General features: G+C 45.7%; 2 pseudogenes; one reads left to right on the top strand and one right to left on the bottom strand.

Moving 5' to 3' along the window:
- Window positions 1-45,019: 45,019 nt before the first annotated feature.
- Window positions 45,020-45,226, bottom strand: LOC142262551 (U2 spliceosomal RNA; annotated as a pseudogene).
- Window positions 45,227-70,556: 25,330 nt separating this feature from the next.
- LOC142262550 (U2 spliceosomal RNA) lies at window positions 70,557-70,763 on the top strand (annotated as a pseudogene).
- Window positions 70,764-72,089: the final 1,326 nt, after the last annotated feature.

The following is a 72,089-nucleotide window of genomic DNA, read 5'->3' as shown; positions in this document are numbered from 1 at the left end:
CTTTTTGTTGCACTACCTCCAACATGACAGTCGTATTGTCAAAATTAGAAGTGATGATGACTACTGGATTGCCACACTATTAGATCCCCGGTACAAGTCCAAATTTTGTGACATAATTCCAGCCATAGAAAGGGACGCACGTATGCAGGAGTATCAGCAGAAGCTGTTACTCGATCTTAGCTCGGCTTTTCCACCAAACAACCGTGCAGGTGCAGGGAGGGAATCTCCCAGTTGTAACTTGACAAACATGGGACGGTCTCGTCATCTTCAACAGTCTACCCGTACCAGTAGGACCGTATCTGGTGCCGGTAACAGCAATTTTATGGAATCTTTTCATAATTTTTTTAGACCCTCTTTTGCAAGGCCACCAGAGACAACAAGTCTGACACATACTCAACGGCTGGAGAGGATGATACAGGAGTATCTCCAAATGAACATCGATGCCATGACTGTGCAACTGGAGCCTTGCTCCTTTTGGGCTTCAAACCTAGAAAAATGGCCAGAGCTCTCCAGTTACGCCTTGGAGATTTTGTCGTGTCCAGCTGCCAGCGTTGTCTCTGAACGTGTATTCAGTGCTGCTGGGTGTGTGCTGACAGATAAGCGCACGCGTCTGTCCAGTGACAATGTCATCAAAATGAACAAGTCATGGATCCATAAGGAATTTACTACCCCTGTGTCATCCTGGGGAGAGTAAATGCTTGTTGATTTGGAATGTGCTTGATGCAAATCAAAACATCCTGTTTGCAACTAGGGCCCAAGTGCTGCCACTGATGGGGTGGGTGTCTGTGTGGCCCAATTTTTGGAAAAAAGGGAGACTCCGCTTGGAGTAACCCTTGCTTGCTGTGTTTTTAAAAGAAGCCAAGATGAACAGAGCTGGGATCAGGAAAGACTTTGCTACCTACCCCGGTGTCATCCTGGGGACGGTTAAGAATAGCGTATTTTTGAATGTGCTTGATGCAAATGTAGCTGTGAAGTGTACAACTGGGGCACAACTGCTGCCACTGAAGGGGTGGGTGTGTGTGGGGCCCAATTTTTGGAAAAAAGGGAGACTCCGCTTGGAGTAACCCTTGCTTGCTGTGTTTTTAAAAGAAGCCAAGATGAACAGAGCTGGGATCAGGAAAGACTTTGCTACCTACCCCGGTGTCATCTTGGGGACGGTTAATTATGGCGTATTTTTGAATGTGCTTGATGCAAATCAAAACATCCTGTTTGCAACTAGGGCCCAAGTGCTGCCACTGATGGGGTGGGTGTCTGTGTGGCCCAATTTTTGGAAAAAAGGGAGACTCCGCTTGGAGTAACCCTTGCTTGCTGTGTTTTTAAAAGAAGCCAAGATGAACAGAGCTGGGATCAGGAAAGACTTTGCTACCTACCCCGGTGTCATCCTGGGGACGGTTAAGAATAGCGTATTTTTGAATGTGCTTGATGTAAATGTAGCTGTGAAGTGTACAACTGGGGCACAACTGCTGCCACTGAAGGGGTGGGTGTGTGTGGGGCCCAATTTTTGGAAAAAAGGGAGACTCCGCTTGGAGTAACCCTTGCTTGCTGTGTTTTTAAAAGAAGCCAAGATGAACAGAGCTGGGATCAGGAAAGACTTTGCTACCTACCCCGGTGTCATCCTGGGGACGGTTAATTATGGCGTATTTTTGAATGTGCTTGATGCAAATCAAAACATCCTGTTTGCAACTAGGGCCCAAGTGCTGCCACTGATGGGGTGGGTGTCTGTGTGGCCCAATTTTTGGAAAAAAGGGAGACTCCGCTTGGAGTAACCCTTGCTTGCTGTGTTTTTAAAAGAAGCCAAGATGAACAGAGCTGGGATCAGGAAAGACTTTGCTACCTACCCCGGTGTCATCCTGGGGACGGTTAAGAATAGCGTATTTTTGAATGTGCTTGATGCAAATGTAGCTGTGAAGTGTACAACTGGGGCACAACTGCTGCCACTGAAGGGGTGGGTGTGTGTGGGGCCCAATTTTTGGAAAAAAGGGAGACTCCGCTTGGAGTAACCCTTGCTTGCTGTGTTTTTAAAAGAAGCCAAGATGAACAGAGCTGGGATCAGGAAAGACTTTGCTACCTACCCCGGTGTCATCCTGGGGACGGTTAATTATGGCGTATTTTTGAATGTGCTTGATGCAAATCAAAACATCCTGTTTGCAACTAGGGCCCAAGTGCTGCCACTGATGGGGTGGGTGTCTGTGTGGCCCAATTTTTGGAAAAAAGGGAGACTCCGCTTGGAGTAACCCTTGCTTGCTGTGTTTTTAAAAGAAGCCAAGATGAACAGAGCTGGGATCAGGAAAGACTTTGCTACCTACCCCGGTGTCATCCTGGGGACGGTTAATTATGGCGTATTTTTGAATGTGCTTGATGCAAATCAAAACATCCTGTTTGCAACTAGGGCCCAAGTGCTGCCACTGATGGGGTGGGTGTCTGTGTGGCCCAATTTTTGGAAAAAAGGGAGACTCCGCTTGGAGTAACCCTTGCTTGCTGTGTTTTTAAAAGAAGCCAAGATGAACAGAGCTGGGATCAGGAAAGACTTTGCTACCTACCCCGGTGTCATCCTGGGGACGGTTAATTATGGCGAATTTTGGAATGTGCTTGATGGAAATCAAAACATCCTGTTTGCAACTAGGGCCCAAGTGCTGCCACTGATGGGGTGGGTGTCTGTGTGGCCCAATTTTTGGAAAAAAGGGAGACTCCGCTTGGAGTAACCCTTGCTTGCTGTGTTTTTAAAAGAAGCCAAGATGAACAGAGCTGGGATCAGGAAAGACTTTGCTACCTACCCCGGTGTCATCCTGGGGACGGTTAATTATGGCGTATTTTTGAATGTGCTTGATGCAAATCAAAACATCCTGTTTGCAACTAGGGCCCAAGTGCTGCCACTGATGGGGTGGGTGTCTGTGTGGCCCAATTTTTGGAAAAAAGGGAGACTCCGCTTGGAGTAACCCTTGCTTGCTGTGTTTTTAAAAGAAGCCAAGATGAACAGAGCTGGGATCAGGAAAGACTTTGCTACCTACCCCGGTGTCATCCTGGGGACGGTTAATTATGGCGTATTTTTGAATGTGCTTGGTGCAAATCAAAACATCCTGTTTGCAACTAGGGCCCAAGTGCTGCCACTGATGGGGTGGGTGTCTGTGTGGCCCAATTTTTGGAAAAAAGGGAGACTCCGCTTGGAGTAACCCTTGCTTGCTGTGTTTTTAAAAGAAGCCAAGATGAACAAGTCATGGGTCAGCAAAGACTTTATCTACCTACCCCGGTGTCATCCTGGGGACGGATAAGAATGGCGTATTTTTGAATGTGCTTGATGCAAATCAAAACATCCTGTTTGCAACTAGGGCCCAAGTCCTGCCACTGATGGGGTGGGTGTCTGTGTGGCCCAATTTTTGGAAAAAAGGGAGACTCCGCTTGGAGTAACCCTTGCTTGCTGTGTTTTTAAAAGAAGCCAAGATGAACAGAGCTGGGATCAGGAAAGACTTTGCTACCTACCCCGGTGTCATCCTGGGGACGGTTAATTATGGCGTATTTTTGAATTTGCTTGATGCAAATCAAAACATCCTGTTTGCAACTAGGGCCCAAGTGCTGCCACTGATGGGGTGGGTGTCTGTGTGGCCCAATTTTTGGAAAAAAGGGAGACTCCGCTTGGAGTAACCCTTGCTTGCTGTGTTTTTAAAAGAAGCCAAGATGAACAGAGCTGGGATCAGGAAAGACTTTGCTACCTACCCCGGTGTCATCCTGGGGACGGTTAAGAATAGCGTATTTTTGAATGTGCTTGATGCAAATGTAGCTGTGAAGTGTACAACTGGGGCACAACTGCTGCCACTGAAGGGGTGGGTGTGTGTGGGACCCAATTTTTGGAAAAAAGGGAGACTCCGCTTGGAGTCACCTTGCGGTGTTTTACATGATTTTAGAATGGCGTGCCATGCCTATATCTGTGTGTCCTCCTCTTTTTCCTTGTCCAGCTGTTTTGTTTTCGCATGAGTATATGTCCTTGTCACTTTCCCATGTGTTTGTGTTGTGTTGTGAGTTGTTTGTCACCTTTTGGACACCTTTGAGGGTGTTTTCTAGGTGTTTTACTGTGTTTGTGATTGCCTGCCATTGTTTCCTATTGGCTCGAGTTCGGTTCGTCGAACGTTCGACGAGCCGAACTCGAACGGGAGCTCCGTTCGGCGAACCGACCTCGAGCCGAACCGGGACCGGTTCGCTCATCTCTACTCCTGGACATAGCATTCGAATTACCAGGTCCCTGAAGGCTGAAATGCGTAGTGGCCGGAAATCATGAACAATTACAATGGGCGTATGTGCTGTAGATCCTGCGTCAGTTGTAGCTTGGAACTTTGTCTTTTCACGGATTTGCCCGTCTCTCATGGTGTTGGGCTATTTTCGGATCAAAATGGTGTGTCCCTCCTTGGCCCGTATCATGGGTTATTTCAGGGGCAAATTTAACTCTCTTAGCACTTTTCTCCTTAATTGTGGCCGTTGAATTGTGGGGTCAAGGTCTATCCAACCAGCATATTTGTTGTTTTTCAGACAATTTAGGGCTCGTGCATAGTAATAATAACACAGGTTTCCAAGGGTAAAAATTTTTGAAAGATGTGATTTTTTTCATACTTTTGATCATTGGACTCAGTAAAAATATTGAAAAAATATCATCACGTACAGTTTTTTCACAAACACTGATTCTATAGGTGTTAGGGCCAGGTGGACGGGCAGACCCAGGAGGTGGATCCACTGGGCCGAACACCTTAATGAAGGCAAGGGGTCCGGTAGCCGGAGCACTACGGGTAGCAGGACAGTCCGTGCAAAAGAGTGGAATGGAGAAGTCCCTGGGACCACGGAGTCACTGATGGTAGTCCGGGTGACGGAGCTCAGGTTCGGAGGCCGAGATGTCAGGCAGAGTCCGGAACCGATGGAGCGAGAGGACGGGTCACCACAGGGATCAGAGATGGTACGGACTGACGGGATGGCAGATAGTCAGCGTTCGGGGTTCGGGAATCGGCAGGACCGGATGGCGAGGCAGGAGCGGCTCTAGAAGAGAGATAGGTAAGTATATCACAGAGACACAAGGAGACCTGACTCCTAGCTTAGGAAACACGAAGAACAGGCCCCGCCCACTTGGACATTAAACCCCTTTATACCCTGTACCTGTGTGTTCAATTTCCTGTCAGTGGACGCTGGCCCTTTAAGAGAGGGTCAATGACCGCGCGCGCGCCCTAATGCGCATGCGCGAGGCCCGGGTGCCAGAAGCCAGGGCAGGGAGCGGTGTATAGGAAGCAGGGGAGCCGGCCTGGAGCAGGGCTGCCGACGGGCGCCGGGAGCGGGGACCGGGCCGCCTGGGGACCGCAGGTGGTGGAGGCTGGAGACCGTGGAGCGGGGGATGTCTGCCAGAGGAGCCGGGGAGCGAAGCAGGGGACCCGGAGAGCGTGACAATAGGTTTCCAAAAGGTTAGAATTCTGAAAAGATTCCCTCCATACTTTTCTGAAGATGGTGCTCTAGTGTATTCAAGCGATGTTCCTGTGCTGATGGAAAATGTAACATTAAGTACAATGTGAGCGAGTGGAGACACGTCATTGTTTCATCCAAAAAGTCTGAAAGCTGTGCTACTGCTCAATGGCAGTAAGTATTCTTCAGTGTGTGTAGGGCATGTGTCGCGGGCAGAGGGGCCACGCACGCTACGCTCGGGTTCGGGGACTTCTGCTGCTGCTGCTGCTCGGTGGCTCGAGCGGAGGGCCAGATCCGGGGACTCGAGCAGCGCTCCTCGCCCACGAGTGAAAAGGGGGTGGTTTGTTTGGGGAGATAGTTAGTGACGTCACCCACAGGTCGTGGTGATAATGGGCACCACCACTGCTGGTGACGGGGATCCCGGGAGCGATGGCAGGGAGCAGCTAGGATGTTGGTTCCCCCTCCGTGGGTAGGGGTTGGTGATCCCGGGGCCCGGTGGCGGTACGGGGAGGCTGGATGGCTGGGGTGTACGTACCGAGGGAGCCCGTTTGCCCGCAGGCGCTGGCCCTTGGATCTCTAGCCTATGGCGGTGGCTTTTTATCCTCACGGTGTGGACGGTTGCCTTCTGTCGGGTCTTGGGTGTTAGGGAACCCCTGGGATTCCGGTCACTCTCGGATTTGACCATTGTCGGCGGCTCCTAGCCTGGTCAGGGTCCAATGGCCCTGCCTTTGTGCTTGGTACAGATCCGCTCACCGGTTCAGTTCCCCTCGGGTCACCGCCCGTCCCCGGTCCTACGGTTCAGCTGACTTGTACCACCTCCTGCAGACGGCCACCACCGTCTGCCGACCTTGCTGACAGTGCCTGGGCTCCTACCCAGACACTAACAGTTTCTGTCCTCTCACTTTCCACTACAAAACTAAACTAACTGCTTTTCCCGCCTCCAGGCCTGTGAACTCCTCGGTGGGTGGGGCCAACCGCCTGGCTCCGCCCCACCTGGTGTGGACATCAGACCCTGGAGGAGGCAACAAGGATTTTGTGTGACTGATGTAGACTATCCAGGGGAGGGGGTGTGTGTGATTTTGTGTTTGTGACTACCTGGCTAGTCCAGGGCGTCACACATGCTATGCACTTGGAAGAAAGCTGTGAGAATTTAGACTTTATTCTCAAGAAACTTAACTACAAGGAGCATGGATGGTCAATATGTGGTGGTCTAAAAATGTTCTCATTGCTTCTTGGGCAGCAAGGAGGATATATTAAATACCCATGCTGTTCTGCCTCATGGCAGCCTGCTAATAGTCATTCATTGAAATTTCTGTTACAACCCCTAGAGGTCATTGTTATTCTTTTGAATTGCTGAGTTTCCCTTTAAGCTAAATGTATTCTGGGTAAGGAATGCCTCCCTGAGCTGAGAAGAAGCCTGCAGCCATTTTCTCTTTGGATTTGTCAGGAAAGGACATGCCGACTTACCTCTCTGTACATTCACCCCTGCCTAGTGTAATCCGGTGAGCAAAGCAAATTACATGTGTTAGTGATAGAATCCTAGATGGAAGAGTGTAGTAAATGCATTGTACATTGTACTTCTACACCTTTAGTGTCATCCCTGTCTTGTTTGTCTAGATAAGATTTCTATGTATTGCAGATGCAGTGACCTTTCACCTACATTCTCGTAAGAACTGCATCTCATGTACTGTTATGCTATGTTAACTCTGTATTAACACTGTACTGACTGTAATCATTTTCTTGTTATAGTTTTTACCCGTATAAAACAGTATCTTGGATATACCGTATTCTGTCTTCAACTGCATCTTGGATATTCCTATATTCACTGTATATTCCATGTATACTGCAATCAAGTTCACGTTACCAGCTAATAAATCAAGGCTATTGAACTCCACAGTCTGTTTATTTGAAATGTGAACTAGGGTTTAGCTGTATGCTAGAGATTCACAGCATTACGTAAAAGAAGGCAGAACACATGCTTTTTGTGTGAATTGGAAAGCCAGGTTAGGACTCTTCACTGGAGCAAAAAAAATTGGCCAACAAGAACATCTTTGTAACCGGGACTCAAGAACATTGTTGCATAAAGCTTAGTTGATCCCACCTAAAGTTCTCTTGCCACCACTCCACTGTAAGCTTGGACTGATGAAGCTGTTTGTGAAAGCGCTACTGAAAGAAGGAGAGATGTTTAAGTACCTGTGTACCAAGTTTCAGGGACTGTCAGAATCAAGTCTGAAGGAAGGTGTGATGCCCTGGCAAAACCAGGTAGTTACAGATAGGCCCCCGCACAACACCTTTCCTCACTTAGGAAACACACAGCCGACCTGAAACCCTAGTCACCTAGGACCCTGAAGCCAGGACCGAAACCAGCGGCCTAGCTAATTAAATGATTGAGGGCAGGATTATAGGTCCTATCCCACCTAAAGTCCCTCAAAGAAGACAACAGCCCACTGATAGGGATAAGGCCACCGCCAGGGCCCTTAGATCCCACGGGCCAGCGCCTGCGGGCACGGCTCCTTAGGCCATATCCAGCCGGGAGCGGACTCCTGAGTTCCAGACCAGGCAGTCCACCATACACAAAAACAAGTGCAGAGTAAAGGACAGCGACCACCAGCCTGGGTGGGGGACCTGAATGCAACCGGCCGGGGCGGCAGGCCACCAGCACCTTTGGTTTACCGAAAGACTCGTGTGATTCATTTACTGTGAGTAACCAAACATCCCCCTGCTTGCTCAGGCGCGCCGGCCCTTGCCATCTCCATACCCTGCACAAAGACACTGGGCCCCGGGGCAATCATCCCTACACACGGAGGGGTTAACATCCAGCTGCCACTACATCTCTCCCGGGTATCCCATAACGGCAGCGGTGGTGTCCCACCTCACCACACACCGTTGGTGGCGTCACAAACTTAATACGGCCTAGCCCATACATCTACATTCCTCCTTTTATTCGACATGTCCGCGAGACCCCCGGGTCGAGCCACTCTCTTAGAAGGTCTGGATCCGACCAACGGCGGCTGCTGGCACAGGGGCAGCACAAAAGCATTTTTGTGGGTTCGGATATTCAGAAACCCATGAATGAAGGATGACGTGTTTTAAACAATAATGAAAACTGTTGAAAAAAGGGCTTGGGACTCTTTGAAAGAAGCAATAAATACGTTTCTAGGTAACAACAAAGAATCAAAATTTAAGTCCATCGTGGAGAACATGCTGAAACGTTTCAAAGCCTTGGGTTGTCTAATGAATTTGAAGTTACATTTTTTACATTCCTATTTGGACTACTTGTCTGAAAACCTTGGTGCTGGTGGGAAGAACAAGAAGGTTTTCATCGGAATATCAAGGAGATGGAACGACGATACCAAAGTAAATGAAACGTGAACATGATTGCCGGATGCTTCACAGAGAAGATCCACAGGCCTTCTATAAGAGAAAAGGGGGATTTAGAGAAAAGGAAAAAGTGCAAGAATAAATTTCTAATAAAGTTGCAGAATGACTGTACAATAAATAAATGTATTTTATATATAAAATTGTGAATATTTTTGGTTACAATAAGTATTTTTCTTGTTCATGTCACTTGTATGTAACTTCACACATGGATTGTACAAAATCAATATTTGATGGTTAAAAAAAAATATTTATTTTTTTTTTAAATCAGGACATTAGAAAACATAATAATCAGTCACTGGATTTGAAGTTTCATAAACCAAAATTTTACATAGCTGTGTAATTTGTCGGGCACCCACCGACAATAGAATAGCGCCAGATTTAGGAAGCTGGCTGAGGTCTGCAAAGTCTGTAGCCAGGTGACAAAATTGTCCAACCTGGGTTTCTTCCTTAAGTAGTCTCTGGTATGATGATATGGCATAATCCTGGCAGCCGGAGTCGAAATCCCTAGATTGCGGTTATGATCTCCAATCGGAATTGGAGCCCCTAGATTGAAGCCATGTAGCCAAGTGATCCTCTAGTTGAAGCCAAAGTCCCTAGACCGAGTCCACAAGGCATCAAGCTGCATGGATAATGTTCATTTAAATGATGTGGATAGAAAGACTGAAGATATCTACATGTAGTCTGAAATCCATCATGAATCAATACTATTTTACACAGTCATAAGCAGCCCATGGGCATTCACCTGCATTCAAACCAATAACAGCTCATAGACCAGACAATCCATCTACCACTGGACCAAAGACAGGAAGTTAAATCCACTGCCTGCGGTAACCAACTTAATCCTATAGGCTACTCACACAACAAACCCAACAGAAAGGAAAAAAACATGGCTTCGATTATCCATCCAATGAAAACGCATAACCATTGTGAGCCATTGGACAATGCAATTGGACACTTGGTGACATGGTGCACGGCCCAATGAATCAAGTCTTTACTTCATATTCACGGTTTAAGCCCTTGGGTTCTAATATGCCCAGAGTACATATCCAGAAAGATTCTCTTTCTTTGAGCTAAACACAAGTCAACAATACATTGTAAGCAGATTCTATTACCAGTCCCACACCATTTTGTGACGCATAATCACACAGTGATCCAATTAAGATTCCAAGTCATCGAACATGTCCAAGCCATACGCAGAGGAGGCAATAGAATTAGGAAGCTCAAAGAAAGGGAATCTTTCTGGATATATACTCTGGGCACATTGGAACCCAAAGGCTTAAACCATGAATATGAAGTACAGACTTGATTCATTGGGCCATGCATGGACATAATGGACATAATTCTAATAGGCAGGACAGGTAATAAGGAGCACAAGTTATATGCTAAAATGTGTTGTGTGACAAGACAGACACAGGAAAGGACATGATAACAGGTGTAGGGACCAACAAGGTGAGACAAGGGGTATCAGGATAGGGTCAAGTAGGTATGAATGTAGTAATGGGGCAGGCATAGAGAATTGTATGTGAATGTGAATTACAATAAATCACTAAGGAAAGGAATATGTGAGTGTGTGCCTAATGTAAACTAATATTGTACTGGCAAAATTATAGATGGAAAGGGAGAAGGGGAGGGGGGAGAGAGGAGGCTGTAATTGACTACAAGGGTATGAGTTATGAGTGATCATAGGGATAGTGTTACATAAGTGGAAATACCTATGGAGGACCGGATGTGTAAGCGCATACCTTATACAAACCTATAGAGTGCTGATGGGTGAGAGTGTGATGTTAGATATAAGACATCCTATAGTGAATAGTGAGCCGTAATCAAGTGCAACAGGGATATTTCACGTGACTATGGGAACCTGGAAGGTAAAGAAAGGGGAGAAAAAACTGTTAGACAAGGTAATCAGACATAATGTAACCAGTTGATCAGACATGATCACCTGGTTTGAGACCCCCTGCCTTACACTATATAGATATCATGTTCATTCCCCATCTATCTTGCTCAGGAGAGCATCTCCCTCCCCCGGCACCAAGAGCAGCTCATACTGAATTGTTACATTGACTAGTAACACTGCACACAGAAATGCACCTTAATATTCCACTGTTAACCCTTTCCTCCCAGCAGTAACACACAACTCCTCACCTTGATATCATGGTGATTTATGGTCAGAATGACTTCAATGCGATCAGTGATTTCTATTCTAGCTCTGCTCACATAGATTTTATATCCACACTCAACTATAGGCCGTTCTTCATATTTTGGGGGCTTTTAGTCAGATATACTAGTTTGTGCCTGTATAGTATTGGTGTAGATGGGAGTGTAGGGCATGGGTTACATGGCACTGTGGTGGAATACTGATGGGAGGTATTGGTGCTGTGTTTGATGCTTCTACTGGGTATTTTCCTACAAATACTGGAACAGCTCACTGCTTAGAATGATCCTTCCCAGCTCTATAATATATTATATATACCCCACAATGCAGGCTCACACACACATTTGTCTCAAGTGTGTTGTAGGGACACAGATACAGTCTTGGTCATGTGACTAAAGGCTACTTTACACACTGCGATATCGGTCCCGATATCGCTAGTGTGGGTACCCGCCCCCATCTGTTGCGCGACACGGGCAAATCGCTGCCCATGCCGCACAACACCGACCAGACCCGTCACACATACTTACCTGCCCGGCGACGTCGCTGTGTCCGGCGAACCGCCTCCTTTCTAAGGGGGCGGTCCGTGCGGCGTCACAGCGACGTCACTGAGCGACCGCCCAATAGCAGCGGAGGGGCGGAGATGAGTGGCCGGAACATCCCGCCCACCTCCTTCCTTCCTCATAGCGGCTGGGAGGCAGGTAAGGAGAGGTTCCTCGTTTCTGCGGTGTCACACGGAGCGATGTGTGCTACCGCAGGAGCGACGAACTACATCGTTACTGCTGCAGTAACGATAATCGAGAATGGAGACCCATGTCACCGATGAGCGATTTTGCACGTTTTTGCAACGATGCAAAATCGCTCATCGGTATCACACGCAGCAACATCGCTAATGCGGCCGGATGTGCGTCACAAATTCCGTGACCCCAACGACTCCGCATTAGCGATGTCGCAGCGTGTAAAGCCCCCTTTAGTGGGAGTGGTGTACAGGGTCTTAGCAGTAAAGAGTATTCCATATTTCTGCCAGATACCCACAGAGATATTGAAATCTGAAAAAAGAGACTTCTGCTCATTGAAGGTAAGAACTACTCACATAGCGTTCAGCTCCACAGCAAACGAGTGCTCTAGCACTGGCATCTCAGCAGGGATATTCCCCTACTACACATGTGTGTCTAGGTCACTGTGACAGTTTACAGGACATAACTCAGGGCACCTAGACAGAAGGCAGAGGGACTACTTTCTATTTCTGGTGTAGAGCTTAGTACAATATATATATATTTATACTATTACATGGGACACATGTACCTTGTATTACCATTATTCGCTGTATATGAACCCCTTTTCTCCGGGCATTATTTGTCTATAGCATTTTTCACGAACCTGAGGCAACTGAGAACCCTTCAGTGAAGGAATTCCACTAACCCTCACAATACCTACCAGGGGCCTCCCTGCAGTAACTCAGGTAGTTGTACCCATTCTCTTTCCGCATTCTATGTGTTCTTCTTCTTTCTTCTTTTTTTTCTTTTTTCTTCTTTTTATTTCTATCATGTAGTTCAGGGGTTTATAGATATATGTCCTGCATCTCATATTTCCTTTAGTGGTGCTTCTTACCCATTCTCATATCATTTACCCTAGTATTTCATGATCCTGAGGCGACTGAGAACCCTTTAATAAAGGAATCCTTTTTCACCTGAATTGTCAAGTGATACTTACCAGTGACTATCACGTAATGTTACAGGTAGTTCCATTTTCTTCCTCTTCTTTCTCTCCTTTCTTCTTTGTCACACGGTCCATTGTGTTATAGCCCACGTGTCATGATAACACTTGTACCATCTTTTCATTTAGATTCCACCTACAATTATTTACCGATTCCAGTTCTGGAATAGGCTTTCATCATCTACTCACTAGAATTCTCAAGTTCATAAGGTACTGAGACATATACATGTTCACACCATTATAAAGAACAAAGTATAAACATTGAGGTTTTTCTCACACCCATGTTCCTGTGTTCTTTGATATGATATGTGTTCATTTCCTTCACTATATAGGATTGCAAGTTTTCCATTTGTACCTTAATGGCAATGACGCTATACAATTGAACACATATCATCCTGTTATCCATATAGGTGTGTATTTACCTGCTTGACTATTTTTGGCTGTTTGATCCAGAATGTTTCTCCAGATAGGTCATGTGGAAATTTTCTTTCCTCAGTACAAATGTTTTCACTATGGCTTTGGAAAATTTTTTTGTATGTGCATCATGGTCATTTGACCCATTGTACTCTCAAGTAGCAATATATTGTACTGTTATGTTGTACTATGTACTAATTACGTGTTTATATGGTTTTGTAACCCTTTATGATCTTAGATAACTTTATCCTTGATAAAGACCTAAAAACAAGCTCGAAACGTTGGATGAATTATCCTTTTGCACAAATAAAGAATTTTCAGCATTCTAAGAGTTCTTTTCTTACGTTATTGATCACTATAGTGTGCCAGAGCTATTTCTATTGAATTGACTCTTATTTTTTCTGACCACCTGCTATATACACAGTGAGCCAGACATATTCAATTTTCATTCAGAAGGCAGAGGGAAGCCTTAGCAGCTGAGCCTATATCTTGGCTTGTGAGCATTAGAACAGGCCGGCGATTACAGGGTAACATGAAAAATGTCCAGCTTGCATTATGACTAGAACATGACAATATCCTTTTAAGTACTAACCTATGATGCGTTCCTAAGCAGTTGATGTTATATGTTCTACATTTCATTTTCTGCATACTTTCCAAGTAGTAGAATTTGCAGAGCAAAAACAAGGAGAATGGTGCTTTTTGCAGCCGCCGCCCACTGCAATGAATCTGAATAACTCCTCCTTTTGGGCACAAGCACCTCCCCTCCCCCTTGCAGTCTTTCCAATTCATGATACAAAAAGACGGACGGACAGGACAGGACAGGACCATCTGCCTGACTTTCCGTCACTGCCACCCTTTGCCATCCTTGCCCGTAGAAAGCCCTTTCATCATCCCCAAACCCTAATCTTTTCCCTTCCCTTCCCAGCTGCGTCTCACTCCCTTTCATTAGGAAGTGAGCGCAGCCTTTTCTCCGTTCTGCACATGCGCGACGTTAAACACAAATGCGCAGGCGTGCGTTCCATTAGCCTCACTGCATTCCACTCCCATACAGGAAGTGGGCACAGCTATTACTACGGTCGCACATAAAAGAACCCACGGCCACCACTGCACATAGCTGACTCCACCACAGGACACCCACTTCTACACCAACGCAGGTAAGACAGGATCGGCACCTCTATGCTCCCGTTACAATCAGGCTCAGTCACCATGTGATAACGCTCTCAACTCTTTAGTTGCAGGCTCCCCTTGCTTCACCTCCACTGGCTGTGCTGCCATTTCCTCTCCCACCTGGAAGGTATACTTTATTCAACTATTTTCCTGTTTCTCTCTTCCCCCTTTTCCCATAACCTACTTTTATCTGCATTTGTGGGGTATCTATATGCTATTTACATCATAGTTTTATTCATTAATATGGAAGGGAAGAGTGCCCATGAGAGTGTTGAACTGCGGAGAGCAAAAGATTAAGCTGCTCCGATTTGCCACCATTGATAAGCTGTTCTCAGTAGATACACATGCTATCCAAACAGCAGCATCCACCATTGCTTCAGCCCACCCATTCAGTGACAGCTCACCAAGTCAGCCAGAGGAGTGGTGTAAGGAATTACACGTAGGCACTGACTCCACACCTTCACATCACAAGAAGGGGGTCTACAGGCTAGTGCAAGAATACGAGCAAGTCTTCAGCAAACATCCGCTAGACTTTTGAAAAATAAAAGGGGTCAAACACTACATCCCCACAAGTGCACACCCACCCATCAAAGAGAGATATAAGCCAAATCTACCTGCACATTACCAGTGTACCAAGGACATGTTGAGCAACATGAAGGAGGCTGGGGTTATCCGTGACAGTTGTAGCCTCTGGGCAGCTCCGTTGGTCCTGTTAAAGAAGAAGGACAGCACCACTCCCCTGTATTGAGGAATAGCTAGCTGCATTGACAACTGCAAATTATTTTTCTACCCTTGATCTCACTAGTCACTATTGGCAAGAGTCCGTTGCTGAGGCAGACCGGGAGAAGACCGCCTTTGCCACCCCGATGGGTCTCTGCGAGTTCAAAAGCATGCCCTTCGAGCTGTGCAATTTGCCAGGAACCTTCCAGAGGCTGATGGAATGCTGCTTGGGACACCGAAACTTTGAAACGGTACTGCTATACCTTTATGATGTTATTGTTTATTCTAACGCAAACAAGATTTTAGGGTGTATAAAAAGGGAGATTAGATCCGATGATCCCAACGTATTGTTACCCCTCTATAAATCACTTGTAAGGCCACATCTGGAATATGGGGTAAAGTCCTGAGCAGGTTGATAACCATTGGTTTGAGCATGGTAGGGTGTAGTACGCATCTTCCTGCATCGGTAAAAGCTGCAGAAGTCCTTGAAGATTTCCGCTTCAAAGGCAGTGCCTTGATCTGTGAGGACTCTCTCTGAGTAGCCATGAGGTCTGCATAAGTGTGCTTGGAAGACCTTCGCTGCAGTATGGGCCATTAGATCTTTGACTTGTACCACAACCATAAATCTCGAGTAGTTGTCTACCATCGTAAGTGCATACGTGAGCTCACCTCGATATTCTGCAACAAAACTCCCTTTTTCGATTTCAGTTTCAGCAAACACTCCTCTTCCTGTAGAAAATATTTATCATTACCTAAGACAGTCATTCTAATGCATGACAATATTAAGGCAATTTAGTTAAAACTTGTTTTAACTCACCTTTAAGGGGATTGATGTATTTCATGGTCAATCCAGGTTTGTCAGTGATGGCACTGACATAATGTATGGCGTCTTTTTCGGGCGTTATCCTTTGCCTTTTCATTGTGAAAATCCAGTTGCCTATATCAAAGCAAATTCTACTACTTGGAAAGTATGCAGAAAATGAAATGTAGAACATATAACATCAACTGCTTAGGAACGCATCATAGGTTAGTACTTAAAAGGATATTGTCATGTTCTAGTCATAATGCAAGCTGGACATTTTTCATGTTACCCTGTAATCGCCGGCCTGTTCTAATGCTCACAAGCCAAGATATAGGCTCAGCTGCTAAGGCTTCCCTCTGCCTTCTGAATGAAAATTGAATATGTCTGGCTCACTGTGTATATAGCAGGTGCTCAGAAAAAATAAGAGTCAATTCAATAGAAATAGCTCTGGCACACTATAGTGATCAATAACGTAAGAAAAGAACTCTTAGAATGCTGAAAATTCTTTATTTGTGCAAAAGGATAATTCATCCAACGTTTCGAGCTTGTTTTTAGGTCTTTATCAAGGATAAAGTTATCTAAGATCATAAAGGGTTACAAAACCATATAAACACGTAATTAGTACATAGTACAACATAACAGTACAATATATTGCTACTTGAGAGTACAATGGGTCAAATGACCATGATGCACATACAAAAAAAATTTTCCAAAGCCATAGTGAAAACATTTGTACTGAGGAAAGAAAATTTCCACATGACCTATCTGGAGAAACATTCTGGATCAAACAACCAAAAATAGTCAAGCAGGTAAATACACACCTATATGGATAACAGGATGATATGTGTTCAATTGTATAGCGTCATTGCCATTAAGGTACAAATGGAAAACTTGCAATCCTATATAGTGAAGGAAATGAACACATATCATATCAAAGAACACAGGAACATGGGTGTGAGAAAAACCTCAATGTTTATACTTTGTTCTTTATAATGGTGTGAACATGTATATGTCTCAGTACCTTATGAACTTGAGAATTCTAGTGAGTAGATGATGAAAGCCTATTCCAGAACTGGAATCGGTAAATAATTGTAGGTGGAATCTAAATGAAAAGATGGTACAAGTGTTATCATGACACGTGGGCTATAACACAATGGACCGTGTGACAAAGAAGAAAGGAGAGAAAGAAGAGGAAGAAAATGGAACTACCTGTAACATTACGTGATAGTCACTGGTAAGTATCACTTGACAATTCAGGTGAAAAAGGATTCCTTTATTAAAGGGTTCTCAGTCGCCTCAGGATCATGAAATACTAGGGTAAATGATATGAGAATGGGTAAGAAGCACCACTAAAGGAAATATGAGATGCAGGACATATATCTATAAACCCCTGAACTACATGATAGAAATAAAAAGAAGAAAAAAGAAAAAAAAGAAGAAAGAAGAAGAACACATAGAATGCGGAAAGAGAATGGGTACAACTACCTGAGTTACTGCAGGGAGGCCCCTGGTAGGTATTGTGAGGGTTAGTGGAATTCCTTCACTGAAGGGTTCTCAGTTGCCTCAGGTTCGTGAAAAATGCTATAGACAAATAATGCCCGGAGAAAAGGGGTTCATATACAGCGAATAATGGTAATACAAGGTACATGTGTCCCATGTAATAGTATAAATATATATATATTGTACTAAGCTCTACACCAGAAATAGAAAGTAGTCCCTCTGCCTTCTGTCTAGGTGCCCTGAGTTATGTCCTGTAAACTGTCACAGTGACCTAGACACACATGTGTAGTAGGGGAATATCCCTGCTGAGATGCCAGTGCTAGAGCACTCGTTTGCTGTGGAGTTGAACGCTATGTGAGCAGTTCTTACCTTCAATGAGCAGAAGTCTCTTTTTTCAGATTTCAATATCTCTGTGGGTATCTGGCAGAAATATGGAATACTCTTTACTGCTAAGACCCTGTACACCACTCCCACTAAAGGGGGCTTTACACGCTGCGACATCGCTAATGCGGAGTCGTTGGGGTCACGGAATTTGTGACGCACATCCGGCCGCATTAGCGATGTTGCTGCGTGTGATACCGATGAGCGATTTTGCATCGTTGCAAAAACGTGCAAAATCGCTCATCGGTGACATGGGTCTCCATTCTCGATTATCGTTACTGCAGCAGTAACGATGTAGTTCGTCGCTCCTGCGGTAGCACACATCGCTCCGTGTGACACCGCAGAAACGAGGAACCTCTCCTTACCTGCCTCCCAGCCGCTATGAGGAAGGAAGGAGGTGGGCGGGATGTTCCGGCCACTCATCTCCGCCCCTCCGCTGCTATTGGGCGGTCGCTCAGTGACGTCGCTGTGACGCCGCACGGACCGCCCCCTTAGAAAGGAGGCGGTTCGCCGGACACAGCGACGTCGCCGGGCAGGTAAGTATGTGTGACGGGTCTGGTCGGTGTTGTGCGGCATGGGCAGCGATTTGCCCGTGTCGCGCAACAGATGGGGGCGGGTACCCACACTAGCGATATCGGGACCGATATCGCAGTGTGTAAAGTAGCCTTTAGTCACATGACCAAGACTGTATCTGTGTCCCTACAACACACTTGAGACAAATGTGTGTGTGAGCCTGCATTGTGGGGTATATATAATATATTATAGAGCTGGGAAGGATCATTCTAAGCAGTGAGCTGTTCCAGTATTTGTAGGAAAATACCCAGTAGAAGCATCAAACACAGCACCAATACCTCCCATCAGTATTCCACCACAGTGCCATGTAACCCATGCCCTACACTCCCATCTACACCAATACTATACAGGCACAAACTAGTATATCTGACTAAAAGCCCCCAAAATATGAAGAACGGCCTATAGTTGAGTGTGGATATAAAATCTATGTGAGCAGAGCTAGAATAGAAATCACTGATCGCATTGAAGTCATTCTGACCATAAATCACCATGATATCAAGGTGAGGAGTTGTGTGTTACTGCTGGGAGGAAAGGGTTAACAGTGGAATATTAAGGTGCATTTCTGTGTGCAGTGTTACTAGTCAATGTAACAATTCAGTATGAGCTGCTCTTGGTGCCGGGGGAGGGAGATGCTCTCCTGAGCAAGATAGATGGGGAATGAACATGATATCTATATAGTGTAAGGCAGGGGGTCTCAAACCAGGTGATCATGTCTGATCAACTGGTTACATTATGTCTGATTACCTTGTCTAACAGTTTTTTCTCCCCTTTCTTTACCTTCCAGGTTCCCATAGTCACGTGAAATATCCCTGTTGCACTTGATTACGGCTCACTATTCACTATAGGATGTCTTATATCTAACATCACACTCTCACCCATCAGCACTCTATAGGTTTGTATAAGGTATGCGCTTACACATCCGGTCCTCCATAGGTATTTCCACTTATGTAACACTATCCCTATGATCACTCATAACTCATACCCTTGTAGTCAATTACAGCCTCCTCTCTCCCCCCCTCCCCTTCTCCCTTTCCATCTATAATTTTGCCAGTACAATATTAGTTTACATTAGGCACACACTCACATATTCCTTTCCTTAGTGATTTATTGTAATTCACATTCACATACAATTCTCTATGCCTGCCCCATTACTACATTCATACCTACTTGACCCTATCCTGATACCCCTTGTCTCACCTTGTTGGTCCCTACACCTGTTATCATGTCCTTTCCTGTGTCTGTCTTGTCACACAACACATTTTAGCATATAACTTGTGCTCCTTATTACCTGTCCTGCCTATTAGAATTATGTCCATTATGTCCATGCATGGCCCAATGAATCAAGTCTGTACTTCATATTCATGGTTTAAGCCTTTGGGTTCCAATGTGCCCAGAGTATATATCCAGAAAGATTCCCTTTCTTTGAGCTTCCTAATTCTATTGCCTCCTCTGCGTATGGCTTGGACATGTTCGATGACTTGGAATGTTAATTGGATCACTGTGTGATTATGCGTCACAAAATGGTGTGGGACTGGTAATAGAATCTGCTTACAATGTATTGTTGACTTGTGTTTAGCTCAAAGAAAGAGAATCTTTCTGGATATGTACTCTGGGCACATTAGAACCCAAGGGCTTAAACCGTGAATATGAAGTAAAGACTTGATTCATTGGGCCGTGCACCATGTCACCAAGTGTCCAATTGCATTGTCCAATGGCTCACAATGGTTATGCGTTTTCATTGGATGGATAATCGAAGCCATGTTTTTTTCCTTTCTGTTGGGTTTGTTGTGTGAGTAGCCTATAGGATTAAGTTGGTTACCGCAGGCAGTGGATTTAACTTCCTGTCTTTGGTCCAGTGGTAGATGGATTGTCTGGTCTATGAGCTGTTATTGGTTTGAATGCAGGTGAATGCCCATGGGCTGCTTATGACTGTGTAAAATAGTATTGATTCATGATGGATTTCAGACTACATGTAGATATCTTCAGTCTTTCTATCCACATCATTTAAATGAACATTATCCATGCAGCTTGAAATCCATCCAATAAGAGAAGCAACCTTGTACAACCAATCTGATAAGGGCACAGTATATCCTAAGGGAAGGTTATGGCGGATGCAGGAAGATGCGCACTACACCCTACCATGCTCAAACCAATGGTTATCAACCTGCTCAGGACTTTACCCCATATTCCAGATGTGGCCTTACAAGTGATTTATAGAGGGTTAACAATACGTTGGGATCACCGGATCTAATCTCCCTTTTTATACACCCTAAAATCTTGTTTGCTTTAGAATAAACAATAACATCATAAAGGTATAAGATGACGCCATTATTAGCGTCACCATACCGCTACTCTGCCTTCTAAAACGGTCTCTGCTCAAAACCAAACATGATGCATTGCAGGCGGAGCGCGATGAGTTGCAGCAAGAAACAGTAGTGGGTGTGGGTGATAACACACAGCCCAGCCTCGTCTCATCACAACGTGCAGTGGAGGACTATGACGAGGAGGAGGATGAAGACATGGAGCAAATCTCCGGCCAAATTGAGGATATGACATGCACACCAGTCATATCCTCGGTTCAGCGTGGCTGGCCAGAGGACAGGGTAGATGAGGAGGAGGAGGAGGAGGAGGAGGAGGAGGACAGCATGTTCAGTCAACGTGTTGGTCAGGCTACTGAAGTCCTGGCTGTTAAGAGTCTGGCGCACATGGCTGACTTTATGGTAAGCTGCCTGTCTCGTGACCCTCGCGTTAAGAACATCTTGGCCGACAATCATTACTGGTTGGTAACACTGTTAGACCCACGCTACAAGGAGAACTTTATGTCTCTTATTCCCGAGGCGGAGAGGTCAACCAAAATGCAGCAGTTCCGGAAGGCCATAGTCACGGAAGTAGGCAAAGCATTCCCCTCACAAAACGCTAGCGGCATAGGTCAGGAATCAGTGGACAACCAAGGCGTACAGCCGAGAGAGGCACAAGTCCAATCCGCCAGAGGTAGGGGAACAGTCTTTAAGATGTGGGACAGTTTTCTCAGCCCCTCACGTACCACAGCCCCTGAGGTGCGGGGTAGTGCCACAAGAAATCCTAAGTTTGCCCAGATGCTCAAGGAGTACCTTGCAGATCGAACAACTGTACTCCGACATTCCTCTGTGCCTTACAATTATTGGGTATCCAAGGTGGACACGTGGCATGAATTGGCTCTCTACGCCTTGGAAGTCCTGGCCTGCCCTGCCGCTAGCGTTTTGTCAGAGCATGTTTTTAGTGCCGCAGGTGGAATCATTACAGATAAACGCACCCGCCTGTCAACTGAAAATGCTGACAGGCTGACTCTGATCAAGATGAACAAGGGTTGGATTGGGCCAGACTTCACCACACCACCAGCAAATGAGAGCGGAATTTAAAGTTTGTAACGGGAATTTGCCATGTACCTCCAGTCACCCATGGGTACACACTTCTGGACTTTGGATAATCGCTGGACTGCTCCTCCTTCTCCTCATGCGCCACCATGATGACCGTTACAAGAGTTAGGCCTTTGTTTCAGGTATACCCCCAGTGGTAAATTTTTTCGCCCATTCTTTGCAGAATGGACATTACAACGACAGGAGACCCGCTCCTTTGCAATGGGAACAATGTTTTGAGGCCCTCATGCACGTCTCTATGCAGGGACAACGTGGAGCCTCCCAATTTTTGGCTGCCCTGCCAAAGGGCTATACTATAATACACCCACTTCCTGACAATGGACACTTAATGTTTTGAGGCCCTCATGCACGTCTCTATCCAGGGACAACGTGGAGCCTCCCAATTTTTGGCTGCCCTGCCAAAGGGCTATACTACAAAAGACCCACTTCCTGACAATGGACACTTAATGTTTTGAGGCCCTCATGCACGTCTCTATCCAGGGACAACGTGGAGCCTCCCAATTTTTGGCTGCCCTGCCTAAGGGCTATACTATAATACACCCACTTCCTGACAATGGACACTTAATGTTTTGAGGCCCTCATGCACGTCTCTATCCAGGGACAACGTGGAGCCTCCCAATTTTTGGCTGCCCTGCCAAAGGGCTATACTACAAAAGACCCACTTCCTGACAATGGACACTTAATGTTTTGAGGCCCTCATGCACGTCTCTATCCAGGGACAACGTGGAGCCTCCCAATTTTTGGCTGCCCTGCCTAAGGGCTATACTATAATACACCCACTTCCTGACAATGGACACTTAATGTTTTGAGGCCCTCATGCACGTCTCTATCCAGGGACAACGTGGAGCCTCCCAATTTTTGGCTGCCCTGCCAAAGGGCTATACTATAATACACCCACTTCCTGACAATGGACACTTAATGTTTTGAGGCCCTCATGCACGTCTCTATCCAGGGACAACGTGGAGCCTCCCAATTTTTGGCTGCCCTGCCAAAGGGCTATACTACAAAAGACCCACTTCCTTCCAATGGGCACTTCAGGTTTACAGGCCCTCATGCACGTCTCTATCCAGGGACAACGTGGAGCCTCCCAATTTTTGGCTGCCCTGCCTAAGGGCTATACTATAATACACCCACTTCCTGACAATGGACACTTAATGTTTTGAGGCCCTCATGCATGTCTCTATCCAGGGACAACGTGGAGCCTCCCAATTTTTGGCTGCCCTGCCAAAGGGCTATACTACAAAAGACCCACTTCCTTCCAATAGGCACTTCAGGTTTACAGGCCCTCATGCACGTCTCTATCCAGGGACAACGTGGAGCCTCCCAATTTTTGGCTGCCCTGCCAAAGGGCTATACTACAAAAGACCCACTTCCTTCCAATGGGCACTTCAGGTTTACAGGCCCTCATGCACGTCTCTATCCAGGGACAACGTGGAGCCTCCCAATTTTTGGCTGCCCTGCCTAAGGGCTATACTATAATACACCCACTTCCTGACACTGGACACTTAATGTTTTGAGGCCCTCATGCACGTCTCTATCCAGGGACAACGTGGAGCCTCCCAATTTTTGGCTGCCCTGCCTAAGGGCTATACTACAATAGACCCACTTCCTTACAATGGGCACTTCAGGTTTACAGGCCATCATGCACGTCTGTATGCAGGGGCATTGGTGAACCTCACAATTTTGGACTGCCCTGGCAAAGGAAAATAATACAAAGACTCAGTTCCTCAAAATGGGCACATTAGACTCAGAGGCCTTTATGCACGTCTCTTCTCAGGGACATCGGAGTGCCACACAATGTTTTACGTAAAATCTTTCATGTATTGATCTCAAAAAGTAACATACATTAGCTCTATCTCACTATTGGGTATGTGCCCTTAACATTTCCGCTATGAAAAATCATTTTGGTGTCATTTTGGAAGGTTTTCTGGTGAGTCCGTAAAAATGGCGTAAAACGTGGACAAAATTATTCACAGCTGTGACTTTTGAGTGATAAATGCTTCAAGGGGTCTTCCCCATGCTGTTGCCATGTCATTTGAGCACTCTTCGGAGACTTTTGTGCCATTTTTAGGGTTTCTACATGCTGCCGGTGGTCATTTCACAAAAATACTCGGGTCTCCCATAGGATAACATTGGGCTCGGTGCTCGGGCCGAGTACACGAGTATCTTGGGAGGCTCGGCCCGAGCTTCGAGCACCCGAGCTTTTTAGTACTCGCTCATCACTACTAATAAACCTAAAAAATAAAAATAAATTGAATAAAAATCATGAATGTTGTGTTATAACAGGAAATTCGGTGTAAGAATGAATATCCGGGATGAGAGTTCAGCGAATGAGTTATAGAAATTGTTACAAAAAGGAGTGTGTACGGTTTATGCGTAAATTTTCAGAATGCGTACATGAAAATTATATGTATGTGAGAATGTCCCCCATGCTTTGTAAAAAGTTATTTATGAAAATGTAAATAAAATATATAAAAATGCCTAATTATTTATAATTTATGAGAAAGATATATATGTATGGAAGAATGTTATAAGGTGTCCAAGAACCATAAAGAAAAAGGGTGCATATATAATGTTAGAGGTCTAGAGTTCCACCAGGCTATATCACCCCTAAAGAAATAGAAAGAAGACCTTACTACCTGTGTACCCCAAAAAAAGCTATATTTCTTAGCCAGGATTATGGTGGAGATATGCACAAGTGAAATAAGAATATAAAGTAATACAATAAGATTATAAAACCAATATGTGTGCATTCATGCACCACCCGGTACGCTACCCTTGCCAAATTGTTCACTCTAGATCCCCACACGATCCATGAAGCCGTTCCCCCGGTCACACCGCCTGCTGCCGGTTCCCACTCATCCCTGGGGGAGTTAGGCGAGTGGTATCGAGAGCTACATGTCGGCACTGATGATACCCCCATACACCACAAGGAAGGGGTATACCGGGTGGTACAGAAGTATGAGCGGGTTTTTAGCAAGCACCCTCTAGATTTTGGGCAGATTAAAGGGGTTCAACACCACATCCCTACCGGTACACACTCCCCTATTAAAGAGAGATACAGGCCTATTCCCCCTGCGCACTACCAATGCGCCAAAGACATGTTGAGGAACATGAAGGAGGCAGAGGTTATTAGGGACAGCTGTAGTCCCTGGGCCGCTCCGTTGGTGCTGGTTAAGAAGAAGGATGGCACCATGCGGATGTGTGTGGATTACCGGAAGATTAACCAGATAACGCATAAGGATGCTTACCCTCTGCCCCGCATCAAAGAGTCCCTGGCCTCGCTGAGAACCGCTAACTACTTCTCCACCCTTGACCTCACCAGCGGGTACTGGCAGGTGGCCGTGGCACCGGAAGACCGAGAGAAGACTGCCTATGGGACCGTTTTGCTGTACTTGGATGATGTGATTGTGTACTCACAGACGTATGAAGCCCACCTGGAGCACCTAGCCGAGGTGTTCGCGTCCCTTGCCAAGTATGGGATGAAGTTGAAGCCCTCAAAGTGTCATCTGCTGAAACCCAGAGTGCAGTACCTAGGACATGTGGTTGGTGCGGAAGGTGTCGCCCCCAACCCCGAGAAGATCACCGCCATCCAAGACTGGCCGAGACCGACCACAGTGAGGGAAGTGAGGCAGTTTCTGGGCCTGGTGGGATATTACCGTCGCTTCATTAAGGGGTACACAAAGATGGCTGCCCCCATGCAAGACCTCCTCGTAGGACAGACCAAGGGTGGTAGATCCCTAGTAGCCCCATTGGTGTGGGAAGAAAAGCATGAGGAATCCTTCCGCCAGCTGAGAACAGCCCTGACCGGAGAGGAAATCCTAGCGTACCCTGACTACAGCCGCCCATTCATCCTCTACACCGACGCCAGCAATGTGGGCTTGGGGGCTGTTCTATCCCAGGTCCAAGACAGAAGGGAAAAGGTAATAGCTTATGCTAGCCGAAAACTCCGACCGACTGAGAGGAACCCTGAGAACTACATCTCCTTCAAGCTTGAGCTCTTGGCACTGGTGTGGGCTATCACCGAGCGTTTCCGCCATTACCTGGCAGCAGCCAAGTTCACCGCGTACACAGACAATAACCTGCTGACCCATCTAGATACGGCCAAGCTGGGCGCGTTGGAGCAGCGGTGGGTGACCAGGTTAGCCAACTACGATTTCACCATCAAGTACCGGGCCGGCCGTACCAACGTCAATGCCAATGCACTCTCCCGGATGCCCCACCTGTCGGAAGAGGGGCCAGAGGATGATGACCTCGAAGAGATCGAGTTGCCTGCATTTCACCGGCCATTCACTGAGAAGGTGCACGTCTACCAACAACGGGTGAACCTGGATCCGCTGCCCCGACAGGACTGGCAGGAAGCTCAGGACCAGGCACCTGCTGTCCGCCTGGTCAAGACTCTAGTGGAACAGGGTTCTGCTGGGATAGACCCTGCTGCCCCTGCCGAAGCCCAACGTCTGTGGCAAGAACGGACCCGGCTATACCTACACCAGGGGAAGTTGTATCGCGAGCTGATTAATCCAAAGACTCACGAGAAGATCCGCCAGCTGGTGATTCCCCAGGCTAAAGTGCCCACCGTCCTGCAAGCATACCATGATGGTGCAGTGCACTTCGGGTGGAAGAAGCTAGAGATGTTGTTAAGAGGGCGGTTCTATTGGAGTGGAATGCGGGAATCTGTGGAGGCCTGGTGCCGAGAATGTGGCCCTTGCGCATTGAGAAGGAAGGACGAGGCCAGCCAGAAGGCACCCCTACACCCGATCATTACACACCAACCGCTGGAGCTGGTTGCCCTTGACCATGTAAAGCTCACCCCCAGCCGAAGTGGGTACACCTACGCTCTGACCATCGTAGACCACTACTCGAGGTTCCTGGTGGTTGTCCCAGTTAAGGACTTAACCGGCCGCACCGCTGCTAAGGCTTTCCAGGCTTATTTCTGTTGACCGCATTGGTACCCGGAGAGGGTGCTTACCGACCAGGGTCCGGCCTTTGAAGCAGAGGTATTCCAGGAATTCTGCCAGTTGTACGGCTGCAAGAAAATCCGGACCACGCCTTACCACGCCCAAACCAATGGCATTTGTGAAAAGATGAACCACTTGGTCCTGGGCCTCCTCAAGACGTTACCACTGGAAGAGCGGAACCTGTGGCTGGAGAAGCTACCTGACCTGGTCGATATGTACAACAACATCCCTTCCAGCTCTACGAAATGCACTCCAGCATACCTGATGAGAGCTCGTCCCGGCCGGCTACCAGTGGATCTGGAAATGGGCTTGGAAGCTTCAGAAGCACTCCTGTCGACAGCTGAATGGGACACTCGGCGGAGGACACAGTACCGACAGGTCCAGGAGTATGTTGAAAAGAACTTGTGCCGGAGTCGGGGACAACAGGAGCAGTGCTTCAACAAGAAGGCGCCTGCCGGTTCCTTCCAACCTGGGGATGTAGTGCTGAAGCGGAAAAGAAGGGCCCACAAGCTGGATGATCAATGGGAAAAAACCCCGTATGTAGTCCAGCCCACAGGATGGGAGAATGGGAAGGCCTACCAGATCAGCCGTGACCAGGGGGGGACTTTGGCCACGGTTTCCCGAGACCACCTGAAGAAGTTGGCAAATCTAAGGTTGACAAATCTCCGGGCCCGGATGGCATACACCCCAGAGTACTACAGGAATTGAGTTCTGTGATAGATAGACCATTATTTTTAATCTTCTCAGATTCCTTAATAACAGGGTCGGTACCGCAGGACTGGCGCATAGCAAATGTGGTGCCAATATTCAAAAAGGGGACAAAATCTGAGCCGGGAAATTATAGGCCGGTAAGTTTAACCTCTACGGTTGGTAAAATCCTTGAGGGTTTCTTGAGAGATGCTATACTGGAGTATCTCAAGAAAAATAACCTTATGACAGAGTATCAACATGGGTTTATGAGGGATCGATCCTGTCAAACTAATTTGATCAGCTTCTATGAAGAGGTAAGTTCAAGTCTGGACCAGGGAAATGCAGTGGATGTTGTGTATATGGACTTTTCAAAAGCTTTTGATACGGTGCCACACAAAAGGTTGGTACATAAAATGAGAATAATGGGGATAGGGGAAAATATGTGTAACTGGGTTAAAAACTGGCTCAGTGATAGGAAACAAAGGGTGGTTATTAATGGTACGTACTCGGACTGGGTCTCAGTTCATAGTGGGGTACCACAGGGGTCAGTATTGGGCCCGCTTCTTTTCAACATATTTATAAATGACCTTGTTGGGGGCATGCGGAGTAGAATTTCAATATTTGCAGATGATACTAAACTCTGCAGGGTAATCAATACAGAGGAGGATAATTTTATATTACAGGGAGATTTATTTAAATTGGAGGATTGGGCTGAGAAGTGGCAATTGAAGTTTAATGTAGATAAATGTAAGGTCATGCACTTGGGTAGAGGAAATAACATTTATGATTATGTACTTAATTGTAGAACACTGGGTAAAACAGACACAGAAAAAGACTTGGGTGTATGGGTGGATGGTAAACTTCACTTTAGTGGCCAGTGTCAGGCAGCTGCTGCCAGGGCTAATAAAATAATGGGATGTATTAAAAGAGGTATAAGTGTTCATGAAAAAAATATAGTTCTACCTCTGTACAAGTCACTAGTGCGACCGCACTTAGAATACTGTGTACAATTCTGGTCACCGATATATAAGAAGGACATAGCTGAACTGGAGAGGGTGCAGAGAAGAGCGACCAAGATTATTAGAGGAATGGGTGGGCTGCAATACGAAGACAGGTTATTAAACTTGGGGTTATTTAGTTTGGAAAAACGAAGGCTTAGGGGGGATCTAATCACAATGTATAAATATATGAGGGGACAGTACAGAGACCTTTCCAAAGATCTTTTTACACCTAGGCCTGCGACTGGAACACGGGGGCATCCGATACGTCTGGAGGAAAGAAGGTTTAATCATAATCACAGACGAGGATTCTTTACTGTACGAGCAGTGAGACTATGGAACTCTCTGCCGCATGATGTTGTAATGAGTGATTCACTACTAACATTTAAGCAGAGCCTGGATGCCTTTCTTGAAAAATTTAATATTACCAGTTATGTATATTAGATTTTATGACAGGGTGTTGATCCAGGGAACTAGTCTGATTGCCGGATGTGGAGTCAGGAAGGAAATTTTTTCCCCATTGGAACTTGTTTGCCACATTGGGGTTTTTTTTGCCTTCCTCTGGATCAACATGTTAGGCTACGGGTTGAACTAGATGGACTTAGAGTCTCCCTTCAACCTTAAAAACTATGATACTATGATACTATGATAAGTGCCCACCAGCATTGAGAGTAGCGGATGAGGCTCCAGTTCCCAGTCCAGTGGAGAAGGAAAAAGAGGTAATCCACACCATGATGGGTGATTTTCCAGCAGACTGGCCTACACAGAACGGTGCGGTGATCCTTCCAGTGATACTGTTCCCACAACCCGTGGATGAAGAAATGATGGAAACGGTTAACCGCGAGCCAGTGCCCAGGGATGTACCTGTACCCAGCTCCCCTACGCCTCCGCCTAACCCACATGATAGCAGGGAGGAGGAACTGACTGTTCCCTCTGCCCCACTGCCTGTCACCACTGACACCGGACCCCGAAGGTCCACTCGCTCCAACCTAGGTAGACCCCCACTTAGGTACAGGGAAACTACTCTTTAAAAGGGGGGGGCTTTATGTGTTGAGTGTACCAGTTTGAAAGTTTTAAATGATAAGTAAAGATGATCAACCTCTATAAATCACTTGTAAGGCTACATCTGGAATATGGGAACCAGTTTTGGGCTCCACATTTTAAAAAGGACATTCAGAAGTTAGAGTCAGTTCAAAGGTGGGCAACTAGACTACTACAAGGAATGGAAGGCCTCCCATATGATGACAAGTTGAAAAAGTTATTAAGTGATTATTGGCTGCAATGGGGCTTTCTGGCTGGTGCCAGCCTCTCTTCTTAGCACACAGGAACCACAATCCCTACACCATGCTTCAATGGATTCTCTCATCCCAGCCCAGTAAAACTACATATTTTACACAGTCATAAGCAGCCCATGGGCATTCACCTGCATTCAAACCAATAACAGCTCATAGACCAGACAATCCATCTACCACTGGACCAAAGACAGGAAGTTAAATCCACTGCCTGCGGTAACCAACTTAATCCTATAGGCTACTCACACAACAAACCCAACAGAAAGGAAAAAAACATGGCTTCGATTATCCATCCAATGAAAACGCATAACCATTGTGAGCCATTGGACAATGCAATTGGACACATGGTGACATGGTGCACGGCCCAATGAATCAAGTCTTTACTTCATATTCACGGTTTAAGCCCTTGGGTTCTAATGTGCCCAGAGTACATATCCAGAAAGATTCTCTTTCTTTGAGCTAAACACAAGTCAACAATACATTGTAAGCAGATTCTATTACCAGTCCCACACCATTTTGTGACGCATAATCACACAGTGATCCAATTAAGATTCCAAGTCATCGAACATGTCCAAGCCATACGTAGAGGAGGCAATAGAATTAGGAAGCTCAAAGAAAGGGAATCTTTCTGGATATATACTCTGGGCACATTGGAACCCAAAGGCTTAAACCATGAATATGAAGTACAGACTTGATTCATTGGGCCATGCATGGACATAATGGACATAATTCTAATAGGCAGGACAGGTAATAAGGAGCACAAGGGATATGCTAAAATGTGTTGTGTGACAAGACAGACACAGGAAAGGAGATGATAACAGGTGTAGGGACCAACAAGGTGAGACAAGGGGTATCAGGATAGGGTCAAGTAGGTATGAATGTAGTAATGGGGCAGGCATAGAGAATTGTATGCGAATGTGAATTACAATAAGTCACTAAGGAAAGGAATATGTGAGTGTGTGCCTAATGTAAACTAATATTGTACTGGCAAAATTATAGATGGAAAGGGAGAAGGGGAGAGGGGAGAGAGGAGGCTGTAATTGACTACAAGGGTATGAGTTATGAGTGATCATAGGGATAGTGCTACATAAGTGGAAATACCTATGGAGGACCGGATGTGTAAGCGCATACCTTATACAAACCTATAGAGTGCTGATGGGTGAGAGTGTGATGTTAGATATAAGACATCCTATAGTGAATAGTGAGCCGTAATCAAGTGCAACAGGGATATTTCACGTGACTATGGGAACCTGGAAGGTAAAGAAAGGGGAGAAAAAACTGTTAGACAAGGTAATCAGACAAACATGACAAATAAAAAACAAGGAAGAATGGAACTCCATACATACTGGAGCCATATATAGTGTGAACACGAAAAAGAACCGGGCGTTAGAAAAAATGTGCACGGCCCAATGAATCAAGTCGGTTCTTCATATTCATGGTTTAAGCCCTTGGGTTCCAACGTGCCCAGAGTATATATCCAGAAAGATTCCCTTTCTTTGAGCTTCCTAATTCTATCGCCTCCTCTGCGTATGGCTGGGACATGTTCGATGACTTGGAATCTTAATTGGGCCACTGTGCGATTATGCGTCACAAAATGGTGTGGGACTGGTAATAGAATCTGCTTACAACGTATTGTTGACTTGTGCTTAGCACAAAGAAAGGGAATCTTTCTGGATATGTACTCTGGACACATTAGAACCCAAGGGCTTAAACCGTGAATATGAAGTACAGACTTGATTCATTGGGCCGTGCACCATGTCACCATGTGTGCAATTGCATTGTCCAATGGCTCACAATGGTTATGCGTTTTCATTGGATGGATAATCGAAGCCATGTTTTTTTCCTTTCTCTTGGGTTTGTTGTGTGAGTAGACTATAGGATTAAGTTAGTTACCGCAGGCAGTGGATTTAGCTTCCTGTCTTTGGTCCAGTGGTAGATTGATTGTTTGGTCTATGAGCTGTTATGGGTTTTAATCCAGGTGAATGCCCATGGGCTGCTTATAACTGTGTGAAATATGTAGTTTTACTGGGCTGGGATGAGAGAATCCATCGAAGCATGGTGTAGGGATTGTGGTTCCTGTGTGCTAAGAAGAAAGGCTGGCACCAGCCAGAAAGCCCCATTACAGCCAATAATCAACCGCTAGCCGCTCGAACTCGTTGCTCTAGATCATGTCAAACTCACACCAAGCAGGAATAGATACATTAGCCCACCATCCCACCCAAAGAGCAACTTCTGCTGCGCAGCTGGCTTTCTAGGCAGCAGCGCTATCGTGATGTCAGCGGGGGACATTGTGACAAGCCAGTGTTCCGTCACTTCATGTTGTGCACTGTTCAAACGGAAAATACATCAACAGGCAGACTACAGAAAAGCTTACTAACAAAGGTTAGAGAGGGGCTTTCTCAGAGGGCTTTTTACAGTTTGTCTATTCCCAATTAGCCGTTTAAGTATGCTTAATGAAAGTACTAATTCTTTCATAGGCCGCCCATTCTTAGTATTTGACGTTCCTTATATTGCGGTATCAGGCTTCGCAGCAGGTTGCAAAACATTCATCACCCATGACTGTCCCCAATTGGGCTCAGAAGCTAAATGTCTATCATGACCTCTCTTTTTGAAAGTCCAAGAGCAAGCAAACTCTTCCTCCAGGAGAGGGAGCCAACAGATCACTAAAGACATCATCATTGCTCAAAGAAAACACCGAAAAACAATGGAAGCTTTAATTGGAGTGGAATCTGATAGACAGCACCTGATGCCAAGTCTGCATCTTCTAACACCTGCAGTCACTGCAGCAGCTGAATCCAATGTGTCCAAAAGGGATCTATTCTATTCAATTGCAAATGATCTAGATAAGACTGAGAATAAAGCTGGTGTCACACATAACGACGACGACAACGACGTCGCTGCAACGTCACCATATTCTGTGACGTTGCAGCGACCATAGATGATCGTTAGTAAGCTGTCAAACATGCTAAATAAAGCAGCGACGAAGCAGAGATCATAGCGACGTCGACGGTCGTTGTGTGGTTTCAGACATGTCTTTGCACGACGAGTCAGAGGTGTGGTTTTAACCCCTAGATAAGGTTTGCGTTATCTCTTTTCACGCCCCTCTGTTCCTATTGGTGATCGCTACAGCGCTTTGCGTTGTCTTTCTTCACGCCCCTCTGTTCCGATTGGTCATCACTACAGCGTCGCCTGATTGGGTGACCGTATCAAACAAAAGACGACGCAGTAGCGCTTCCATTCACTCTACCTGAGCTTTTTCAGAACGCAGTTTGTTGCAGTGATTTTTTCAATTTGTTGATTTCGTCTTGGATTTTCAATATTCTCCTGATTTAAAGGTAAGTAATTTTTTTAGGCAGTATTATACCAATATTCTAGTACATCGTGACATTAATATAGCAACTGTATTCTTGTATATTGTGGCAGTATTATAGTTATATTTAGTTATATTTATCTATGTACATAGGGGGAAGTATTATAGCTTTTCTATTCCTGACGTTATATATTCAATACCGCTGTACATATAGTTATGTTCTTGTACATAGGGGCAGTATTATAGTAGTTATATTCTTGTATATAGAGGCAGTATTATAGTAGTTATATTCTTGTACATAGGGGCAGTATTATAGTAGTTATATTCTTGTATATAGGGGCAGTATTATAGTAGTTATATTCTTGTATATAGGGACAGTAATATAGTAGTTATATTCTTGTATATAGGGAGCAGTATTATAGTAGTTATATTCTTGTACATAGGGGCAGTAATATAGTAGTTATATTCTTGTATATAGGGGCAGTATTATAGTAGTTATATTCTTGTATATAGGGGCAGTATTATAGTAGTTATATTCTTGTATATAGGGACAGTAATATAGTAGTTATATTCTTGTATATAGGGAGCAGTATTATAGTAGTTATATTCTTGTACATAGGGGCAGTAATATAGTAGTTATATTCTTGTATATAGGGGCAGTATTATAGTAGTTATATTCTTGTATATAGGGACAGTAATATAGTAGTTATATTCTTGTATATAGGGAGCAGTATTATAGTAGTTATATTCTTGTACATAGGGGCAGTATTATAGTAGTTATATTCTTATACATAGGAGCAGTATTATAGTAGTTATATTCTTGTACATAGGGGCAGTATTATAGTAGTTATATTCTTGTACATAGGGGCAGTATTATAGTAGTTATATTCTTGTACATAGGGGCAGTATTATAGTAGTTAAATTCTTGTACATAGGGGCAGTATTATAGTAGTTAAATTCTTGTATATAGGGGGCAGTATGATAGTAGTTATATTCTTGTACATAGGGGGCCGTATTATAGTAGTTATATTATTGGACATAGGAGCAGTATTAAAGTAGTTGTACATAGGTGGCAGTATTATAGCAGCTATATTCTTGTGCTTAGTTTATAACAATGTAGTAATACATTAATTTCCTTTTTTTTCAGATGTCTTCCAACAAACAAGAATTCATAAGGGAGGTGATTGAGATGTATCAATCCCTGCCTTGTTTGTGGAAGATAAAGTCTGTCGATTACAGCAATCGATACAAGAAAAAGCTGGCCTATGAGCAGCTTATTGAACTGTTCCAGAGGCATAACCCTACGGAGACCATTACGACAGAGATTGTGCGAAAGAAAATCCAGGGTCTTCGCACCGTTTATAAAAAGGAACTAAATAAGGTGGAAAAGGCCAGCAAATCTGGTGCCGGAACGGAGGAACTTTACGTTCCAAAGCTTTGGTACTACGATTTGCTGGCCTTCATAAGAGACCAAGAGGTACCACGGACAATAACATCGCTGTCCTTGGGTCCGGGAACACAGCCTGAGGTCCGGTCTGACACCACAGTTGGAGATGTAAGTACCTTTGTGAAACTTTTGATGTACATGGCATTATTTAATTGAAAATAGTTACTACGGTTTTCTATGATTACTGTTGCAGATTTCAAAATGTATCCCTTCCAGTTCAGATAAGTATACTCCTTTGCTAGTTTCTCCACACTCTATTTTCATACCATGTAATGACATTTCATATCTTGTAGTACTAGTCTGCCCCTCCCATTAGTTTCCAGTGCATGTGTATCCCTGTGCCTGCTGCTCATGATATCTGATTTTAACATCATTTTTATTGTTCCGCAGGATAGTTGTGAAGCTGGGCCAATAGTGACAGGTGGTGATGATGAAATTGCCGGGACTTCCGAGGAGACCGCAGAAGCTCCATTACCGCGGCGGATCTCCTCGACCCGTAAGAGGCAGCCGAACAACTCATCTTCAACAGACCTTATGGATATGGCGAAGAAAATCCTGGATCAGCACAGCAGACCATCCATTTGCGGATTTGCCCAGCTTACGGATGAAAGACTCCGTAAGCTGGATGACAAACAAAGAGTTCATGTCGAAAGGGTCATGCTGGAGGCCCTCAACAAGGCGGCAGAGGGGAAACTCACAGACTCCTCAAAAGTGTGTGACGTAGAACATCGACAACAGTCTTCATGGGATCAAGTGCCATGGATGAGGATGGAGCCTCCACCACACCTCCAGCATGACCCCCCCGCACAGTATCCCATGTTCCCCCCAACGAACCAATTTTTCAGCCCACAGAGGCAACATTTAAATGACTCGAATAAGCAATACCAAAATTTATAGTTTTTGTTTTTTGTTATAATATTTATGCTGTTTTTGTTGTTGTTTAAGCAATGTTAGGGAATTGTAATAAAAAATGTCTTTGATTTCAAACTTTTGTACAGCTTTCATGAATTCTGCATAACATTATTCACGGGGTAAAGGGTTGGGTGGAGGTCAAGGTCGCCATCATGGCACAACGCTACAGATGCACATATATAATGTGTGTGTGTGGGTGTTTTTTTATTTTTCTTAAATAAGAATGTTTTTGTGGGTTCTTTGTTTTAAAGCTGTGGTGGGGAACATAGTGCTCTCCCTGCTGCCTTCTAGTGCTGTCACTGTCAGTGCTGTTTGTGTTATGCCACCTACAGCTCTTTGTGCTGCCACCTATTGCTGTGTTGCCCAGGGATTGGGGGGGAAATGAGATCCTGGCCAAGGGGTTACTTCTGCAGGTATCCCGGTGTCGTGACCCGGTCTGTAATGTCAAGCTCCCAAAAAAGAGGGGGATTAGGTAGGGGGAATTGTCTGTCACGCCACCCGTGGGTTGCGTTGATAAGGTGGTGGCACCGCCACTGCCTCTGGGGACCGTGCCCGGGACTGATGGTGTGGGGCAGCTAGGTGGGATACCCTCCACGGGTAGGGGGATTTATAGTCCCACGGACCAATTGGGAGAGGTAGTTTGTAGAGTGACGGGTACAGTCCTCGCCTTGTACCGGGTGGTGCAGGAGTACTCACAGTATAAACCAATAACTAACCCCAGTCCAGTAATTAACCAAGTTGCTGGTAACAGGTGCCAACGGCCCGCTGCTGTGAAGACGGGTCCCACACCCGTGTGTGTAATTCAGGTGATCTTTTCCTGCCCGAGGTATGTGTCTTCTTTTCACACTGGTCCGTACTGGGTCCCGTCAGCTGGCACCCCTCTCCTGGTCCACTTCGGGTCCCACAAGAGGCTGGCCCATTCCTGAGGCCGTGAGTACCACTCACCCCAGCCCCACACAGGGGCTGCTTATGTGACGCCCTGGACTAGCCAGGTGGTCTCAGAGGTAACATCACACACACACACACACCCTCCCCTGGACAGTCAAGATCATTGAAAAAAAAAAAAATTGTTGCCACTCTACAGTCTTGATGTCCTCCTGTTTTCGTGGGGAGGGGGCGAGTGGGGTCTGATTGGCTGGTGTGTGTTTGTGTGTGGGAACCTCCCCAAGGGAGGGTTAAATCAGCATCAATAACATGTATGCAGACCTCTGTAACACCCAGGTTTTGCCAGGGCGGCACAGTGCTCTTTGTGCTGCCAACTACTGCTCAGGGTGATGTATATGCCCCATACTCTTAAGGGATGTATATGACGCAGCCTCTCCTGGGATGTATATGCCTCAGTGTTTCCTGTGATGTATATGCCCTAGCTTCTCCTGTGTTGTGTATGCCCCCAGCCTCTCCAGACCAAGACATACATGGAAATGTAGTGGTGAGAATCAAAATGATCAATCTCACCGAACATCACAGTCTCTCCAGCCACCACTCTGGGGCTGATTTTATTAATTATTTTAACAAATATAGCCTGGTCGTGTTCAAGTTGATAATTTGGTGTGGCCCCCGTTGGTTGGTAGAAAATTCCAAATGGTCCCCGGCAGTAAATAGGTTCCCAAACCCTGTTTTAAAGTTTTGTCCAAAAATGTAAGCAACAGCGAAAATAAACTAGAAAGATTTATGTGACATACAAAACAAAAAAAACATTTAAATCACAAACATTCAGTGGCCCTGCTGTTGGGCTGCCAAAAACTGTTCCAGCAGCTCGCCATGACGCCGGACGGCTTCTGACAAATGGCGTTGAGAATCCAACACGTCCTGTAGTGTGGGGATTTCTGTGGAGGGAATGGGAAAAGTTAACCATCCTTGTTCCAACATCGAACTGTCAGGTATATGTTTTTGGTTGACCACTTACGGTTCTGGGGTTCATCACCTTCTTCTTCTTCTGAGGCGCTGATGGCCCAACCAGATCCTGTGGCTAGGGAACACAAATCAAATATTAGTACACGACAGCCCACCATCATTTAAACATCCATGTATCCTTTACAACTTGTAGGGACACCATGATATGTGCATAAATTACAGGAAGGGTAGCCTGCACAAAACTCACCAACTGATGCGGGGGAGAAGGCATCGTTAGAAGAAGTATGGGGAGACTGGGTAGAAGGTGGTGATGGGGTTGAAGGAAGAGATGGGGTTGCAGCAGGTGATGGGGTTGCAGCAGGTGATGGGGTTGGAGAAGGAGAGGGTGTCCCAGCAGGCGGAGGTGGTGGATCGGAAGCAGGAGATGTTGGAGCCGGCGGGGATGATGGCTCCGCAGCAGGAGATGCTGGAGCTGGCGGAGATTGTGGATCCACAGCCGGAGAGGGTGGAGATGGTGGAGCTGCCTGTGCAGCTGGAGGTGGTCCTAGGTATAGGAGAAATCTTTTATTGAGCGCATAACTCCAGGCCACCATGGCTTACGCCTACTTTACACCATACAATTCTGCATACGATATCGTATGTGATGTGACACGCCCCCATCTTATGTGCGACAACTGAAATTTGTTGACCGTGTCGCACCTATGCTTTGTTCCTGTCACAAGTACTTACCCTTCTATACGACCATCCATACGTAAGAAGCGGGACGCAGGTAAGTTGCAGTTCATCATTCCCGGGGTGTCACACACTGCGATGTGTGCTGTCTCGGGAACATTGAGCAACCAGACGTTCAATTTTTAGTAATTGAACGACGTGTATGCGATGACCGGTTATTCGTTTAATCGTAATCGCATGTAGGTTTTACAGACTACAATATCTCTAACGATGCCGGATGTGCATCACTTACAACGTGACCCCGCCGACACATCGGTAGATATATTGTAGCATGTAAAGCCCGTGTATAGCCTGCTTTTTTACGTATGTTTGACAAACCTTTTTCTAGGGGCACCAGACACATGGGGACCACTTGCCTCAAAGCAGCAAACATGCTGCATTCATTGGAAAAACAAGGCACAAAAATCAATCACTTAAATTCTTCTATTTTATTCTGTTCTATAAATAGTATAACATATGGCTTGTACTCAAGGCTTCTAATGTCACTCTGATATGCACCGAGATAACAATGATAATCAGAGATTCAAATGCAAAGATAAAATAAACCCATTATACCCCAGGAGCATTGAAGTTTTGAGGTATCTGAAATTTACCTATGATCAAGTTAGATAATTAGCTCTTTTTCGCCACCTTGACCCTCTGATATGCACACTAGATATCTAGGTATAATGTAATTATTTTCTTTAGATATGCACTGAGATAACACTGATAATCAGGTCAATGGACAATACTCCAAACGCGATTACACAGCATGGTTTATTGCGAAATGGTTTTTGTAAAGACTGGCACAGTGTTGATCAAATCCTAATATATGCAAAGAGTAAATAATCCCATTACCCCAGGAGCATTGAAGTTTTTAGTTATCTGAAAGTTACCTATGAACAAGTTTGCATACCATACCTTTTACAAAGGATAATTAGCTCATTTTCGCCACCTTGTCCCTCTGATATGCACACTAGATATCTCGGTATAATGTGATTATTTTCTTTGCAATATATTGCATTTGAACTACACTGTGCTTTCCAAACAACCTTGTTCTAATCGCGTTTGGAGCATTGGCCAGTCATCTGACTATCCTTCTTATCTCGTTGCATATCTGAGTGAGCAAGTTTAGAAGCCATATGTGTGTGTATATTTGTAGTGCATATGTTTCAGAAATAAATCCCCTCCTTTGGGTCCTCGCCAAACTACCTCATATTTTACACAATTGTATTATTATTCTTTGTAAATTTTATATAAATTAAGATTATTTTTTTTTATTTTAATGATTGGTCATTGGCATTTTGTGCCATGTTTTTCCAATTGTAATCGCTGGGTCACCAGTGTCGGGGAAGAATATCACAGTTAATGTCCATGTTATGAAAGTATGTATGCTGCATTCATTGCTGCACTTATGCATGCGTGGGGAGTGGGTGACAGGTCCTCGATAACTCGTTCAGCACCCATGTGTTCGATTATTTTTGTTTTACTGATTTTTTTCAATACCTTTCATTTTTCCACCAGACAGAACTTTTCAGATTTTTCAGTCAATGTTCCCATATGTTTTCTGCGGGAACCTCACAGCACTTTTTCTTGCTGTAAGCTGCGTCCAACACCATTAAAGGGGGATTGACACACCACGACATCGCAAATATAAGTCGATGGCTTCACGGAAATCTTGACGCACAAACGGCCGCATTAGCGATGCCGTTGCGTGTGACTCCGATGAGCGATTTTGCATCGTTGAAAAAACGGGCAAAAACGCTAATCGGCGACATGGGTGTCCATTCTCAAAAATCGTGAATGCAGCAGTAACGAAGTTGTTCCTCGTTCCTGCGGCAGCACACATCGCTGCGTGTGACGCCACAGGAACGAGGAAGCTCTCCTTACCTGCCTCCCGGGCACATTGTGTAAGGAAGGAGGTTTTACCCAATACTGTATATAACATATATACTATCCTTCATACACAAACAGTAAGTTACGGACTGTGTGACCCCTCGTGGCCCTGCACGCACACCTATCCTTTTTTTCACTGGCAGCACAGGTGTCACACGGATCGCACACTGATGTGATCTGTGTGACATCAGTGTGACAAATACCAGAGAAAACACGGGTCTTTTTAATAAAAAGATTTTCTATATTTACCTCTCTCCAGCGCTGCTGTCTAAATATAAGCAGGTAAATATCCATGATCCATGAACCATAAAGCCATGGGTTGTTCATGGGTAAACAAAGACGAACAGGACCAAAGCCGCTAAACCGCACTCACCATGACGCCTCTCGATGTCTGCTCGGATGCTGGCGAGGAGTTCACTGGACTTATACCGCAGGTCTGCCAGTTTCTTCCTAATTTGGGTTGTGGATCGCTCCACCCCAAATCGACGGGCCAGGCCTCTACTAATCAGCCTCAGCACAGCCTGCTTATGAAGCATGGGATGGTCATGCTGTGCCTCGCAGAAATAGTCTTTTTTGACCATTATTTTTACTAAATAACGGACCTCCACAGGCCCCCATGGAGAACTGCGACTCCTAGCCGCCATGTTCCCGCCTCTGAACATTAACAGAACATGTACGCCGCCCAACAGACTTCAAAGGCGACGTGAGCAACGTCATCACGGCACGTTCTGAACAACGTCGCAATAGCGATCCCGCTAGCGGTCTCGTTATCAACGAGGCGCTCGAACCGCGTCACAGTAGCGTTCCCGTTTGTGAAACTAGCGGTCTGAATAAAGCTAGCACAGAGTCATAGTAGCGTTCCCGTCTGCGATCCCGGCTGTAACCGAGTCAGATAGCAAAAGGCATAGATAGCATTTAAATCTTTGATTTATGTTTGTGTATTGGATTTTTGTGTTATGGAATTATGGAATGTAAAGTTATGGAATATTCTTGTACATAGGGGCAGTGTTATAGTAGTTATATTCTTGTACATAGGAGCAGTATTATAGTAGTTCTATTCTTGTGCATAGGGGCAGTATTATAGTAGTTATATTCTTGTATATAGGGGCAGTATTATAGTACTTATATTCTTGTACATAGGGGGCAGTATTAAAGTATTTATATTCTTGTACATGGGGCAGTATTATAGTAGCTATATTCTTGTACATGGTGGCAGTATTATAGTAGCTATTCTTGTACATGGGGCAGTATTATAGTAGCTATATTCTTGTACATGGGGCAGTATTATGGTAGCTATATTCTTGTACATAGGGGGCAGTATTATAGTAGTTATATTCTTGTGCATAGGGGCAATATTATAGTAGTTATATTCTTGTACATGGGGCAGTATTATAGTAGCTATATTCTTGTACATGGGGCAGTATTATAGTAGCTATATTCTTGTACATGGGGCAGTATTATGGTAGCTATATTCTTGTACATGGGGCAGTATTATAGTAGCTATATTCTTGTACATGGGGCAGTATTATAGTAGCTATATTCTTGTACATGGGGCAGTATTATGGTAGCTATATTCTTGTACATAGGGGGCAGTATTATAGTAGTTATATTCTTGTGCATAGGGGCAATATTATAGTAGTTATATTCTTGTACATGGGGCAGTATTATAGTAGCTATATTCTTGTACATGGGGCAGTATTATAGTAGCTATATTCTTGTACATGGGGCAGTATTATGGTAGCTATATTCTTGTACATGGGGCAGTATTATAGTAGCTATATTCTTGTACATGGGGCAGTATTATAGTAGTTATATTCTTGTGCATAGGGGCAATATTATAGTAGTTATATTCTTGTGCATAGGGGCAATATTATAGTAGTTATATTCTTGTACATAGGGGGCAGTATTAAAGTATTTATATTCTTGTACATAGGGGGCAGTATTATAGTAGTTATATTCTTGTACATAGGGGCAGTATTAAAGTATTTATATTCTTGTGCATAGGGGCAGTATTATAGTAGTTATAATCTTGTACATCTGGGCAGGTGGGACACCACCGCTGTTGTTGTTGGGCACCCAGGGGAGAGGTAGTGGCAGCTGGATGTTAACCCCTCCGCGGGTAGGGAGGGTGGTCCCGGGGCCCAATGACTTTTTGCTGGGTATAGCAATGGCATAAAGTGTTAGTGGTATCATTTTGATTTACAAATCTATTATGGGAAGGAGAATAGAGCGGACATGCAATTATACTCGATGGGGTATCGGTACAGAGGACCTAAATGGTTGTTGGTCCAAATGGCAGTCAATGTAATAAAAGTCATCAACCATAATAGTTTATATAACATTTTATTGAACAAATGCAAACATTATAAAATTCAGAAAGATTAAAATAAAATGGACAACAAAAATATATTATTAAAAAAACAGTATAGACAGCAAAATGCTCAGTAGGCCTCTATAACATCTGTTGCTGCCAACTTACAGCACCAGGACCGTTAAAATATTGGCAGTAGTTTTCTCGGCAGGCCTTCGCATCATCCTTGTTTCTGCCATGTATGACCGGTTGAAGGCCTGCGATTGTTGGAGCGTTAGCACGCCACTCACCAAGAACCACTTCCCCATTTGTTGGTTCCACAGAGTCCACGAAACCAGGCGGACTGTACGCATTTACATCTTGACGACGAAGGAAGTTGTGCAGCGTGCAACAGGCCAAAACAACAGAGTCTATTGATTGAAGCTTTAGGTTAATCGGAGTATGGAAAACTCGGAAGCGGTTGGCCATGATCCCGAAGGCATTTTCTACTACCCGACGTGCCCTTGACAAGCGGTAATTGAAAATGCGTCTTTCCTGCGTAAGAGCGTTTTGTGGAAACGGTTTTAGAAGATTGGCATGAAGTGGGAAGGCTTCATCGCCGACAAAAACAAAATTAAGGTTTCCTGTGGTCTCAGAGTTGGGTGGCAAGTGCAGGGCACCGTTCTGCAAATGCTCACCAAATGCTGTGTGCTCCAAAACACCACCATCAGAAACCCTGCCGTTCATGCCAACATCGACATTTATGAATTCATAGTTTGCATTAACAAGGGCCATCATTATGAGGCTGAAATAGCCCTTGTAATTGTAAAAATAGGATCCGCTGTTCCGTGGTTGCGTGATGCGCACATGTTTTCCATCCAAAGCCCCACCACAGTTTGGGAACTGCCAGAGCTGCTCAAAATCCTTGGCAATTTTATTCCATGCCTCCACTGTTTTAGGAAATTGATTATCACTGCGTAGACTGCGAACAATTGCATTACATGTCTCAGGAATTATTACGCTGAGCAGGGACCTTGAAACAGCAGCAGAAAAATGCAAGTCTTGGAGGGAGCGTCCTGTGGCCAGGAATCGCAGTGTGACTGCCAATCTTTCATCTGGGGGGACGGCAGCACGCATCTTTGTATCCTTTCGTTGAATGAGTGGCGTAACTCTTTCCAGTAACATTTTGAAGGATTCCTCTGACATCCGCAGATAGTTGCGGAAATCATGAGGATCCTTCTCCTGCAGCTCTCTGATAAGTTGCATGTGTGAGAATTCGGACCTCCTCTGCAGCCACTCTCTGGTCCACATGCGACGCTTTCGCTTTGAACGCCTCTCTAGCATCCGTGCCTCATCTTGTCGCCGAGCTTCCTCCACCAGCATTGCAGCAACTACAACAGCACACTGCATATCATCCATGATGTGAAACTGCAAAAATAAAACGAAATAAGAGAATTTTCAACAATATGTATGTATATTCCTATATACCGGAATATAAAAAAATATAATACTTCCAGCTATGTAAATAAATTAATATAACAACTATAATACTGCCCCCTATATACAAGAATATAAGTACTATAATACTGCCCTCTATATACAAGAATATAACTACTATAATACTGCCCCCTATATAGAAGAATATAACTACTATAATACTGCCCCCTATGTACAAGAATATAACTACTATAATACTGCCCCTATGTACAAGAATATAACTACTATAATACTGCCCCTAAGTACAATAATATAACTACTATAATACTGCTACTATGTACAAGAATATAACTACTATAATACTGCTCCTATGTACAAGAATATAACTACTATAATACTGCTCCTATGTACAAAATTATAACTACTATAATACTGCCCCCTATATGCAACAATATAACAACTATAAAACTGCCCACTATATACAAGAATGTAAGTACTATAATACTCCCCCCTATATACAAGAATAAAAGTACTATAATACTGCCCCCTATATGCAACAATATAACAACTATAAAACTGCCCACTATATACAAGAATCTAAGTACTATAATACTGCCCCCTATATCCAAGAATATAACTACTATAATACTGACCCAGAATACAACTATAATATTGCCCACTATATCCAAGAATATAACTACTGCTCCCTGTGTATAAGAATATAAATATTATAATATTGGTTCCCTAAGTACAAGAATTCAAGTAGTACAATACTGTTCCCGTATACACAAGTACTATCCTATATAAAACAATTTCAAAGCATACCTACCTTTTCAAATACAAGGTCTGATAAGAGGTCTGATGAAAGATCCAGAAAACACGACACACTAGCGACGCCAAACAGAGAATGTAGCTCGTAGAACAAAAAATAGAACTTAAAGAATGAAATCACAGTGACGCCTTCGGCAAAGTACCCAATCGGAACGCTGTTGTAACCACCAATCGGAGACGTAGGGGCGTTGCAAAATAGAGCGCAAAAACACGCCCTTATCCTGCCTTCAGCCCTACGTCACTGTTTTCAGCGTCGTAGCGATGGTCGCTGCTGTGGTGTCAAATACAAGAATGCAGCGCTTATCAGCATGCGCAGCGGGATAACAGCGATCAAAAAATGACCAGGAACATTCAGGAGCGAGCAGCGATTTCGCAGCAGGGGTCTGATCGTTGTTATGTGTCACACACAGCGACGTCGCTGTTGAGGTCGCTGCAACGTCACAGAATATGGTGACGTTGCAGCGACGTCGTTGTCGTCGTCGTTATGTGTGACACCAGCTTAAGATACTGCACGGGACATAGCAGAGTTGGTCAAGTTGAGTGGAGATGAGTTTGCTATTTGGCACAGCTTTTGCATCAATAAAGCAAGTAAAAGGTGTGAAAGATAAAAAAAAGGGTGAAAGTGTGAAAAGTGAATTGGCCAAATTGAGGTGCATATAAAGTTTTTGCTTTCTTTCAATTCACTAATGGGGCTCATTTGAATCAGGTGAATTGAGTTCTGCTTTTGGAAACTGGGTTAAGAAGGGGTGCACCGGTCCTGGAGGTACTGCAATACCAGGTCAATGCGTGGAGTGGACAGAGCAAGATTTTTTCCATCTCCTTGTTCTAAAAATCCATTTAATATATGGTCCCCAGAGAGGGGACGTATCAGATATTAAACTGATAAGAACAGATTTAATTTTTTTTTTTTCCTGTTTATCAGTAGGACTTCAAAATAACAAAGGTGATCGCCTCCCGTTGCCTGGGAACCGTCCAGGCACAAGAGGGCTATGTGTCACCAGAAGGCGCACACACTTCCTCAAGGCCGGCAGACGTGCAATCCCAGGCACCTTCCAGTACCGACCAAGGTAGCGTCCTCCGAAACTACACTTGATCTTAGCCAAAAGGCCGAGAAGCTATAACCCGAATTGGTTACGGCCTTGAGTGGCACCCTGGCCTATACCGGACACATCTTAGGGAGAGGGAGACAAACCCACGCCTACAGAAGACATTTTGTCACCCAAGCCAACCCTTGAAAAGGCTGTTTTGCAGAGCAAAAACAAGAAGAATGATGCTTTTTGCAGCCGCCGCCCACTGCAATTAATCTGAATAACTCCTCCTCCTCCAAGCACCTCCCCTCCCCCTTGCAGTCTTTCCAATTCATGATACAAAAAGACGGACGGACAGGACAGGACAGGACAGGCCGCCTGACTTTCCGTCACTGCCACCCTTTGCCATCCTTGCCCGTAGAAAGCCCTTTCATCATCCCCAAACCCTAATCTTTTCCCTTCCCTTCCCAGCTGCGTCTCACTCCCTTTCATTAGGAAGTGAGCGCAGCCTTTTCTCCGTTCTGCACATGCGCGACGTTAAACACAAATGCGCAGGCGTGCGTTCCATTAGCCTCACTGCATTCCACTCCCATACAGGAAGTGGGCGCAGCTATTACTACGGTCGCACATAAAAGAACCCACGGCCACCACTGCACACAGCTGACTCCACCACAGGACACCCACTTCTACACCAACGCAGGTAAGACAGGATCGGCACCTCTATGCTCCCGTTACAATCAGGCTCAGTCACCATGTGATAACGCTCTCAACTCTTTAGTTGCAGGCTCCCCTTGCTTCACCTCCACTGGCTGTGCTGCCATTTCCTCTCCCACCTGGAAGGTATACTTTATTCCACTATTTTCCTGTTTCTCTCTTCCCCCTTTTCCCATAACCTACTTTTATCTGCATTTGTGGGGTATCTATATGCTATTTACATCATAGTTTTATTCATTAATATGGAAGGGAAGAGTGCCCATGAGAGTGTTGAACTGCGGAGAGCAAGAGATTAAGCTGCTCCGATTTGCCACCATTGATAAGCTGTTCTCAGTAGATACACATGCTATCCAAACAGCAGCATCCACCATTGCTTCAGCCCACCCATTCAGTGACAGCTCACCAAGTCAGCCAGAGGAGTGGTGTAAGGAATTACACGTAGGCACTGACTCCACACCTTCACATCACAAGAAGGGGGTCTACAGGCTAGTGCAAGAATACGAGCAAGTCTTCAGCAAACATCCGCTAGACTTTTGAAGAATAAAAGGGGTCAAACACTACATCCCCACAAGTGCACACCCACCCATCAAAGAGAGATATAAGCCAAAACTACCTGCACATTACCAGTGTACCAAGGACATGTTGAGCAACATGAAGGAGGCTGGGGTTATCCGTGACAGTTGTAGCCTCTGGGCAGCTCCGTTGGTCCTGTTAAAGAAGAAGGACAGCACCACTCCCCTGTATTGAGGAATAGCTAGCTGCATTGAGAACTGCAAATTATTTTTCTACCCTTGATCTCACTAGTCGCTATTGGCAAGTGTCCGTTGCTGAGGCAGACCGGGAGAAGACCGCCTTTGCCACCCCGATGGGTCTCTGCGAGTTCAAAAGCATGCCCTTCGAGCTGTGCAATTTGCCAGGAACCTTCCAGAGGCTGATGGAATGCTGCTTGGGACACCGAAACTTTGAAACGGTACTGCTATACCTTTATGATGTTATTGTTTATTCTAAAGCAAACAAGATTTTAGGGTGTATAAAAAGGGAGATTAGATCCGGTGATCCCAACGTATTGTTAACCCTCTATAAATCACTTGTAAGGCCACATCTGGAATATGGGGTAAAGTCCTGAGCAGGTTGATAACCATTGGTTTGAGCATGGTAGGGTGTAGTGCGCATCTTCCTGCATCGGTAAAAGCTGCAGAAGTCCTTGAAGATTTCCGCTTCAAAGGCAGTGCCTTGATCTGTGAGGACTCTCTCTGAGTAGCCATGAGGTCTGCATAAGTGTGCTTGGAAGACCTTCGCTGCAGTATGGGCCATTAGATCTTTGACTTGTACCACAACCATAAATCTCGAGTAGTTGTCTACCATCGTAAGTGCATACGTGAGCTCGCCTCGATATTCTGCAACAAAACTCCCTTTTTCGATTTCAGTTTCAGCAAACACTCCTCTTCCTGTAGAAAATATTTATCATTACCTAAGACAGTCATTCTAATGCATGACAATATTAAGGCAATTTAGTTAAAACTTGTTTTAACTCACCTTTAAGGGGATTGATGTATTTCATGGTCAATCCAGGTTTGTCAGTGATGGCACTGACATAATGTATGGCGTCTTTTTCGGGCGTTATCCTTTGCCTTTTCATTGTGAAAATCCAGTTGCCTATATCAAAGCAAATTCTACTACTTGTAAAGTATGCAGAAAATGAAATGTAGAACATATAACATCAACTGCTTAGGAACGCATCATAGGTTAGTACTTAAAAGGATATTGTCATGTTCTAGTCATAATGCAAGCTGGACATTTTTCATGTTACCCTGTAATCGCCGGCCTGTTCTAATGCTCACAAGCCAAGATATAGGCTCAGCTGCTAAGGCTTCCCTCTGCCTTCTGAATGAAACTTGAATATGTCTGGCTCACTGTGTATATAGCAGGTGCTCAGAAAAAATAAGAGTCAATTCAATAGAAATAGCTCTGGCACACTATAGTGATCAATAACGTAAGAAAAGAACTCTTGGAATGCTGAAAATTCTTTATTTGTGCAAAAGGATAATTCATCCAACGTTTCGACCTTGTTTTTAGGTCTTTATCAAGGATAAAGTTATCTAAGATCATAAAGGGTTACAAAACCATATAAACACGTAATTAGTACATAGTACAACATAACAGTACAATATATTGCTACTTGAGAGTACAATGGGTCAAATAACCATGATGCACATACAAAAAATTTTTCCAAAGCCATAGTGAAAACATTTGCACTGAGGAAAGAAAATTTCCACATGACCTATCTGGAGAAACATTCTGGATCAAACAACCAAAAATAGTCAAGCAGGTAAATACACACCTATATGGATAACAGGATGATATGTGTTCAATTGTATAGCGTCATTGCCATTAAGGTACAAATGGAAAACTTGCAATCCTATATAGTGAAGGAAATGAACACATATCATATCAAAGAACACAGGAACATGGGTGTGAGAAAAACCTCAATGTTTATACTTTGTTCTTTATAATGGTGTGAACATGTATATGTCTCAGTACCTTATGCACTTGAGAATTCTAGTGAGTAGATGATGAAAGCCTATTTCAGAACTGGAATCGGTAAATAATTGTAGGTGGAATCTAAATGAAAAGATGGTACAAGTGTTATCATGACACGTGGGCTATAACACAATGGACCGTGTGACAAAGAAGAAAGGAGAGAAAGAAGAGGAAGAAAATGCAACTACCTGTAACATTACGTGATAGTCACTGGTAAGTATCACTTGACAATTCAAGTGAAAAAGGATTCCTTTATTAAAGGGTTCTCAGTCGCCTCAGGATCATGAAATACTAGGGTAAATGATATGAGAATGGGTAAGAAGCACCACTAAAGGAAATATGAGATGCAGGACATATATCTATAAACCCCTGAACTACATGATAGAAATAAAAAGAAGAAAAAAGAAAAAAAAGAAGAAAGAAGAAGAACACATAGAATGCGGAAAGAGAATGGGTACAACTACCTGAGTTACTGCAGGGAGGCCCCTGGTTGGTATTGTGAGGGTTAGTGGAATTCCTTCACTGAAGGGTTCTCAGTTGCCTCAGGTTCGTGAAAAATGCTATAGACAAATAATGCCCGGAGAAAAGGGGTTCATATACAGCGAATAATGGTAATACAAGGTACATGTGTCATATGTAATAGTATATATATATATATTGTACTAAGATCTACACCAGAAATAGAAAGTAGTCCCTCTGCCTTCTGTCTAGGTGCCCTGAGTTATGTCCTGTAAACTGTCACAGCGACCCAGACACACATGTGTAGTAGGGGAATATCCCTGCTGAGATGCCAGTGCTAGAGCACACGTTTGCTGTGGAGTTGAACGCTATGTGAGCAGTTCTTACCTTCAATGAGCAGAAGTCTCTTTTTTCAGATTTCAATATCTCTGTGGGTATCTGGCAGAAATATGGAATACTCTTTACTGCTAAGACCCTGTACACCACTCCCACTAAAGGGGGCTTTACACGCTGCGACATCGCTAATGCGGAGTCGTTGGGGTCACGGAATTTGTGACGCACATCCGGCCGCATTAGCGATGTTGCTGCGTGTGACACCGATGAGCGATTTTGCATCGTTGCAAAAACGTGCAAAATCGCTCATCGGTGACATGGGTCTCCATTCTCGATTATCGTTACTGCAGCAGTAACGATGTAGTTCGTCGCTCCTGCGGCAGCACACATTGCTCCGTGTGACACCGCAGAAACGAGGAACCTCTCCTTACCTGCCTCAAAGCCGCTATGAGGAAGGAAGGAGGTGGGCGGGATGTTCCGGCCACTCATCTCCGCCCCTCCACTGCTATTGGGCGGTCGCTCAGTGACGTTGCTGTGACGCCGCACGAACCGCCCCCTTAGAAAGGAGGCGGTTCGCCGGTCACAGCGACGTCGCCGGGCAGGTAAGTATGTGTGACTGGTTCTGTTCGGTGTTGTGCAGCATGGGCAGCAATTTGCCCGTGTCGCGCAACAGATGGGGGCGGGTACCCACACTAGCGATATCAGGACCGATATCGCAGTGTGTAAAGTAGCCTTTAGTCACATGACCAAGACTGTATCTGTGTCCCTACAACACACTTGAGACAAATGTGTGTGTGAGCCTGCATTGTGGGGTATATATAATATATTATAGAGCTGGGAAGGATCATTCTAAGCAGTGAGCTGTTCCAGTATTTGTAGGAAAATACCCAGTAGAAGCCTCAAACACAGCACCAATACCTCCCATCAGTATCCCACCACAGTGCCATGTAACCCATGCCCTACACTCCCATCTACACCAATACTATACAGGCACAAACTAGTATATCTGACTAAAAACCCCCAAAATATGAAGAACGGCCTATAGTTGAGTGTGGATATAAAATCTATGTGAGCAGAGCTAGAATAGAAATCACTGATCGCATTGAAGTCATTCTGACCATAAATCACCATGATATCAAGGTGAGGAGTTGTGTGTTACTGCTGGGAGGAAAGGGTTAACAGTGGAATATTAAGGTGCATTTCTGTGTGCAGTGTTACTAGTCAATGTACAAATTGTCTCTCCAGTAAAGGAGACAAACTCTAGCACAGCGCCACCTATTGGAAGTAGCGATCCTAAAAGTCACAAGTGGATTTTCAACAATCCATTGCAATATGACTCAGGATATATAAGCCAGATCAGAATCCCAATTTGCAGACACGGTGTTTCGGGGTGCTTGCCCCTCGTCAGTGCAAAGTATGGGGGTGTCAATGTAGTCATTGTAACAATTCAGTATGAGCTGCTCTTGGTGCCGGGGGAGGGAGATGCTCTCCTGAGCAAGATAGATGGGGAATGAACATGATATCTATATAGTGTAAGGCAGGGGGTCTCAAACTCGGCTGGGTGTATGGGCCGCACAGAGGAAAAAAATAATGTGGGGGGCTGCATTCTTTGCAGGACAAAGTGACATTTTTATTGGTACCATATATATATTTTTTTTTCACACACCTTTGGATGACTGATTTTCAACATTTTTCACTTGTTTATTATAACAAATGTGCACATTCTTTGGTTAAATCTAAAAAAAAAAAATTGATGTTAAAAAAAAGTTATGCCTTATTTTGTTTTTTTTACAGTTTATCCCTTTCTTTTAACTAATAGTGTTACAATTATGACGCTAGCGTTTTGTGAAGGGAATGCTTTGCCTACTTCCGTGACTATGGCCTTCCAGAACTGCTGCATTTTGGCTGACCTCTCCGCCTCGGGAATAAGAGACATAAAGTTCTCCTTGTAGCGTGGGTCTAACAGTGTTACCAACCAGTAATGATTGTCGGCCAAGATGTTCTTAACGCGAGGGTCACGAGACAGGCAGCTTACCATAAAGTCATCCATGTGCGCCAGACTCTTAACAGCCATCACTTCAATATCCAGACCAACACGATGACTGAACATGCTGTCCTCCTCCTTCTCCTCCTCCTCCTCCTCATCTACCCTGTCCTCTGGCCAGCCACGCTGAACTGAGCATATGACTGGTATGCATGTCATATCCTCAATTTGGTCGGAGAGTTGCTCCATGTCTTCATCTTCCTCCTCGTCATAGTCCTCCACTGCACGTTGTGATGAGACGAGGCTGGGCTGTGTGTTATCACCCACACCCACTACTGTTTCTTGCTCCAACTCATCGTGTTCCGCCTGCAATGCATCATGTTTGGTTTTGAGCAGAGACCGTTTTAGAAGGCAGAGAAGCGGTATGGTGACGCTAATAATGGCGTCATCGCCGCTCACCATCTTGGTGGAGTCCTCAAAGTTTTGGAGGATGGTACATAGGTCGGACATCCATCTCCACTCCTCAGGTGTTATGTGTGGAGTTTGACCCATTTCCCGATGGCTTAGGTGATGCAGGTACTCAACAACTGCCCTCTTCTGCTCACATATCCTGATCAACATGTGCAGAGTTGAATTCCAATGCGTGGGGACATCACACACCAGTCTGTGAGCCGGAAGATGCAAATGACGCTGAAAGCCGGCAAGGCCGGCTGAAGCAGTAGGTGACTTTCGAAAATGTGCAGACAGGCGGCGAACTTTTACCAGCAGATCAGACAGCTCTGGGTATGAGTTTAGAAACCGCTGAACCACGAGGTTGAGCACATGGGCCACGCATGGAACATGTGTCAGCTGGCCTCGCCTCAAAGCCGCCACCAGGTTCCGGCCATTGTCACACACAACCTTTCCTGGCTTTAGGTTCAGAGGTGTGAGCCAGTGATCTGCATGCTGTTTTAGAGCTGTCCACACCTCTTCTGCATTGTGGGGTTTGTCACCTATGCAGATTAGCTGCAGCACAGCCTGTTGCCGCTTCGCCGAGGCAGTGCTGCAGTGCTTCCAGCTTGGGACTGGTGTGGAGGGTAAAGTGGATGAGGATGCGCAGGAGGAGGAGGAGGCTGAAGAGCATGACATTCCGGAGCTGTAGAGTGTGGGTGAAACCCTGACTGAGGTAGGGCCTGCAAACCTTGGTGTGGGAAGGACTTGTTCCGTTCCTCGCTCAAACTGGGTCCCAGCTGGGCTGGGCTGGGTCCCTACCCGGCTGGGTAGGGCGTTGTGGGGGGTTTGTCTATCTCCGTTTGAGGTGAGTTTGTTTAAGTTAGCCTTTTCTTTGGCGTTTTTTGGAGCCCTGCGGGTTGGGGAGTTGGTATCGCCCAGTAAGGCGTTCCCCGGGGGCTTGGATTGGGGTGACATTATGTCAGTGGAAAACGGAGTTGAATTTTGGATTAGGAAATCGAAAACTGATCAGAGAGGTGTGGGTAGACTAGTCCGTTTGGGGATGGTTGTGGCATCTGATATGTGCCCGTTCAAGTGTCTCGGGAATTTTCAACAGATCCGTCCGAAGGTGGATGGCCCCTTATTACATATATCTTTTTATCGAGATACCAATTTGTGAGTGTTTTTAGGGCATGTTTGAAGTCGTTGGGGTTAGATCCGAAGTCTTTCGGATTGGGGCAGCGACGGAGGCCTCTATATGCGGCCTACCGGAGGAGACAGTTAAGCAGATTGGTAGGTGGAAGTCGCAGCGCTTTAAGTCGTATGTACGTCCCCAGGTGGTTGTTGGCAATTGAGGGGAAAAGGGGGGGGGTATTAGGGTATTAGGGTAGCAATGGGGGGGGTGAGAGTGTGTGTTTTTTGTCAATTTGGTTTGGTGAGGCAATAAAATGGTGTCGTCTGTACATTTTGTATTGCAGAAGCACCCCCCCTTCCTTCCCTGGTCTGGATCCTTGGCCACTCTTATGTGTATTGGGGAGCCCGACGAGCGGACGCGAGATGGAACTGGAGACAGCTAGGTTTTGAGAAGGACCTGGCTCTCGTGCGATGGCTCGGTGTTCGGGGGTTAGGGTGCAGGAGGTGCATAGATACGCCCGGTTGGACAGACCTCCTGACATCTTAGTGTTGCATGCCGGGGGGAATGATTTGGGTGGGCGTCCTTTTCGAATCTTGATAAAGGACATCAAACATGATTTGTTACGGTTATGGGCGTCGTTTCCAGGTCTAACGATAGTCTGGTCAGAGATAGTAGCGAGAAAGAGTTGGCAGAAAGCGCGGTCAGTTGACAGGTTGAACAAGGCGCGGGCGAAGGTTAATAGGGCGATCTCGAAGTTTGTTAGTCGGAACGGGGGTATAGCAATACGGCATGTTGAGTTGGAAAGGACGGAAGAGGAATTTTGGTTGGCTGACGGGGTACACCTTAATGCGGTGGGAACTGACTTATGGGCTCTTGGCTTGCAGGGAGGTATTGAGAGGGCCCTTTGCTTGCGGGGGGTCTCAGGCACTTGAAGGGTTTCAAGGTGCCTTCGTTGTGGTGTTGTTTATTGGTGGGTCCTTGAAGTTGGTTTAAAATTGGTTCGGGGATTCATCCGGGTATGGATCCCCTCATTGGCAGAATTGATGGTCCCCTGGTGATTTTGGGGGGGAACCCCGACGGGGTATGTCGGGGCCCCTGGGGGTGTGGTTGGGGTTGACGGAGGATTAACCCTTATAATTTGGTGCTCCTGAGCCAGTGTGGGTAACGGCTGGGAGCAAGTTGAGGTTTTTTATTGCTCGGTTATGGGAATCACCAGGGTTTTGGTAGCTTCAAGGACCTTACCACATTGCAAATTTAATTGGTTATGTATTCTTGTTAATAAAATGGCTGCTATGGCCAAAATTATCCAAAGATAAATTTGTGTCTGTGTAATTACTTTTAAATAAGAAATGGGAATGGAGGTGTGGGGTATGAAAGGAAGACCGGAGTCAACAATTCCAGGGTCAAGCATGTTTATTTGCGTAAGCTTCGTTCCAGGGTAGAAAGGGTAAGAGTGCCTTTCAGAATTCGAAGTGGTCAGACTGTACGGACCACCAAGAACTGCAGGAGAGCTTGAACATCTTCCCATGGATTTGCGACATCCTCCCTCATCAGTTACGTAGGTAAGCAGGTTCTCAGCATTGCAGCCCATTTGTTGTCTTAAGTTAGTTAAGCGGGGTTAACTAACCTGTCAGTTCAGCCTCAGGTCTAAAGCAGAGGCCTGGACTCCACTCCTTACTCCTCACTCCACAACTCTCCTTAAAAACAACTGACTCCTTTTTCCTGCCCCGGGGTCTCCAGACCCCTAGGTGGGCGTTTCCTTCCGTCTGGTCCTGCCCACTGGTGTGCCTGTCTTTCCCTAGGGGAGGTGACTAGGGTTTTCTGGTTGGCTTTGTGTGACTTAGGTGAGGGAAGTTGTTATGCGGGGGCCTATGTGTGACTATCTGCAGTGTCAGGGCGTCACATATGTATGTGTGTATGTCTGCTAAAGGAATCCGCACCGTCATATTTACAAACACAAAATTTTGCAGACACCTCATGTGACTCAGGGAACGTTGTAGACTATGTTTTAACAGGAATATTTAACCTTTACAGTTACTCTCCAAAAAACCTGCCTCCATTAAACTGAATGGAGGTGGGAGCTGCAAGTTATTAATAGCAGCTGTGATTGGTTGCTATAGGAACAAAGGACATTCATAGTATAAGAAGCTTATGTGTGAGATAATATGATGTCAGTGGGGAGACAGATAGAGAGAGACAGACACAGACTGAGAGACAAACAGACAGAGACAGATAGGCATAGACAGACAGGGAAAGAGACAGAGACAAACAGACAGAGGCAGACAGGGAAAGAGACAGACAGAGATAGACAGGGAAAAAAGGCAGACAGACAGAGACAGAGAAAGAGACAGAGGCAGATAGGGAAACAGACAAAGACAAACATACAGAGACAGGCAGGAGAAAAGGCAGACCGACAGGGAAACAGACAGACAGGGGAAGAGACAGACAGAGAGAGACAGACAGATAGAGACAGACAAAGAAATACAGAGATAGACAGGGAAAGAGACAAACGGGGAATGAGTCAGACAGAGAGAGACAAAGAGAGACAGGCAGAGAGAGACAGGGAAAGAGACAGACAGGGGAAGAGACAGACAGAGACAGACAAAGAAATACAGAGACAGACAGGGGAAGAGACAGACAGGGGAAGAGACAGACAGGGGAAGAGACAGACAGACAGGGAAAGAGACAGACCTGGAAAAGAGACAGACCTGGAAAAGAGACAGACAGACATAGAAACAGACAGCCACAAAGAGAGAAAGACAGACAGACACAGAGAGACAGACAGAGATAGAGAGACAGAGAGACATGGATAGAGATAGAGACACACAGAGACAGACAGATGACAGAGACTGGGAGAGAGACAGACAGAAGCATAAATCCCTAACTAAAACTTAACATTTAATGATAGTTTTAAAAGGTAAAAAAACACAAATCATGTAAATAGCATGACTCTCTTCTGTGCATAGAGTCAAAATTTTGTGTTTGTAAATATGACGGTGCGGATTCCTTTAGCAGACATACACACATACATATGTGACGCCCTGACACTGCAGGTAGTCACACATAGGCCCCCGCATAACAACTTCCCTCACCTAAGTCACACAAAGCCAACCAGAAAACCCTAGTCACCTCCCCCAGGGAAAGACAGGCACACCAGTGGGCAGGACCAGACGGAAGGAAACGCCCACCTAAGGGTCTGGAGACCCCGGGGCAGGAAAAAGGAGTCAGTTGTTTTTAAGGAGAGTTGTGGAGTGAGGAGTAAGGAGTGGAGTCCAGGCCTCTGCTTTAGACCTGAGGCTGAACTGACAGGTTAGTTAACCCCGCTTAACTAACTTAAGACAACAAATGGGCTGCAATGCTGAGAACCTGCTTACCTACGTAACTGATGAGGGAGGATGTCGCACATCCATGGGAAGATGTTCAAGCTCTCCTGCAGTTCTTGGTGGTCCGTACAGTCCGACCACTTCGAATTCTGAAAGGCACTCTTACCCTTTCTACCCTGGAACGAAGCTTACGCAAATAAACATGCTTGACCCTGGAATTGTTGACTCCGGTCTTCCTTTCATACCCCACACCTCCATTCCCATTTCTTATTTAAAAGTAATTACACAGACACAAATTTATCTTTGGATAATTTTGGCCATAGCAGCCATTTTATTAACAAGAATACATAACCAATAAAATTTGCAATGTGGTAAGGTCCTTGAAGCTACCAAAACCCTGGTGATTCCCATAACCGAGCAATAAAAAACCTCAACTTGCTCCCAGCCGTTACCCACACTGACTCAGTAGCACCAAATGGTTAGGGTTAATCCTCCGTCAACCCCAACCACACCCCCAGGGGCCCCGACATACCCCGTCGGGGTTCCCCCCCAAAATCACTAGGGGACCATCAATTCTGCCAATGAGGGGATCCATACCCGGATGAATCCCCGAACCAATTTTAAACCAACTTCAAGGACCCACCAATAAACAACACCACAACGAAGGCACCTTGAAACCCTTCAAGTGCCTGAGACCCCCCGCAAGCAAAGGGCCCTCTCAATACCTCCCTGCAAGCCAAGAGCCCATAAGTCAGTTCCCACCGCATTAAGGTGTACCCCGTCAGCCAACCAAAATTCCTCTTCCGTCCTTTCCAACTCAACATGCCGTATTGCTATACCCCCGTTCCGACTAACAAACTTCGAGATCGCCCTATTAACCTTCGCCCGCGCCTTGTTCAACCTGTCAACTGACCGCGCTTTCTGCCAACTCTTTCTCGCTACTATCTCCGACCAGACTATCGTTAGACCTGGAAACGACACCCATAACCGTAACAAATCATGTTTGATGTCCGTTATCAAGATTCGAAAAGGACGCCCACCCAAATCATTCCCCCCGGCATGCAACACTAAGATGTCAGGAGGTCTGTCCAACCGGGCGTATCTATGCACCTCCTGCAACACCCTGTTCCACCCTAACCCCCGAACACCGAGCCATCGCACGAGAGCCAAGTCCTTCTCAAAACCTAGCTGTCTCCCGTTCCATCTCGCGTCCGCTCGTCGGGCTCCCCAATACACATAAGAGTGGCCAAGGATCCAGACCAGGGAAGGAAGGGGGGGTGCTTCTGCAATACAAAATGTACAGACGACACCATTTTATTGCCTCACCAAACCAAATTGACAAAAAACACACACTCTCACCCCCCCCATTGCTACCCTAATACCCCCCCCTTTTCCCCTCAATTGCCAACAACCACCTGGGGACGTACATACGACTTAAAGCGCTGCGACTTCCACCTACCAATCTGCTTAACTGTCTCCTCCGGTAGGCCGCATATAGAGGCCTCCTTCGCTGCCCCAATCCGAAAGACTTCGGATCTAACCCCAACGACTTCAAACATGCCCTAAAAACACTCACAAATTGGTATCTCGATAAAAAGGACCCATCCTCGTGACATAATAAGGGGCCATCCACCTTCGGACGGATCTGTTGAAAATTCCCGAGACACTTGAACGGGCACATATCAGCAATGCGTGGGGACATCACACACCAGTCTGTGAGCCGGAAGATGCAAATGACGCTGAAAGCCGGCAAGGCCGGCTGAAGCAGTAGGTGACTTTCGAAAATGTGCAGACAGGCGGCGAACTTTTACCAGCAGATCAGACAGCTCTGGGTATGAGTTTAGAAACCGCTGAACCACGAGGTTGAGCACATGGGCCACGCATGGAACATGTGTCAGCTGGCCTCGCCTCAAAGCCGCCACCAGGTTCCGGCCATTGTCACACACAACCTTTCCTGGCTTTAGGTTCAGAGGTGTGAGCCAGTGATCTGCATGCTGTTTTAGAGCTGTCCACACCTCTTCTGCATTGTGGGGTTTGTCACCTATGCAGATTAGCTGCAGCACAGCCTGTTGCCGCTTCGCCGAGGCAGTGCTGCAGTGCTTCCAGCTTGGGACTGGTGTGGAGGGTAAAGTACTGATGGGGTGGGTGTCTGTGTGGCCCAATTTTTGGAAAAAAGGGAGACTCCGCTTGGAGTAACCCTTGCTTGCTGTGTTTTTAAAAGAAGCCAAGATGAACAGAGCTGGGATCAGGAAAGACTTTGCTACCTACCCCGGTGTCATCCTGGGGACGGTTAATTATGGCGTATTTTTGAATTTGCTTGATGCAAATCAAAACATCCTGTTTGCAACTAGGGCCCAAGTGCTGCCACTGATGGGGTGGGTGTCTGTGTGGCCCAATTTTTGGAAAAAAGGGAGACTCCGCTTGGAGTAACCCTTGCTTGCTGTGTTTTTAAAATAAGCCAAGATGAACAGAGCTGGGATCAGGAAAGACTTTGCTACCTACCCCGGTGTCATCCTGGGGACGGTTAAGAATAGCGTATTTTTGAATGTGCTTGATGCAAATGTAGCTGTGAAGTGTACAACTGGGGCACAACTGCTGCCACTGAAGGGGTGGGTGTGTGTGGGGCCCAATTTTTGGAAAAAAGGGAGACTCCTCTTGGAGTCACCTTGCGGTGTTTTACATGATTTTAGAATGGCGTGCCATGCCTATATCTGTGTGTCCTCCTCTTTTTCCTTGTCCAGCTGTTTTGTTTTCGCATGAGTATATGTCCTTGTCACTTTCCCATGTGTTTGTGTTGTGTTGTGAGTTGTTTGTCACCTTTTGGACACCTTTGAGGGTGTTTTCTAGGTGTTTTACTGTGTTTGTGATTGCCTGCCATTGTTTCCTATTGGCTCGAGTTCGGTTCGTCGAACGTTCGACGAGCCGAACTCGAACGGGAGCTCCGTTCGGCGAACCGACCTCGAGCCGAACCTGGACCGGTTCGCTCATCTCTACTCCTGGACATACCTACCCCGGTGTCATCCTGGGGTTGGTTAAGAATAGCGTATTTTTGAATGTGCTTGATGCAAATGTAGCTTTGAAGTGTACAACTGGGGCACAACTGCTGCCACTGAAGGGGTGGGTGTGTGTGGGGCCCAATTTTTGGAAAAAAGGGAGACTCCGCTTGGAGTAACCCTTGCTTGCTGTGTTTTTAAAAGAAGCCAAGATGAACAGAGCTGGGATCAGGAAAGACTTTGCTACCTACCCCGGTGTCATCCTGGGGACGGTTAATTATGGCGTATTTTTGAATGTGCTTGATGCAAATCAAAACATCCTGTTTGCAACTAGGGCCCAAGTGCTGCCACTGATGGGGTGGGTGTCTGTGTGGCCCAATTTTTGGAAAAAAGGGAGACTCCGCTTGGAGTAACCCTTGCTTGCTGTGTTTTTAAAAGAAGCCAAGATGAACAGAGCTGGGATCAGGAAAGACTTTGCTACCTACCCCGGTGTCATCCTGGGGACGGTTAAGAATAGCGTATTTTTGAATGTGCTTGATGCAAATGTAGCTGTGAAGTGTACAACTGGGGCACAACTGCTGCCACTGAAGGGGTGGGTGTGTGTGGGGCCCAATTTTTGGAAAAAAGGGAGACTCCGCTTGGAGTAACCCTTGCTTGCTGTGTTTTTAAAAGAAGCCAAGATGAACAGAGCTGGGATCAGGAAAGACTTTGCTACCTACCCCGGTGTCATCCTGGGGACGGTTAATTATGGCGTATTTTTGAATGTGCTTGATGCAAATCAAAACATCCTGTTTGCAACTAGGGCCCAAGTGCTGCCACTGATGGGGTGGGTGTCTGTGTGGCCCAATTTTTGGAAAAAAGGGAGACTCCGCTTGGAGTAACCCTTGCTTGCTGTGTTTTTAAAAGAAGCCAAGATGAACAGAGCTGGGATCAGGAAAGACTTTGCTACCTACCCCGGTGTCATCCTGGGGACGGTTAATTATGGCGTATTTTTGAATGTGCTTGATGCAAATCAAAACATCCTGTTTGCAACTAGGGCCCAAGTGCTGCCACTGATGGGGTGGGTGTCTGTGTGGCCCAATTTTTGGAAAAAAGGGAGACTCCGCTTGGAGTAACCCTTGCTTGCTGTGTTTTTAAAAGAAGCCAAGATGAACAGAGCTGGGATCAGGAAAGACTTTGCTACCTACCCCGGTGTCATCCTGGGGACGGTTAAGAATAGCGTATTTTTGAATGTGCTTGATGCAAATGTAGCTGTGAAGTGTACAACTGGGGCACAACTGCTGCCACTGAAGGGGTGGGTGTGTGTGGGGCCCAATTTTTGGAAAAAAGGGAGACTCCGCTTGGAGTAACCCTTGCTTGCTGTGTTTTTAAAAGAAGCCAAGATGAACAGAGCTGGGATCAGGAAAGACTTTGCTACCTACCCCGGTGTCATCCTGGGGACGGTTAATTATGGCGTATTTTTGAATGTGCTTGATGCAAATCAAAACATCCTGTTTGCAACTAGGGCCCAAGTGCTGCCACTGATGGGGTGGGTGTCTGTGTGGCCCAATTTTTGGAAAAAAGGGAGACTCCGCTTGGAGTAACCCTTGCTTGCTGTGTTTTTAAAAGAAGCCAAGATGAACAGAGCTGGGATCAGGAAAGACTTTGCTACCTACCCCGGTGTCATCCTGGGGACGGTTAATTATGGCGTATTTTTGAACGTGCTTGATGCAAATCAAAACATCCTGTTTGCAACTAGGGCCCAAGTGCTGCCACTGATGGGGTGGGTGTCTGTGTGGCCCAATTTTTGGAAAAAAGGGAGACTCCGCTTGGAGTAACCCTTGCTTGCTGTGTTTTTAAAAGAAGCCAAGATGAACAAGTCATGGGTCAGCAAAGACTTTATCTACCTACCCCGGTGTCATCCTGGGGACGGATAAGAATGGCGTATTTTTGAATGTGCTTGATGCAAATCAAAACATCCTGTTTGCAACTAGGGCCCAAGTGCTGCCACTGATGGGGTGGGTGTCTGTGTGGCCCAATTTTTGGAAAAAAGGGAGACTCCGCTTGGAGTAACCCTTGCTTGCTGTGTTTTTAAAAGAAGCCAAGATGAACAGAGCTGGGATCAGGAAAGACTTTGCTACCTACCCCGGTGTCATCCTGGGGACGGTTAATTATGGCGTATTTTTGAATGTGCTTGATGCAAATCAAAACATCCTGTTTGCAACTAGGGCCCAAGTGCTGCCACTGATGGGGTGGGTGTCTGTGTGGCCCAATTTTTGGAAAAAAGGGAGACTCCGCTTGGAGTAACCCTTGCTTGCTGTGTTTTTAAAAGAAGCCAAGATGAACAGAGCTGGGATCAGGAAAGACTTTGCTACCTACCCCGGTGTCATCCTGGGGACGGTTAATTATGGCGTATTTTTGAATGTGCTTGATGCAAATCAAAACATCCTGTTTGCAACTAGGGCCCAAGTGCTGCCACTGATGGGGTGGGTGTCTGTGTGGCCCAATTTTTGGAAAAAAGGGAGACTCCGCTTGGAGTAACCCTTGCTTGCTGTGTTTTTAAAAGAAGCCAAGATGAACAAGTCATGGTCAGCAAAAACTTTATCTACCTACCCCGGTGTCATCCTGGGGACGGATAAGAATGGCGTATTTTTGAATGTGCTTGAAGCCAAGATGAACAGAGCTGGGATCAGGAAAGACTTTGCTACCTACCCCGGTGTAATCCTGGGGACGGTTAAGAATAGCGTATTTTTGAATGTGCTTGATGCAAATGTAGCTGTGAAGTGTACAACTGGGGCACAACTGCTGCCACTGAATGGGTGGGTGTGTGTGGGGCCCAATTTTTGGAAAAAAGGGAGACTCCGCTTGGAGTCACCTTGCGGTGTTTTACATGATTTTAGAATGGCGTGCCATGCCTATATCTGTGTGTCCTCCTCTTTTTCCTTGTCCAGCTGTTTTGTTTTCGCATGAGTATATGTCCTTGTCACTTTCCCATGTGTTTGTGTTGTGTTGTGAGTTGTTTGTCACCTTTTGGACACCTTTGAGGGTGTTTTCTAGGTGTTTTACTGTGTTTGTGATTGCCTGCCATTGTTTCCTATTGGCTCGAGTTCGGTTCGTCGAACGTTCGACGAGCCGAACTCGAACGGGAGCTCCGTTCGGCGAACCGACCTCGAGCCGAACCGGGACCGGTTCGCTCATCTCTACTCCTGGACATAGCATTCGAATTACCAGGTCCCTGAAGGCTGAAATGCGTAGTGGCCGGAAATCATGAACAATTACAATGGGCGTATGTGCTGTAGATCCTGCGTCAGTTGTAGCTTGGAACTTTGTCTTTTCACGGATTTGCCCGTCTCTCATGGTGTTGGGCTATTTTCGGATCAAAATGGTGTGTCCCTCCTTGGCCCGTATCATGGGTTATTTCAGGGGCAAATTTAACTCTCTTAGCACTTTTCTCCTTAATTGTGGCCGTTGAATTGTTGGGTCAAGGTCTATCCAACCAGCATATTTGTTGTTTTTCAGACAATTTAGGGCTCGTGCATAGTAATAATAACACAGGTTTCCAAGGGTAAAAATTTTTGAAAGATGTGATTTTTTTCATACTTTTGATCATTGGACTCAGTAAAAATATTGAAAAAATATCATCACGTACAGTTTTTTCACAAACACTGATTCTATAGGTGTTAGGGCCAGGTGGACGGGCAGACCCAGGAGGTGGATCCACTGGGCCGAACACCTTAATGAAGGCAAGGGGTCCGGTAGCCGGAGCACTACGGGTAGCAGGACAGTCCGTGCAAAAGAGTGGAATGGAGAAGTCCCTGGGACCACGGAGTCACTGATGGTAGTCCGGGTGACGGAGCTCAGGTTCGGAGGCCGAGATGTCAGGCAGAGTCCGGAACCGATGGAGCGAGAGGACGGGTCACCACAGGGATCAGAGATGGTACGGACTGACGGGATGGCAGATAGTCAGCGTTCGGGGTTCGGGAATCGGCAGGACCGGATGGCGAGGCAGGAGCGGCTCTAGAAGAGAGATAGGTAAGTATATCACAGAGACACAAGGAGACCTGACTCCTAGCTTAGGAAACACGAAGAACAGGCCCCGCCCACTTGGACATTAAACCCCTTTATACCCTGTACCTGTGTGTTCAATTTCCTGTCAGTGGACGCTGGCCCTTTAAGAGAGGGTCAATGACCGCGCGCGCGCCCTAATGCGCATGCGCGAGGCCCGGGTGCCAGAAGCCAGGGCAGGGAGCGGTGTATAGGAAGCAGGGGAGCCGGCCTGGAGCAGGGCTGCCGACGGGCGCCGGGAGTGGGGACCGGGCCGCCTGGGGACCGCAGGTGGTGGAGGCTGGAGACCGTGGAGCGGGGGATGTCTGCCAGAGGAGCCGGGGAGCGAAGCAGGGAAGCCGGGGAGCGTGGCAGGTGAGCCGGGGGGCAGAGCAGGGGACCCGGAGAGCGTGACAATAGGTTTCCAAAAGGTTAGAATTCTGAAAAGATTCCCTCCATACTTTTCTGAAGATGGTGCTCTAGTGTATTCAAGCGATGTTCCTGTGCTGATGGAAAATGTAACATTAAGTACAATGTGAGCGAGTGGAGACACGTCATTGTTTCATCCAAAAAGTCTGAAAGCTGTGCTACTGCTCAATGGCAGTAAGTATTCTTCAGTGTGTGTAGGGCATGTGTCGCGGGCAGAGGGGCCACGCACGCTACGCTCGGGTTCGGGGACTTCTGCTGCTGCTGCTGCTCGGTGGCTCGAGCGGAGGGCCAGATCCGGGGACTCGAGCAGCGCTCCTCGCCCACGAGTGAAAAGGGGGTGGTTTGTTTGGGGAGATAGTTAGTGACGTCACCCACAGGTCGTGGTGATAATGGGCACCACCACTGCTGGTGACGGGGATCCCGGGAGCGATGGCAGGGAGCAGCTAGGATGTTGGTTCCCCCTCCGTGGGTAGGGGTTGGTGATCCCGGGGCCCGGTGGCGGTACGGGGAGGCTGGATGGCTGGGGTGTACGTACCGAGGGAGCCCGTTTGCCCGCAGGCGCTGGCCCTTGGATCTCTAGCCTATGGCGGTGGCTTTTTATCCTCACGGTGTGGACGGTTGCCTTCTGTCGGGTCTTGGGTGTTAGGGAACCCCTGGGATTCCGGTCACTCTCGGATTTGACCATTGTCGGCGGCTCCTAGCCTGGTCAGGGTCCAATGGCCCTGCCTTTGTGCTTGGTACAGATCCGCTCACCGGTTCAGTTCCCTTCGGGTCACCGCCCGTCCCCGGTCCTACGGTTCAGCTGACTTGTACCACCTCCTGCAGACGGCCACCACCGTCTGCCGACCTTGCTGACAGTGCCTGGGCTCCTACCCAGACACTAACAGTTTCTGTCCTCTCACTTTCCACTACAAAACTAAACTAACTGCTTTTTCCCGCCTCCAGGCCTGTGAACTCCTCGGTGGGTGGGGCCAACCGCCTGGCTCCGCCCCACCTGGTGTGGACATCAGACCCTGGAGGAGGCAACAAGGATTTTGTGTGACTGATGTAGACTATCCAGGGGAGGGGGTGTGTGTGATTTTGTGTTTGTGACTACCTGGCTAGTCCAGGGCGTCACACATGCTATGCACTTGGAAGAAAGCTGTGAGAATTTAGACTTTATTCTCAAGAAACTTAACTACAAGGAGCATGGATGGTCAATATGTGGTGGTCTAAAAATGTTCTCATTGCTTCTTGGGCAGCAAGGAGGATATATTAAATACCCATGCTGTTCTGCCTCATGGCAGCCTGCTAATAGTCATTCATTAAAATTTCTGTTACAACCCCTAGAGGTCATTGTTATTCTTTTGAATTGCTGAGTTTCCCTTTAAGCTAAATGTATTCTGGGTAAGGAATGCCTCCCTGAGCTGAGAAGAAGCCTGCAGCCATTTTCTCTTTGGATTTGTCAGGAAAGGACATGCCGACTTACCTCTCTGTACATTCACCCCTGCCTAGTGTAATCCGGTGAGCAAAGCAAATTACATGTGTTAGTGATAGAATCCTAGATGGAAGAGTGTAGTAAATGCATTGTACATTGTACTTCTACACCTTTAGTGTCATCCCTGTCTTGTTTGTCTAGATAAGATTTCTATGTATTGCAGATGCAGTGACCTTTCACCTACATTCTCGTAAGAACTGCATCTCATGTACTGTTATGCTATGTTAACTCTGTATTAACACTGTACTGACTGTAATCATTTTCTTGTTATAGTTTTTACCCGTATAAAACAGTATCTTGGATATACCGTATTCTGTCTTCAACTGCATCTTGGATATTCCTATATTCACTGTATATTCCATGTATACTGCAATCAAGTTCACGTTACCAGCTAATAAATCAAGGCTATTGAACTCCACAGTCTGTTTATTTGAAATGTGAACTAGGGTTTAGCTGTATGCTAGAGATTCACAGCATTACGTAAAAGAAGGCAGAACACATGCTTTTTGTGTGAATTGGAAAGCCAGGTTAGGACTCTTCACTGGAGCAAAAAAAATTGGCCAACAAGAACATCTTTGTAACCGGGACTCAAGAACATTGTTGCATAAAGCTTAGTTGATCCCACCTAAAGTTCTCTTGCCACCACTCCACTGTAAGCTTGGACTGATGAAGCTGTTTGTGAAAGCGCTACTGAAAGAAGGAGAGATGTTTAAGTACCTGTGTACCAAGTTTCAGGGACTGTCAGAATCAAGTCTGAAGGAAGGTGTGATGCCCTGGCAAAACCAGGTAGTTACAGATAGGCCCCCGCACAACACCTTTCCTCACTTAGGAAACACACAGCCGACCTGAAACCCTAGTCACCTAGGACCCTGAAGCCAGGACCGAAAACAGCGGCCTAGCTAATTAAATGATTGAGGGCAGGATTATAGGTCCTATCCCACCTAAAGTCCCTCAAAGAAGACAACAGCCCACTGATAGGGATAAGGCCACCGCCAGGGCCCTTAGATCCCACGGGCCAGCGCCTGCGGGCACGGCTCCTTAGGCCATATCCAGCCGGGAGCGGACTCCTGAGTTCCAGACCAGGCAGTCCACCATACACAAAAACAAGTGCAGAGTAAAGGACAGCGACCACCAGCCTGGGTGGGGGACCTGAATGCAACCGGCCGGGGCGGCAGGCCACCAGCACCTTTGGTTTACCGAAAGACTCGTGTGATTCATTTACTGTGAGTAACCAAACATCCCCCTGCTTGCTCAGGCGCGCCGGCCCTTGCCATCACCATACCCTGCACAAAGACACTGGGCCCCGGGGCAATCATCCCTACACACGGAGGGGTTAACATCCAGCTGCCACTACATCTCTCCCGGGTATCCCATAACGGCAGCGGTGGTGTCCCACCTCACCACACACCGTTGGTGGCGTCACAAACTTAATACGGCCTAGCCCATACATCTACATTCCTCCTTTTATTCGACATGTCCGCGAGACCCCCGGGTCGAGCCACTCTCTTAGAAGGTCTGGATCCGACCAACGGCGGCTGCTGGCACAGGGGCAGCACAAAAGCATTTTTGTGGGTTCGGATATTCAGAAACCCATGAATGAAGGATGACGTGTTTTAAACAATAATGAAAACTGTTGAAAAAAGGGCTTGGGACTCTTTGAAAGAAGCAATAAATACGTTTCTAGGTAACAACAAAGAATCAAAATTTAAGTCCATCGTGGAGAACATGCTGAAACGTTTCAAAGCCTTGGGTTGTCTAATGAATTTGAAGTTACATTTTTTACATTCCTATTTGGACTACTTGTCTGAAAACCTTGGTGCTGGTGGGAAGAACAAGAAGGTTTTCATCGGAATATCAAGGAGATGGAACGACGATACCAAAGTAAATGAAACGTGAACATGATTGCCGGATGCTTCACAGAGAAGATCCACAGGCCTTCTATAAGAGAAAAGGGGGATCTAGAGAAAAGGAAAAAGTGCAAGAATAAATTTCTAATAAAGTTGCAGAATGACTGTACAATAAATAAATGTATTTTATATATAAAATTGTGAATATTTTTGGTTACAATAAGTATTTTTCTTGTTCATGTCACTTGTATGTAACTTCACACATGGATTGTACAAAATCAATATTTGATGGTTAAAAAAAAATATTTATTTTTTTTTTTAAATCAGGACATTAGAAAACATAATAATCAGTCACTGGATTTGAAGTTTCATAAACCAAAATTTTACATAGCTGTGTAATTTGTCGGGCACCCACCGACAATAGAATAGCGCCAGATTTAGGAAGCTGGCTGAGGTCTGCAAAGTCTGTAGCCAGGTGACAAAATTGTCCAACCTGGGTTTCTTCCTTAAGTAGTCTCTGGTATGATGATATGGTATAATCCTGGCAGCCGGAGTCGAAATCCCTAGATTGCGGTTATGATCTCCAATCGGAATTGGAGCCCCTAGATTGAAGCCATGTAGCCAAGTGATCCTCTAGTTGAAGCCAAAGTCCCTAGACCGAGTCCACAAGGCATCCTGGTTCTGATCCCCTAGCCAGCTCCTAAGAGCTTAGACTAGATCATGCAACATCCATCAACAACCTGGTGACTCCAAGAAGTCCCCTTTTATAGCCATAACCTTCCCTTAGGATATACTGTGCCCTTATCAGATTGGTTGTACAAGGTTGCTTCTCTTATTGGATGGATTTCAAGCTGCATGGATAATGTTCATTTAAATGATGTGGATAGAAAGACTGAAGATATCTACATGTAGTCTGAAATCCATCATGAATCAATACTATTTTACACAGTCATAAGCAGCCCATGGGCATTCACCTGCATTCAAACCAATAACAGCTCATAGACCAGACAATCCATCTACCACTGGACCAAAGACAGGAAGTTAAATCCACTGCCTGCGGTAACCAACTTAATCCTATAGGCTACTCACACAACAAACCCAACAGAAAGGAAAAAAACATGGCTTCGATTATCCATCCAATGAAAACGCATAACCATTGTGAGCCATTGGACAATGCAATTGGACACTTGGTGACATGGTGCACGGCCCAATGAATCAAGTCTTTACTTCATATTCACGGTTTAAGCCCTTGGGTTCTAATATGCCCAGAGTACATATCCAGAAAGATTCTCTTTCTTTGAGCTAAACACAAGTCAACAATACATTGTAAGCAGATTCTATTACCAGTCCCACACCATTTTGTGACGCATAATCACACAGTGATCCAATTAAGATTCCAAGTCATCGAACATGTCCAAGCCATACGCAGAGGAGGCAATAGAATTAGGAAGCTCAAAGAAAGGGAATCTTTCTGGATATATACTCTGGGCACATTGGAACCCAAAGGCTTAAACCATGAATATGAAGTACAGACTTGATTCATTGGGCCATGCATGGACATAATGGACATAATTCTAATAGGCAGGACAGGTAATAAGGAGCACAAGTTATATGCTAAAATGTGTTGTGTGACAAGACAGACACAGGAAAGGACATGATAACAGGTGTAGGGACCAACAAGGTGAGACAAGGGGTATCAGGATAGGGTCAAGTAGGTATGAATGTAGTAATGGGGCAGGCATAGAGAATTGTATGTGAATGTGAATTACAATAAATCACTAAGGAAAGGAATATGTGAGTGTGTGCCTAATGTAAACTAATATTGTACTGGCAAAATTATAGATGGAAAGGGAGAAGGGGAGGGGGGAGAGAGGAGGCTGTAATTGACTACAAGGGTATGAGTTATGAGTGATCATAGGGATAGTGTTACATAAGTGGAAATACCTATGGAGGACCGGATGTGTAAGCGCATACCTTATACAAACCTATAGAGTGCTGATGGGTGAGAGTGTGATGTTAGATATAAGACATCCTATAGTGAATAGTGAGCCGTAATCAAGTGCAACAGGGATATTTCACGTGACTATGGGAACCTGGAAGGTAAAGAAAGGGGAGAAAAAACTGTTAGACAAGGTAATCAGACATAATGTAACCAGTTGATCAGACATGATCACCTGGTTTGAGACCCCCTGCCTTACACTATATAGATATCATGTTTATTCCCCATCTATCTTGCTCAGGAGAGCATCTCCCTCCCCCGGCACCAAGAGCAGCTCATACTGAATTGTTACATTGACTAGTAACACTGCACACAGAAATGCACCTTAATATTCCACTGTTAACCCTTTCCTCCCAGCAGTAACACACAACTCCTCACCTTGATATCATGGTGATTTATGGTCAGAATGACTTCAATGCGATCAGTGATTTCTATTCTAGCTCTGCTCACATAGATTTTATATCCACACTCAACTATAGGCCGTTCTTCATATTTTAGGGGCTTTTAGTCAGATATACTAGTTTGTGCCTGTATAGTATTGGTGTAGATGGGAGTGTAGGGCATATTCCAGATGTGGCCTTACAAGTGATTTATAGAGGGGTAACAATACGTTGGGATCACCGGATCTAATCTCCCTTTTTATACACCCTAAAATCTTGTTTGCTTTAGAATAAACAATAACATCATAAAGGTATAGCAGTACCGTTTCAAAGTTTCGGTGTCCCAAGCAGCATTCCATCAGCCTCTGGAAGGTTCCTGGCAAATTGCACAGCTCGAAGGGCATGCTTTTGAACTCGCAGGTGTCCTGTGGTGGAGTCAGCTATGTGCAGTGGTGGCCGTGGGTTCTTTTATGTGCGACCGTAGTAATAGCTGCGCCCACTTCCTGTATGGGAGTGGAATGCAGTGAGGGTAATGGAACGCACGCCTGCGCATTTGTGTTTAACGTCGCGCATGTGCAGAACGGAGAAAAGGCTGCGCTCACTTCCTAATGAAAGGGAGTGAGACGCATCTGGGAAGGGAAGGGAAAAGATTAGGGTTTGGGGATGATGAAAGGGCTTTCTACGGACAAGGATGGCAAAGGGTGGCAGTGACGGAAAGTCAGGCAGCCTGTCCTGTCCTGTCCTGTCCGTCCGTCTTTTTGTATCATGAATTGGAAAGACTGCAAGGGGGAGGGGAGGTGCTTGTGTCCAAAAGGAGGAGTTATTCAGATTCATTGCAGTGGGCGGCGGCTGCAAAAAGCACCATTCTTCTTGTTTTTGCTCTGCAAAACAGCCTTTTCAAGGGTTGGCTTGGGTGACAAAATGTCTTCTGTAGGCGTGGGTTTGTCTCCCTCTCCCTAAGATGTGTCCGGTATAGGCCAGGGTGCCACTCAAGGCCGTAACCAATTCGGGTTATAGCTTCTCGGCCTTTTGGCTAAGATCAAGTGTAGTTTCGGAGGACGCTACCTTGGTCGGTACTGGAAGGTGCCTGGGATTGCACGTCTGCCGGCCTTGAGGAAGTGTGTGCGCCTTCTGGTGACACATAGCCCTCTTGTGCCTGGACGGTTCCCAGGCAACGGGAGGCGATCACCTTTGTTATTTTGAAGTCCTACTGATAAACAGAAAAAAAAAAAAATTAAATCTGTTCTTATCAGTTTAATATCTGATACGTCCCCTCTCTGGGGACCATATATTAAATGGATTTTTAGAACAAGGAGATGGAAAAAATCTTGCTCTGTCCACTCCACGCATTGACCTGGTATTGCAGTACCTCCAGGACCGGTGCACCCCTTCTTAACCCAGTTTCCAAAAGCAGAACTCAATTCACCTGATTCAAATGAGCCCCATTAGTGAATTGAAAGAAAGCAAAAACTTTATATGCACCTCAATTTGGCCAATTCACTTTTCACACTTTCACCCTTTTTTTTATCTTTCACACCTTTTACTTGCTTTATTGATGCAAAAGCTGTGCCAAATAGCAAACTCATCTCCACTCAACTTGACCAACTCTGCTATGTCCCGTGCAGTATCTTATTCTCAGTCTTATCTAGATCATTTGCAATTGAATAGAATAGATCCCTTTTGGACACATTGGATTCAGCTGCTGCAGTGACTGCAGGTGTTAGAAGATGCAGACTTGGCATCAGGTGCTGTCTATCAGATTCCACTCCAATTAAAGCTTCCATTGTTTTTCGGTGTTTTCTTTGAGCAATGATGATGTCTTTAGTGATCTGTTGGCTCCCTCTCCTGGAGGAAGAGTTTGCTTGCTCTTGGACTTTCAAAAAGAGAGGTCATGATAGACATTTAGCTTCTGAGCCCAATTGGGGACAGTCATGGGTGATGAATGTTTTGCAACCTGCTGCGAAGCCTGATACCGCAATATAAGGAACGTCAAATACTAAGAATGGGCGGCCTATGAAAGAATTAGTACTTTCATTAAGCATACTTAAACGGCTAATTGGGAATAGACAAACTGTAAAAAGCCCTCTGAGAAAGCCCCTCTCTAACCTTTGTTAGTAAGCTTTTCTGTAGTCTGCCTGTTGATGTATTTTCCGTTTGAACAGTGCACAACATGAAGTGACGGAACACTGGCTTGTCACAATGTCCCCCGCTGACATCACGATAGCGCTGCTGCCTAGAAAGCCAGCTGCGCAGCAGAAGTTGCTCTTTGGGTGGGATGGTGGGCTAATGTATCTATTCCTGCTTGGTGTGAGTTTGACATGATCTAGAGCAACGAGTTCCAGCGGCTAGCGGTTGATTATTGGCTGTAATGGGGCTTTCTGGCTGGTGCCAGCCTTTCTTCTTAGCACACAGGAACCACAATCCCTACACCATGCTTCGATGGATTCTCTCATCCCAGCCCAGTAAAACTACATATTTCACACAGTTATAAGCAGCCCATGGGCATTCACCTGGATTAAAACCCATAACAGCTCATAGACCAAACAATCAATCTACCACTGGACCAAAGACAGGAAGCTAAATCCACTGCCTGCGGTAACTAACTTAATCCTATAGTCTACTCACACAACAAACCCAAGAGAAAGGAAAAAAACATGGCTTCGATTATCCATCCAATGAAAACGCATAACCATTGTGAGCCATTGGACAATGCAATT

This window comes from Anomaloglossus baeobatrachus, unplaced genomic scaffold (genome assembly GCF_048569485.1).
Source record: "Anomaloglossus baeobatrachus isolate aAnoBae1 unplaced genomic scaffold, aAnoBae1.hap1 Scaffold_2465, whole genome shotgun sequence".
Taxonomy (NCBI): domain Eukaryota; kingdom Metazoa; phylum Chordata; class Amphibia; order Anura; family Aromobatidae; genus Anomaloglossus; species Anomaloglossus baeobatrachus.
This window is presented reverse-complemented; position numbering and strand designations above follow the sequence as displayed.